The following is a 60,948-nucleotide window of genomic DNA, read 5'->3' on the forward strand; positions in this document are numbered from 1 at the left end:
ATTCCCCGTTTCCTCACATTGACCGTAACATATCCACCAGACAGAAGCTTCATTACAGGTTTTGTAGTGAACAGATGAAAGAGGTGTCGTATCATCTGGTGAGTGAGAGATGTGATGTTGTTGTGGTGAGGAGGGCAGCTCACCTGTCTTCTCCAGAACGTGAGAGAGGCTGCCCTCAGCGTGGTTCTTGCAGTAACGCTCCAGGTTCGCTCGCATACGAGCCATGATAGCAGGATCATCATTAAAGATCTTAGCATTATGCAGACCATGCTCAGTGTATCCCTCATACCTGCCCTTAGTGCTGTTGAACCTGATATACTCAATCTTATTATAAATAAAAGAGTATATGTACTCATGCGGTTGCTCTGTAGAGTATAAGCAGTGTGCCACCACGTAGTGCTCATATCCACCTGAAATATTGAAGAACAAATTATGCATAATTACAGTTTTCATCTGAATTCATTACACACTTTATTTTCTCATAATTCATGATCATGTCAAAGAACAATTCAGAAACATTCAATACAAATGTTATATGAAACAATATGCAACAATAAGATCACTGTCATTAGTTCATTGATGGAAAGCTAATTATACCTGGTAATACCATAAACTTTATACAGACTGTATTATACAGACTCACGGTGTGTAGTTTATGATAATGTAGCCTACCTGCTTTTTGCGTGGACAGAACCACAGCCATGCAAATGGAAAACACAGTTGACAAGGACATGTTCCTCCAGCGTTCAACTTCTCAACTAGATGAAAGAGAGCAGAGCACTCAGATAATAAACTGACTCTTAACCAAACAAACCAATCTCTGCTTCAGAAAAACACATGTCACATGTTGCTAGGCAGAGGTCAAACATTGTACGTTCATTATTACTGTATAGTCGGTCACTAACAGTTAATTCTCAATCAGAACACAGTCATTTACATAAATACAGCATTGTTTTTAAACATTGACAAACATTTAATTCAGTTTTACTTTGTATTGAGTTAGAGCGTTGTTTACTCATCATGTTTGGCTCTTCAGGCTGTCACACTCAGTTCTCCTAAATTCAGCCATGCCAACCATATTGACAGTGTTACAGCAACAGACAGACATATCTCTTTATAGGGAAGCACAAGGAATAGCACAGGGTATCAACTGACCACTTAAAACTCAATTAACCAATTACATCCAAATCAACAATATCCTGAGTAGCCATTTTGGCCAGTCGTGCAAGGTTTCCTCAGCAAAACAAGGTCTGAGCTGATCCGTGCCATGCCTATGCCACAATGTGTGTATCTGCTTATGGACCGTGTGCTTGGGATCAAATGAGATACCGGGAAAATGATTCATGTTTACAATATGAGAGGGACTGATGTCGAAGAGCAAGCTCTGGAAACATTTGCATCTGGAGAAGTGTTTCTGTCTGAAAACTACAAACCTGAGACATTATGATGAAAGACTATGATGTATTTCCACCCAAAAAAAATTATTTATCAAGCAAAGCATATAATTGTTGTTGATGTCATTTCTTCACAGAGAGGAGAACTGAGAAGACTTGAATTATACACTGAACTGAACATTTCTTTTCTCTCTCTTTTGTCTCTTGTGTAGGACCCTTGGACCAATCAGATGAGTCATTTCCAGCCTCATCATCTGTATCTAGGTAGACGCTCACATGGCTGTTCAGGCTTGTAGTGTAAATGCACAGTGGATGAGAACTTAGCAGGTAACGCAGGGATAGAATACATAGAGTTGGGGTGTCAGAGGCCTCTCACATAAAGGTCTTTATGTAAAAAGAAGATAATGATCATCAGATTGATGGGGACTTGAAAGTGTACAGTACATAACATGAAGCCTATAATGCCATTAGGGAAGTGGCTGATTATATGCTTCAGTTATAGTAGAACTAGATGACTAATGGCTATCATGTAAAAGTGAGAATGCATGACGGAATTATTCAATTAATTATTTTACCTTTTTACATTAATATGATAACTCATGTACTGACAAAATGCATAATTTAATCAATCTACCCCCTGAAAACAACAACAAAGAAAGATCATGGCTACGTTTCTATCCACTTACATCAACTGTTGGGGTGAGAATCTCACTGATCCTGTTTCACAGAAACCAACCTGTCCAGACAAACCAGTCTGGAGAAGTCCCTAAATATTGAAACCATAAAACTATGGAGCGACTTAAGACAGAAGAATATCTTCAGATTTTTTAGAGCAACAAAGATTAGAGGAAGGCTTCTATCTATACAACAACTATTCTGGAGGGTATGTGGTCGTATGGAAGCTGATCATGAACATGTATTCTGGAGCTACCAGAAGATGTGTGTCTGTGTGTGCGTGTGTCAGTGTACAGTGTTACAGTATATAAAATATCATTTCCGTGTGTTTGGTTAGCTAGGACCTGTACTGAGGGCATCAAAGGTCAGCCTACACGTTACACAGAACACAATGATACACCCGTATCATTCAGTCAATCATAAATCAATCACATGATACCCCTGCCTCATTCAAAACAGTCAATCATTCAAACAGGTGGCGCAGTACCTAGTACTGTCGCCTCACAGCAGTCATTCAAACAGCCAATCATAAATCAATCAAATGATACAGCAAGCAAACAATCATCTTTATTTGACAATTGGAGAGTAGGACACGCCTTCCCAGAAAAAATGACTGGTGGAGCTCAACCACAAATCTGTCTTTTTTTCTGAATTATTTGATGAATTATTTCAAATGTCCCCCCCCTGAAAACAACAATGACTGTGGCAAAGTACCTATCCTCTAACCTACAGGAAGCTTTTAAACAGAACAAGTGTGCACTGTGGCTAGGGCATAAGGGGTGGGCAGGAGGATATGTAGCACCTCCTATTGGGCTTAGGGGTCATTACAGCTTAAGTGCACCTCAATGCCCCTCCACCCACTTATCCAGCTCCTATATAGGCAGGAAGACTTTGCAGGTAGACAAACAGACAGACACACAGGCAGGCCGGCTGGCAGAGAAAAAGCAACATGTTTTCACATCCATCACACTGAAGCTAACCTGGAAACAAGCTGCATTCCTTTAGTGTTCGGTTCTGAATTATTTGATGAATTATTTCATTTTTTGTACCCGGAAACCAACCTGTCCAGACAAACCAGTCTGGAGAAGTCCCTAAATATTGAAACCATAAAACTATGGAGCGACTTTGGACAGAAGAATATCGTCAGAAATGCTTCAGACTCTTTGCATCACCAGTTACTAAGAGAAGCTGTATATAACTGAGAGCTACATCAACTCCTCCTATTGTGTGTGTGTGTGTGTGTGTGTGTGTGTGTGTGAGTATACTGTATATGAAATATAATTTCTGTGTGTTTGTTGAACCAGGACACTTCACCGTACAGGTTAGAGGTCATCAAAGGTCAGCCCACACGTTACACAGGACACAATGATACCCCTGCATCATTCAAACCGTCAATAATAAATCTATCAAATAATATCCCTGAATCATTCAAACCGTCAATCATAAATCTATAAAATAATATCCCTGAATCATTCAAACCGTCAATCATAAATCTATCAAATAATATCCCTGAATCATTCAAACCATCAATCATAAATCTATCAAATAATTTCCCTGAATCATTCAAACCGTCAATCATACTGTAAATGTATCAAATTATATCCCTGCATTGACATTTTAACAGTCAATCATACATAATTTTCACAGTGTTTCACAGGTTTTTTCACAGAGTGCTGAACAAGATACTAAACCAAAAGTGAAGCATGCTACACTCCCTGCCTAGCGTCGTTTGGATTAAATGACCGCTTGCCAACATGGTGACCATGGACACCACACAATTAAAAACTGAAGACATGATTATATTGCACACAGAGAAGTGAATCAATCAATCAATCAAAGCTTTATTTGTTTAGCGCATTTCATACCCAGAGGCAACACAATGCGCTTTACAGAGAACAAGGGAGGTGGGCAGACGTCCCACCCCTACATATTCCAGAGGGAAGCAAAAAAACAGTAATCACCCGGGGGCCAGATAAGTGAGCTGTAAAAATTCTTCCCTGACCCCTCTCAACAAGGCGATCGAGCAAGCTCCTGGAGTATGTTTGTCTACCGGCTAAGAACATTTATAAAGCAATAAATTACATTTTCAGAGTAAGAGAGGCTAATAACATCATAGGAGAGACATGGCAAACACTGGTGTGTGTCTGTGTGTGCGTGAATGTGTCTGGGCCCAGATAGAGGCAGGGGTCAGGGGTAGGGTCGGGGTAGGAAAAGGATAAGAAGTATAAGTGAATCATGAATGATATGGCTGGACTCTTTACCCAACACCAAAACCAAGGAATGCTGACCAGCAGAGTGTCCAGAGGAGTCAAGCAGCAAAGAGAAAGTACTGTAGAAACCTGAAGCTGACCTAAAACAACATATTTGTACCTATATAACAACTGGAGGTGTTTCTGGCCCCACATTGAAAATGGCTGTATGAAGACAAAGACTCTCAAGTAGTTCTCATAGAAAACTCATGTAAGACCCAAGATAATGGATTGTTTAAAAATTTTGTCTGTGTGTGTGTGTGTGTGTGTGTGTGTGTGTGTGTGTGTGTGTGTGTGTGTGTGTGTGTGTGAGAGAGTGTGTGGTTTCATGATGAACCTGTAGACCTGCCGTGTGTCTCAAGCTCCTGTGTGGCTGACGTGTGATTGGCTGACGTGTGATTGGCTGACGTGTGATTGGCTGACGTGTGATTGGCTGACGTGTGATTGGCTGACGTGTGATTGGCTAACGTGTGATTGGCTGACGTGTGATTGGCTGACGTGTGATTGGCTGACGTGTGTGCCCTTGGGCAAGAATGTGCCACAGGGATGTATGGTGCAGCATTCCGAAGGCATTCCCACCGGTTCACTCTACTAGAAACTCACTCTTGGAAGTGCGCCGGATTGGTGCCAATTATTGTTGTGTCAGCATTGTAATGCACAACTTGGCCTCTCCTTGTTATAAAATAACTTTAGCCAGTGCAACCTCCTATGCATGTCAGGGTTGCATTACGAATACTATAGCATATTGGATTATCAAAAAAAATTAGTAATAATTGTGCCCCCCATTGCAGTTCATTGGCCCAGCCTAGCACTGAGCCCTGGTGACGTGTGTGTGTGTGTGTGTGTGTGTGTGTGTGTGTGTGTGTGTGTGTGTGTGTGTGTGTGTGTGCGCGTGTGTGTGTGCTGTCACGTAGGCTATAGACTGATTGTCTTGGCTTGCATCAACGAAATATTGTAATGTTATAGGCCTACTGCATTTTGAGAAAGACATTTTCGACCGGTATTGCGCAACACACGTGAGATGGGGACCCCCCCGAATATTGACGGGTATTTTGCACACTGATTACATCCACTTCCTGGTGGAGCTAGCTAATCAGGAGATGGAGGAGAATCTCAAGCGAATACAGAGGTGTGTTTTCTGTTAAACAACCTTGCCCATTGCGTGGTCATGAATCCCTGGTGAATTATATATTGTTCATATTTTGTTAAAGGACTTGATTCTCCCATAGGTTCTGTGTGTGCCTGCAGTCTGCCATATCACCTGCAGAACTACAAATCCCAGAAGAACTACGAGCCCCAGGAACACAGGGGCAGGAGGAGAGGATGTCAGTTTACAAACGGTGGAGGAGGAGAGGGCGGGAGGACCCTGTGACCCTTGACCCCAGTGAACCCTGTGACCATAGCCAGGGTATCAGAGAGGCTGGTCCCCCTGAGCTAGAGGACTGTCTGGAGGCTGGCCTGGGTCTGTTCACAAGGACTCATCCATAAGACTCATCCCCATAGGACTCCTCCACAGGACTCATCCCCCTAGGACTCCTCCTCAGGAGTTGACTCTTGTAGTGCTCTGCTGGGGGGGACAGAGGGAAGTGAAGGATCAGCGTGGGATTGGCCAGGATGGAGACTGGCGAGCGTGAGAAGACGAGGAGGACAGCAGGTGTTTCTGAAACGCTAGAACCACCACGTATGAGACACTAGAACCACCACGTCTGAGACGCTAGAACCACCACGTCTGAGAAACTAGAACCACCACGTCTGAGACACTAGAACCACCACGTCTGAGACACTAGAACCACCACGTCTGAGACGCTAGAACCACCACGTCTGAGACGCTAGAACCACCACGTCTGAGACACTAGAACCACCACGTCTGAGACACTAGAACCACCACGTCTGAGACACTAGAACCACCACGTCTGAAACGCTAGAACCACCACGTATGAGACACTAGAACCACCACGTATGAGACACTAGAACCACCACGTATGAGACACTAGAACCACCACGTCTGAGACGCTAGAATCACCACGTATGAGACACTAGAACCACCACGTATGAAACGCTAGAACCACCACGTATGAGACGCTAGAACCACCACGTCTGAGACACTAGAACCACCACGTCTGAGACGCTAGAACCACCACGTCTGAGACACTAGAACCACCACGTCTGAGACACTAGAACCACCACGTCTGAGACGCTAGAACCACCACGTCTGAGACGCTAGAACCACCATGTCTGAGACACTAGAACCACCACGTCTGAGACACTAGAACCACCACGTCTGAGACACTAGAACCACCACGTCTGAGACACTAGAACCACCACATCTGAAACCTGAAGCTGACCTAAAACAACATATTTGTACCTATATAACAACTGGAGGTGTTTCTGGCCCCACATTGAAAATGGCTGTATGAAGACAAAGACTCTCAAGTAGTTCTCATAGAAGCCTCATGTAAGACCCAAGATAATGGATTGTTTAATAATTTTAACACGTTGTTTTGATTTTTTGCATATGTTTCATGTTTATGAGCTGATATTTCATATACAAGAGCATATATATAGAAGCAGGGTTTTTCCTTGCTCAGAATGGGTCTTAGGAGATAAACCAAAAATCCTTAAGTCTTTTTTCTGAATTATTTGATGAATATTTTAAAATGCCCCCCCCTCCCTGAAAACAACAATGACTGTGGCAAAGTACCTATCCTCTAACCTACAGGAAGTCTTTAAATTCTGGCCATGTGTCCAACCTTCTTTATCAGCCAACCAGCTGTAGGCTAGTTATAGTTTATATTACAGTCATTTGTACAGTCAGTTTAAAACAGTCATCTGCATAACAACAGCCTTCAGGTGCAGTTAACTCTTCATCTGATGGTAATATGCGTACCTGGTCAAACACTACTGTACTTAGAAACCCAACCACCCCCTGAGTGAATGAATAACATTGAACATGTGCAGAAAGAGAGTTTAATTTAAATAAAAACAACTTGGCTTTATCTGTCTGTATCTCTTCAAAATGACTGATATTTAGATTTATAAATGTTCATTTCTCTATTCTTCAACCTGCACCATGGTGTGAGTTTCTGTACTGTGTGATGATATGACAGAGGTCTGTTCCATGTTCTGTGGTCTGTCCTGTTCCTCATCTCAGGGCCGGTCAGTGCTGCTACAGCAGGGTGTTTACCTCCAGCTTCCCCTCCACTGAAAGACATGAGGTCTGGAAAGTCCCACAACTCCACTTTCACTTCACTAATCTCTCATCAGCCAATGGCAGATTTTATGTGAGAGTTGTTCTTACCATTTCATCTGTTGAAATAGAAATAGAATAAATATTGAAACCATAAAACTATGGAGCGACTTTGGACAGAAGAATATCGTCAGAAATGCTTCAGACTCTTTGCATCACCAGTTACTAAGAGAAGCTGTATATAACTGAGAGCTACATCAACTCCTCCTATCGTGTGTGTGTGTGTGTGTGTGTGTGTGTGTGTATACTGTATATGAAATAGAATTTCTATGTGTTTGTTGAACCAGGACACTTCACCGTACAGGTTAGAGGTCATCAAAGGTCAGCCCACACGTTACACTGGACACAATGATACCCCTGAATCATTCAAACCGTCAATCATAAATCTATCAAATAATATCCCTGAATCATTCAAACCGTCAATCATACTGTAAATGTATCAAATTATATCCCTGCATTATTTAAACAGTCAATCATACATAATTTTCACAGTGTTTCAAAGGTTTTTTAACAGAGTGCTGAACAAAATACTAAACCAAAAGTGAAGCATGCTACACTCCCTGCCTAGCGTCGTTTGTATTAAATGACCGCTTGCCAACATGGTGACCATGGACACCACACAATTAAAAACTGAAGACATGATTATATTGCACACAGAGAATTCAATCAATCAATCAATCAAAGCTTTATTTGTATAGCGCATTTCATACCCAGAGGCAACACAATGCGCTTTACAGAGAACAAGGGAGGTGGGCAGACGTCCCACCCCTACATATTCCAGAGGGAAGCAAAAAAACAGTAATCACCCGGGGGCCAGATAAGTGAGCTGTAAAAATTCTTCCCTGACCCCTCTCAACAAGGCCATCGAGCAAGCTCCTGGAGTATGTTTGTCTACCGGCTAAGAACATTTATAAAGCAATAAAAAACACTAAATTACATTTTCAGAGTAAGAGAGGCTAATAACATCATAGGAGAGACATGGCAAACACTGGTGTATGTCTGTGTGTGCGTGAATGTGCCTGGGCCCAGATAGAGGCAGGGGTCAGGGGTAGGGTCGGGGTAGGAAAAGGATAAGAAGTATAAGTGAAACATGAATGATATGGCTGAACTCTTTACCCAACACCAAAACCAAGGAATGCTGACAAGCAGAGTGTCCAGAGGAGTCAAGCAGCAAAGAGAAAGTACTGTCGAAACCTGAAGCTGACCTAAAACAACATATTTGTACCTATATAACAACTGGAGGTGTTTTTGGCCCCACATTGAAAATGAATGTATAAAGACACAGACTGTCAAGTCGTTCTCATAGAAAACTCATGTCAGCCCCAAGGCAATGAATTGTTTAATCATTATACAATGGTAAGTTCTGGTTCTTGATTCTGATTGGCTGGAAGCCGTGTTAAAATTAAGCAATAAACCACGAGAGGCCGTGTGTTATAGTGATTTTATAACAGCTAGTTGGTGTTGTCCGCTTCGCGTCGTGCCTAACAACGCCCCCTAGCTGTTATATGATCACTACACAACCTCTCATGGTTTACTGCTTAATTTTAACTTTAATTGTAATTTTAATTTTGACTTTAGGGAAGTGGAAATGTTTTTGTTGTTGTTTCATGTTTATGAGATGTTATTTTACATACAAGAGTATATCTATACCAGTGGTCAAAAAAGTCTCCAACGTACTTCAGGCGAGACACGGATGTCAACGCCGGGCTAATCGGCAGAGGCCAATCAGTCACACCCCGTATGACGCAACCCACCAGCTGACTGTCAGCTGTCATAGCATTGGTTCAGCTCGCTAGAGCGCATGTATTTAAGCTGTAAAAACACGTCATTGCTCACTCTTGCCATTACATCTCCGAAGGGCCATCCAGCGGTCCCTCCGGTCACCATGGAGGCAAGGACACTAGGCTGTATCTCCTTCGGACTCCACGAAGCGCTGACCCGTGGAGGCCAGGGACTATAATGTACAGCAGTCCTCCTGTGGCGCTCTTTGACGGTCTTAGTGGGCTGAGTTACCTCCGAGCGTCTTCCCGATCGCGGCCCACTCTGATCGTCATAGAGGCAGGGGGCTAGATGCCGTTCCCTCTTCCGGCCCGGCACTCTGGGCCAAGCGGCCCAGAGGGGGGGAACATCTAGATTGCCGCTTTCCACATGCGTGGAAGGCAGGGGGCACCCGAACAGATCACACCGCAAAAAAAAATATGCGTAAAAAATGTACAGTAGGACCCCACTTATCCGAACCCAACGGGACCGAAGGTCGTTCGTATCTCCGAAATGTCCGGATGACTGAAACAAGCAAATTCAATAAGTGGTACTTGTTTCATATAGACTCATAATACACCGATAAATACCCTTAATTACTTGTGAAAATGCATCAAAATTGCAATCAAATCGCCAACTAAACTCATACAGCCTAGCCTATAATAGGCCTACAGTATAGCCTAGAATAAAATAAACACATTTCCACTTGAGTGCATGCTTTGATCAAATACAGTACTTTATTCTCAAATGAGGCGTACGCTGCATCGATAGGCTACTGTATTCGCAGAACAAAATGGTATAGCCTAAAAGCAACCCAACATTAGAACAATTAGAGCAAATGATAATAAATAAATAAATAAAATGAAATGACAGACAGGTTGTCGTGTCTAGGCTATTGCAGCCTAAACAACCGATGTAGGCTAACGTGGCCTAGGCTGTAGGCTATTATTTAACAAATACAGTAGGCCTAGTAGGCTAATCTACATGCTTACAACACGTCTGTGTTCCTGAAGTCCATTAACTGGGAACGAAAAATGACTCGATGCTCCTCTGCTTCAGGTTGCTGACGCGCTTACTGGCTACCAAGGAATGCAGCTCTCGCGCAGCAGACTCGTTTGCGTTTTGCGCTCGACATTAAAGTAACAAAGAAATTAAACGTGACAGTAGGCTACAGCCTACAGGCAACATGTAGGTCTACATACAGTTCTGTTTTTATTCACAGTAGGGTACAGTACTGTAATGAAAATCCCACCAGTAACCAGATAGTAGGCTAAAAAAAACACAACGTTTTTTTTAACGTTTTTAAATGTTTTACCGTCCGGTAGACCGGGAGGTTCGGATCTCTGAAGTTCGGATGAGTGGGGTCCTACTGTATATGCAGTATATATTATTGCATGCTGATAAATGGGTCAATTTTGACTAAAGTGATCTCGACTGAAGTAATTTTATGGTATGTATTTATTGTATTCACTGAGTGTTATTTTTTGTGACATTTATGAATATTTTCACATCATTTCACTGATGGCCAGCTGTCATGATCACTTTGAGCCACTATTAGAAACATGCTCAACATTTTTTTTAAAGCCAGTCGGTCCTATTGTAATACTTTTTATTTGTATTTTGTATAATATAAAGTCAATAATTTATTATACTCACAATTAGTTTATGTTATAGTGTTTTGCAATTCATGTAGTACATTAAGTAATCTGTCTTTTTTGGGATTTTTAATGGCCATGTTGTGGTTCTCCCTGTGCATTCATGGTTGAATTCAACACTAGAGAGAGAGAGAGAGAAAGAGAAAGAGGTTTATATATAATCTGTTTGTGTGAATGAATGAATGAATGAATGAATAGTTCATTTGTGGCGAGGCCGACACCAGACACCTTCTCATGGTCAGTAGCTGTGATTAACCACCGTAAGCGAAGCAAAGTGCCAACAGCCTGGCCCTGTTGTACGATCCCAAGGGCGCAGCCAGCTTTGTCTCAGGTCGCTGGAAAACTGGGACCAATCCTGACTTGGCATTCGTGAGCGTCGGCGTTGATAACCGGCTCCCTGATAGACGCGTGCTAGGAAAGTTCCTGTGGTCCCAACATCAACCATCGCTGATAACCATGCCTAAACTCGTGGACCTCGTCCCGAGCGAACCGGTGAAGCGATGGAACTTCTGAAAGGCCAACTGGAAACGCTACCGCCTCCTTACCCATAGATCCACAAGGTGCCTCCCACCACCTAACACCAACAACGTGGACGAGGCGTACCGGGAACTCTGCAGCATACTGGTGAAAGAGGCCAAGAATCCATCCCACGCGGACGTCGCAATAGTTACAAACCGTGTTGGGATGAGGAGCGTGAGAGTCTCTACTGTGCCTTCCTCCGGGCCCCCCCAGGAGCTGAGTCAGACAGACTTGCCTCAGCCCTGCTGTCTAGACTCAGCCGAAGGAGACAAGAGCGCTGGGAGGAGGCCATTAACTCCATCGACTTCTCACACTCCAGCCGCAAGGCATGGAGCATCCTTAACAACCTCACTGGTAGGTCCAGACACTCCCCCCATCACTGCCCCATCTTTGCAAACAAAATCGCATCACAATTTGTGAAAAGTGGAACACCTGAGGGCAAAGACCGCGGATCGTCACGTCTCGTGGCTAAAGAAGTGTCTGACCTCTGGAAGGACACAACTCCTAGCGGTGGTAACATCTCTGGTAAATTCACACCAGAGGAGTTTGCTGCTGCCCTCCAGCATGTAAGGCCAGGGAAAGCCCTAGGGCCTGATTCTATCTGCCCGGAGCTTATACTCCATGCCGCGCCTTTCTTGAAGTCCTGGTTAAGAGCGTTCCTCTCTTCCTGCTTACGACAACTCAAGATCCCCAAAATCTGGAGAAGAGCCAGAGTTGATCCTGAAACTCTGCCCACAAATACCAGGGCCTCAGGACGAACACCAATCAACCTGGCCCAACCAAATCATCTGAAAACAAAAAGAAAAGGATATCAAATATTGGCATGAAACCACCAAATCACAAAGTAAGTTAGATTTCTATTTGACCCTAAACAGAGAGTACACGGTAGCAGGATACTTGACTGCAGTGACTGATAGAAGACTGTGGAAAACGTTGACCAGGTCCAGACTGAGGGGACACAGCCTGGCCATAGAACCAGGTCCAGACTGAGGGGACACAGCCTGGCCATAGAACCAGGGTCCAGACTGAGGGGACACAGCCTGGCCATAGAACCAGGGTCCAGACTGAGGGGACACAGCCTGGCCATAGAACCAGGGTCCAGACTGATGGGACACAGCCTGGCCATAGAACCAGGGTCCAGACTGAGGGGACACAGCCTGGCCATAGAACCAGGCCACACAGGCAGTACTGGCTACCCAAGGAGGCCAGGCTGTGTTCACTTTGTCATCAGCGAGATGTTGAAACACAATCTCACTTCTTATTATAATGTGAGAAATATAAATATTTAAGAGAGATTTTCCTTGATCAAATAAATAATATATATCCTGAGTTTATTCACCTCCCTGATCCAGAGAAACTGACATATTTATGTGGAGAGAAAAGTCAGTGTGCATTATTAGCTGCTAAATATGTTGACTGTTGCCATACATTAAGGGAAACAAGTTCTACTGTATAGCAAACATCTCAGAGTGATTACATCTGAAGGATATTGCCAGCTCCCCATGTTATTATATTATAAATTGAACTGTTGTTAAATGCTTTTGATTGTATCGTTGATATATAGCTTCATGTTTTGTTGTGTATGTTATGTTATGTTTTTATACACAAACACGTAATTACTGTCACATAATCACTGATACTCACTCCGCGGGGCTGGGTCTGGGTATGGGAGCTGAACACGCAGCAACCCAGACCCCTCACTGTCAGAGATAACACACCCTCACACTCACTTTTGATTTATTTATTAATACATAATCTGAATGTTGATTTTCTGAATGTTGATTTTATGTACTGCTTTGGCAATGTGGCTTCTTTTCAACTATCGTGCCAATAAAGCTTATTTGAATTTGAGAGAGAGAGAGAGAGAGAGAGAGAGAGAGAGACTTAAAGAGGGAGAGAGAGAGAGAGAGACTGAAAGAGGGAGGTTTGTATGTCTGTTTGGAAACACGCTGTCATCCTTTAGTCTTTTTTTCTGAATTATTTGATGAATTGTTTCAAATGTTTTCCCCCTGAAAACAACAATGACTGTGGCAAAGTAGCTTTCCTCTGACCTACAGTTAGTCTTTAAGAAACTGCTGGGGTGATAATCTAAGGAAACCAACCTGTCCAGACAAACCAGTCTGGAGAATCCCTAACTATTACAGTAAAACCATAAAAATGAACCAATAGAAATGCTCTAGACTGTTTTCATCACCAGTTACTAAGGGAAGCTGTGTACAGTATAACTGAGAGCTACATCAACTGCTCTTAGTGTGTGTGTGTGTGTGTGTGTGTGTGTGTGTGTGTGTGTGTGGTTGTGTGTGTGTGTGTGTGTGTGTGTGTGTGTGTGTGTGCATGCATGTGTCTGTGTGTGTGTGCATGTGTGTGTGTGTGTGTGTGTGTGTGTTGTAGAATATTTTTTAACTGATCTAGTCAAAAAGGATTTGCCAAGATTCGCTCAAAGAGGTTAAGTCTGGTTTATTGAGAAAACATACGAACGCAAGGACTTCAGAGGAAACGCACGTGAGTGGTTCATCCAACAGAAGTGCCGCAGTCTGGTTTTGCGCGGCCTTATATTCAAGCAATACACAGGTATGACGCTTCCAGGGATGTGATTGGCTAAACCATTGTACACGTCATATTAAATGGCAGGCATCATCAACAGTGGTCGAGAATACAGACACGTGACATGAGAAAAGGCGGTAATTCTTGCAGGGACAATGGGACAAAGGATGGTTATTCTGGAGCAGACAACGTCTAGGTGTGTTGACCTCCTGGAGGTCATCCTGTCATAATTTAGATTAGCACAGCTATGTGAAAGGTTGAGGGAGGTGGTGAGGTGGGGAAACTACAATTTCTATGACAGTGTGTGTGTGAGTACAGTGTACTGTTTATGAAATATAATTTCTGTGTGTTTGTTGGGCCAGGACCCTGTACCATACAGGTCAGAGGTCATCAAAGTTGAGCTATATATATTACCCCTGTATCATTCAAACTGTCAATCATAAACCAATCAAATGATAAATGATACCCCTGCATCATTTAAACAGTCAATCATGAATAATATTCACAGCGTTTCACAGGTTTTTTCACAGAGTGCTGAACAAAATACTAAACCCAAAGTGAAGCATGCTACACTCCCTGCCTAGCGTCGTTTGTGTCAAATTACCACTTGCCAACATGCTGAAAACCCACCACACAATTGAACACTGAAGACCTGATTCTACACAGAGAAGTAGAAGTGAAACATGAATGATATGGCTGGACTCTTTACCCAACACCAAAACCAAGGAATGCTGACAAGCAGAGTGTCCAGAGGAGTCAAGCAGCAAAGAGAAAGTACTGTAGAAACCTGAAGCTGACCTAAAACAACATATTTGTACCTATACAACAACTGGAGGTGTTTTTGGCCCCACATTGAAAACGGCTGTATGAAGACAAAGACTCTCAAGTAGTTCTCATAGAAGCCTCATGTAAGACCCAAGATAATGGATTGTTTAATAATTTTGTCTGTATGTGTGTGTGTGTGTGTGTGTGTGAGAGAGTGTGTGTGAAGGTTTCATGATGAACCTGTAGACCTGCCGTGTGTCTCAAGCTCCTGTGTGGCTGATGTGTGATAAGCTGACGTGTGATAAGGCTGACGTGTGATTGGCTAACGTGTGATTGGCTGACGTGTGATTGGCTGATGTGTGATAAGCTGACGTGTGATTGGCTGACGTGTGATTGGCTGACGTGTGATTGGCTGACGTGTGATTGGCTGACGTGTGATTGGCTGACGTGTGATTAGGCTGACGTGTGATTGGCTGACGTGTGATTGGCTGACGTGTGATTGGCTGACGTGTGTGCCCTTGGGCAAGAATGTGCCACAGGAATGTATGTTGCAGCATTCCGAAGGCATTCCCACCGGTTCACTCTACTAGAAACTCACTCTTGTAGGTGCGCCGGATTGGTGCCAATTGTTGTCGTGTCTGCATTGTAATGCACAACTTGGCCTCTCCTTGTTATAAAATAACTTTAGCCAGTGCAACCTCCTATGCATGTCAGGGTTGCATTACGAATACTATAGCATATCGGATTATCAAAAAAAATTAGTAATAATTGTGCCCCCCATTGCAGTTCATTGGCCCAGCCTAGCACTGAGCCCTGGTGACGTGTGTGTGTGTGTTTGTGTGTGTGTGTGCTGTCATGTAGGCTATAGACTGATTGTCTTGGCTTGCATCCATGAAATATTGTAATGTTATAGGCCTACTGCATATTGAGAAAGACATTTTCGACCGGTATTGCGCAACACACGTGAGATGGGGACCCCCCCGAATATTAACGGGTATTTCGCACACTGATTACATCCACTTCCTGGTGGAGCTAGCTAATCAGGAGATGGAGGAGGATCTCAAGCGAATACAGAGGTGTGTTTTCTGTTAAACAACCTTGCCCATTGCGTGGTCATGAATCCCTGGTGAATTATATATTGTTCATATTTTGTTAAAGGACTTGATTCTCCCATAGGTTCTGTGTGTGCCTGCAGCCATATCACCTGCAGAACTACAAATCCCAGAAGAACTACGAGCCCCAGGAACACAGGGGCAGGAGGAGAGGATGTCAGTTTACAAACGGTGGAGGAGGAGAGGGCGGGAGGACCCTGTGACCCTTGACCCCAGTGAACCCTGTGACCATAGCCAGGGTATCAGAGAGGCTGGTCCCCCTGAGATAGAGGACTGTCTGGAGGCTGGCCTGGGTCTGTTCACAAGGACTCATCCATAAGACTCATCCCCATAGGACTCCTCCACAGGACTCATCCCCCTAGGACTCCTCCTCAGGAGTTGACTCTTGTAGTGCTCTGCTGGGGGGGACAGAGGGAAGTGAAGGATCAGCGTGGGATTGGCCAGGATGGAGACTGGCGAGCGTGAGAAGACGAGGAGGACAGCAGGTGTTTCTGGACGCTAGAACCACCACGTCTGAGACGCTAGAACCACCACATCTGAGACGCTAGAACCACCACGTCTGAGACGCTAGAACCACCACGTCTGAGACGCTAGAACCACCACGTCTGAGACGCTAGAACCACCACGTCTGAGACGCTAGAACCACCACGTCTGGAACGCTAGAACCACCACGTCTGAGACGCTAGAACCACCACGTCTGAGACGCTAGAACCACCACGTCTGAGACGCTAGAACCACCACATCTGAAACGCTAGAACCACCACGTCTGAGACGCTAGAACCACCACGTCTGAGATGCTAGAACCACCACGTCTGAGACGCTAGAACCACCACGTCTGAGACACTAGAACCACCACGTCTGAGACGCTAGAACCACCACGTCTGAGACGCTAGAACCACCACGTCTGAGACGCTAGAACCACCACGTCTGAGACGCTAGAACCACCACGTCTGAAACGCTAGAACCACCACGTCTGAGACGCTAGAACCACCACGTCTGAGACGCTAGAACCACCACGTCTGAGACGCTAGAACCACCACATCTGAAACGCTAGAACCACCACGTCTGAGACGCTAGAACCACCACGTCTGAGATGCTAGAACCACCACGTCTGAGACGCTAGAACCACCACGTCTGAGACACTAGAACCACCACGTCTGAGACGCTAGAACCACCACGTCTGAGACGCTAGAACCACCACGTCTGAAACGCTAGAACCACCACGTCTGAGACGCTAGAACCACCACGTCTGAGACGCTAGAACCACCACGTCTGAGACACTAGAACCACCACGCCTGAGACGCTAGAACCACCACGTCTGAGACACTAGAACCACCACGTCTGAGATGCTAGAACCACCACGTCTGAGACGCTAGAACCAACACGCCTGAGACGCTAGAACCACCACGTCAGAGACGCTAGAACCACCACATCTGAGACGCTAGAACCACCACGTCTGAGACGCTAGAACCACCACGTCTGAGACACTAGAACCACCAGGTCTGGCACCAACCATGACACCACGGTCACAGTCCCTTAGGATCACACGCTGCCCATTCTAATCAGCCTGACACCCAGACTGACATTTCACTTAACTTGGTTACTCAGTCTGAAAGTGCGTTTTCTGAGATGGGCGTTGCAGAAGAGGGCGTCCTCAGTGATGATTTCACCCCCTGACCCAGTGGTTCTCACATGGGGGGACGCAGGGGTACCCTGGAGCCCCGCAGGGGGTACGTGAGACACTTAAAAAATGTTAATTATTTTTTTTTATATACTATAATAGGTTCACTAAAAAGATTTAAATGTATTTTTTAATGTTAGTTTGATAAACCACATTTTGTATTCAATAGTCTCCACAACATCAGCTAAAGCGCTTGAGGCTTCTATGCGGTGTCTTTGCTTGTAGCTAAAGCCAGAAAGCCCTTCACCACAGCTGAAGGTGTAATGGATTTTAACTGATCTAGTCCAAAAGGATTTACCAAGATTCGCTCAAACAGGTTAAGTCTGGTTTATTGAGAAAACATACGAGCGCAAGGACTTCCAGACGACGCACATGAGTGGTATCCCAAAGAAGTGCCGCCTCTTGGTCAGCGCAGCCTTTATAATCAAGCAAAACACAGGTATGGCGCTTTGAGGATGTGATTGGCTAACCCATTGTACGTCATATGAAATGGCAGGCGTGGTCGAGAATACAGACACGTGACATGAGAAAAGGCGGTAATTTCTTGGAGACAAAGGGACAAAGGATGGTTATTCTGGAGTAGACAGATTTCTAGGTGTGTGGACCTCCTGGAGGTCATCCTGTCATGAATTAGGTTAGCACAGCTATGTGAAAAGTTGAGGGAGGTGGTGAATTACAAAAGGAGATGATGAAACTATAATTTCTATGACAAAGGCCTGTTACTTCCAGCTGCTGTTGTATTGGCCCAGATTATGCTAGACAAAAATGTGTCCAATGTCAAATGTTAGCCTAAATTTCATTTCACTGATTACATTACACATGACACTGATGGTGCTGTAGTGTTCCTCTTTAAAGGCTTTTAGGGGTACTTGGCTGACACAATATTTCAAAGGGGGTACATTATCGAAAAGAGTTTAAAGACCACTGCCCTGACCAACCACATTGCACAGTTTAATTCCGTCATCACATTCAAAGGATGCTGATTGGCCTGGTTGGAATTCCACCTGAGAAACCACCCTGAACGAGAGCCTTTCCACGCCCTGAAATGGGAGTGCTATTCAGGGGCTGGGACCAGGCTACATTCTCACGTTTAGTGGAACAACAACCTCTTGACCATGTGTCATGCGTAGAGTTACAGCCTCATGATTGACTGTTAGAAGCAGCAGGCTGTGTGTTAGGAGCAGGCGGACATGACAAAGTGGTAGCTCTGTGTGTGTGTGTGTGTGTGTGTGTGTGTACTGTGTCTCATATTAGAGATGCTTTCAGAGCAGCTCTAGGGTTTGCTGCTTCAGTGTCATGAGTGGAGATAATATTTATATTTTATAATACTTAAGTCTATAGTATAATTTACTGTATAGTTGACTTTTGTAGCACACATGTTGGTGTATTGAGCTTTGGGAACTGCACAGGAAGACAAAAAAACGCTTTAGGAACCACGCAGGAAGACTGCAACCACAATACCACTGGTACAGGAGGACACGTTTAGAACAAGTGTTTTAATGATTGTATTTATCTTTAATTTTATTATTGAAGACTTCTTTTTGCTGCCGCTTTTTATTAAATCAAATAATTATTTATTCATACAATGCACTGTAACTTTTATTCCTGTATTTTATTTTTCCTGCATTTTGTTTTAAATGTTCTGCAAAGTACAAGAGAATGTTAGAACGACTTGAGGGAGGAAGAGAAAGAAGGAAATGTATGTTGGAAATGGAGAAGTTGGATTTTTGGTGCAAGGTGTGTCTAGTGACACAACAGTAGGCCACTGACAGCTGATGTGGTCCCTCGCTCAGAAAGGATGTTTGAGGCACTGGTGAAAAGCCAGCGAGCAACTATACAGAAGGACATTGCACGTAATGATGTGTGGGTGCAGTGTTAGGCTGTGAGTAGATGTGAGTAACCAGGCGTGGTGCAGTATGTATATTATGTATTACTATTGTATTGTATCGTATTGTATATTGCCACTGTATTTTGATGTTTCTGTATATTGATGTATTAGTTAAGTATTCTTATTTTTAGGAAACATCTTCCCAGGGACTACAGGTGGAAATTCGCTTCTGGCTACAACCTGGATAGTTTCCATTTGCTATCTGCATTGCTCTGTAATCCTATAGTGGTTGTTCATTAACCTGCGGTGTCCCTCAGCAAATCAATAAATCAAATATGAACGGTGGGGCGTTGGACTATGTGCTCAGGCATCAGAACAATGTCCGTGATCCAAAGAGGTCCGTGAGCAGAGCGAAGGTCAAGTTCAGGGGTTCGGTCTGAGGGGTTCCAGGGAGACAACGGGAGGGGCAGGGGTTCCAGGTAGGCATGGGAGGGGCAGGGGTTCCAGGTAGGCATGGGAGGGGCAGGGGTTCCAGGTAGGCATGGGAGGGGCAGGGGTTTCAGGAAGACAACGGGAGGGGCAGGGGTTCCAGGTAGGCATGGGAGGGGCTGGGGTTTCAGGGAGACAACGGGAGGGGCAGGGGTTCCAGGTAGGCATGGGAGGGGCAGGGGTTTCAGGAAGACAACGGGAGGGGCAGGGGTTCCAGGTAGGCATGGGAGGGGCTGGGGTTTCAGGTAGGCACGGGAGGGGCTGGGATTCCGGGGAGAGACGAGAGGAGACATATGAGTTGGGGGTCCTTAGGAAAACAACACAGAAGAGGATGAGACACAAAACACGTCGGGAAAATGATCAGGCAAGAAAAAAAGGCTGGAGACAAACCGGGTAGGTGGCCACGTTCTGGCACCGGCAGGCTGGTCAACGAGGCTTTTGTAGGGGTTGCTGCTCGTCAGTCTCAGGTGTGCTGATTGGGGATTGAGCCCAGGTGTGCCGTTGCCTAGCCAACGCCCTAGTGGAGCGCGCTGAGGTAGACGGCAGGTCGGAGCGCACGGAGAGCGCTGGTGACGTGCTCCGAGCCCGCCCCCTAACACCATCATCATCATACCGGGCCTCCATAACAATGTACAGAGCGGACTGTCAGTTAAGATATAGGGGAAGTTTAGCATAGTTAAAGTTATAATACTCCCCAAGTTATAATAGTTATAATGCCCCCCCAGAAGTCACAGCATGTGACATCAGCATCCAGCTCTGCAGGAGTTTGTGGAGGAGTTGTGGAGAGACATGGCAAATACTGGTGTGTGTTTGCTATGGCCCAGGCCTAAAGCCGGACGTGGGCTGGTGTATGTCTGTGTGTACGTGTGTGTGTGTGTGTGTGTGTGTGTGTGTGTGTTAACTACTACAACATCCACAGCTGACACGGGGGTATTTATCAAACTCAGGGTGGTCTGCGGGCGACAGTGGGGCATCCACTGGACCTGGTTAGAAGGTAGGAGTGTGTCAGATTCACCACCTCCCTCAACCTTTCACATAGCTGTGCTAATCTCATTCATGACAGGATGTCCTCTCTTCAGGAGGTCCACACACCTAGACATGTCTGCCTTAGAATAACCATCCTTTGTCCCTGCAAGATTTACCGCTTTTTCTCATGTCACATGTCTGTATTCTCGACCACTGTTGATGATGTCCGCCATTTATTATGACGTGTACAGATGGGTTAGCCAATCACATCCCTGGAAGCGTCATACCTGTAATTGCTTGAATATAAGACGGCGCAAGACGAGCCTACTTCACTTCTGCTGGATACCACTCACGTGCGTTATCCTGAAGTCCTTGCGCTCGTATGTTTTCTCAATTAATCAGACTTACCCTGTTGGACCGAACCTGGGAAAATCCTTTTTGACTTTAGATCAAATAATTCTTCTACAGTGTCCATATTTTCCTGAGCAGATGCAATAGGCTATATGCACAACGCCAGTACTTCCTGAAATCAGACATGCTTCTCTATTTCCTGTCCTACACTATTGGATGAAGTGATTAATCAGGTGTGCCTGACTGCAGCACAATGATCAGGCACACCTGAATAATCATTTTCATCCAATAGTGAAAGGGGGGCAGGGGGGCACTGATTTCATCAAATTGTGCAAATTTTACCCGCCTACTCCAAAATGTTATACGGCGGATGCAGCCTCGCCTTAGCCTGGTAAACCAGACGTATCGCAGATTTATGTGTGTTGTTTTCACTCTAGATCCATTTTTGATCTAGAGTCTGGTTTACCAGGCTAAGGCGAGGTTGCATCAGCCAGATACAATTTTGGAGTAGGCGGGTTCTAGGAGTTGGCGGGTTCTAGGAGTAGGCGGGTTCTAGGAGAAGGCGGGTTCTAGAAGTAGGTGGGTTATAGGAGTAGGCGGGTTCTAGGTAGTCTGGGGCCAATCGCTTTGCATTTTACCAGTCTAGGGCAGGTCTATGCATCCGCCGAATCCAGTTTTTGAGTAGACGGGCTTTAGACAGGATCTGAAACTGATAGTGAAGGGAAACCTAGCCTTGCTGCATCGCAGGTTGACGGTTGGGCTTGTTCTTGGAAGCGGGGATCACTATCCGCTTAGACCGGAAACCACAACTGCAAAGCGAATAGGCCCCAGGCTAAGCTGTCCCGAGGAGACCCTGGTGATGCGAGGTTAATGGCCACGCCCTTCCCTCTCCACTGTGGAAACGACCCCCCCCCCCCCCCCCCCCCCGTCGGTACTAAGACAACCTGTGAGTTCCAACCCAAAGCTGTACTGTTTTTATTTTCATGTTTCTACCAAGATCTACTGCTTTCTTCGCCGGTGTCCAGACGTTTGAATCCACCCACTAAAAGTCTCTGATTCTTGAAGTTCTCAACGGAGTGTAACGAGTTGTCAGTTCTGTCTGATATCAAGCTACTGCTTTCTCATCAAGGGTGCAGAAAAAGATGGATCTTTAAAACATAAAAAGGCTCTGTCCAGTTCTGTCCAGTCACCCTTGATATCCCTCCAGTCCTGCAGACTGTTCCAGTTCCCTTCTGACTGGTTGGAAAACGATCCCTAGCAGAGATAACCAGAGAGGTAGAACTAGTATTCAGGCTTGACGCAGGCAGCGGTCCGCTGTACAAAGGGGAGCCTCCGCCATGACAGCCATAGTTCTGTTAGAGCCGGCTGTAAGAAGGATATGAGCTAGGGGTTGTTTTTGGGCCGGGTTGTGAAGTGAGAGTGGATGTCTCTCTTCACAGTAGCAGTTAATGTTCACTCTTTAGCTCTGATCCGTATACGCCCCAGACAATAACTCACATCTCCAATAAATATGGATGCATTTATTGTTAGAAACATTATTTTTAATACATCACACAGCTAATACAAATGGAATAAAAAAGATACATCGATAGCAGTATTGTATATCGCTGATGTTACTTCCAACGTCAGCTTTGAAACTGACTTGGGAGGAGAATAACAAGGTTATCTCGTCAGTATCGCTGTGTAGTCATAATCCAGGAAAGAGAAAGCAGAGATTTATCAAATATACAGACACTTGATTATATTCATATATATATAATATATATATAACATTGCACATTTAAGAGTTAAAACAGGTCAAAAAGAACAAGTGTACACAATATACATGAAGGCACGGCGGTAGAGAAGTCCTGCGTATCTTTGGGAGGAGCTGCCGCCCGCGGAGCTCAGTGAAATGCTGTGGGTCGTTGAAACGACGTTGCAGGAACGTTACAAGACCGTCGGTTGAGGGAAATACATAAAGCACCTTCTGAATCTACTACAACTTTGCCAAAGAGTGTCACGAACCTGGAACCGTTCTTACTGTCTTAATATTTATTTTTCCAGAAGTACAACAGCGTATGAAGTTGCTCTAGCAAAGGTTTGCGTTCGTTTTCATAACCAGGCACTTGTGTGACATCGATGTCTCTGGCAAAGTCCTCTTCAAACAAACACGCCATCGCATTCAAAGACAGAACTTGAAATGCTTTTGACTACTGAGTTGAATATATTTACATATTTTGGTAACGCCAAAGATAGTAAGGATCACCAGTTAGCAGTCCCAGAGTTTTCCTAGGCAAAGGAGTGGGTCTAAATGAAGCTTGACCCGTTCAAATACAACAGCGGTCTCCTGTGGTCTCTCCATCCATGCTGCCTTTTTACATTCTGACTGTCTGCTCACCTTCCTCAACACGTACAGGAACTGCCTCGGTGACATCGAATGGGACGCCTTCCCCGTAACGAAGCGTTAGCACGGCATCAGAAAGACAGTGCAAGCTGGTTAGCGCTACAGTAAGAGCTGTGTTATATGCGTTTCCTTGTCCAGCCCAAAGAGTCCCAAAGCATTTCTCCAAAACGAGGCTGGCTGTCTTGGCAGGGCGATCGCTGGCCGCTCTCGACCTCTCCAGGCCGTCGGCGGGTGACCAAAGGTTAAAGGTTGAATGGGTCAGGGGGCAAAGGCCTCACCAGGCACTGCATTGGCTGCCGTGGCTGCTGACGGACTGGGAGTTGCTGTAACGTTTCTTGACGATCATGCTGATGTAAGCTTTCATCAGCTTGGCAATGTCCATAACCTAGGGGACAGAGCAGACAAGGGTCAGGACTTGACGGTTCTTACTGTCTCAGCTAAGAGACGTGGACACTCTCAATGATGCGCATTCAACCGCAGACCCACAATACAAGCTCCATTCATAACACATTGCGACTGTGTATAAAAGCCATCAAATCAGATGTTTTCTCAGCCTGTGTTACCAAATGGCGGGAAAGCCCTCTAACTCAGGAGTGAATGATGTCTAAATAATGACGTCTAAATACGTCTAAATACATTTTCTACGTGACTGGATACTAAACATTCCCAAAACGGAGGGATTCTCAGCATCTACATACCAGACTGGTTTCAAACAGCAGTTCCCGGCCCTCCACGGTCATCTTGTAGGCGTTTGCCAGCGGGGCCCCGAAGGAGAGGATGAGCTCGTAGGGGAACACCTCCAGTGGCCAGGGCTCGCCGCGCTTGTAGACCGAGATGGCCTCCTTGCTCACTCCCAGCCACAGCTCCAGAGGGAAGCTTCCGTCCCGACACTGGACAACAGGACACAGTCAGAGGGGATGTATGCATGTGTTGCGGTTCCAGGTCAATGATCAGGAAATCTTCTTGAAACATTTACCTCATACTCACTGAGGACCAGAATATGAAAGGCCCCCATGACAAATGTCATATTAAAAGCGTTTTTTCCCTCACCACAGAATCAGGGTAGTGGATGGGACGGACAGAACTCTCACCTCCACGTTGAAGAGTGTGGAGCCGTAGCCGGGCCACTCTTTGACCAGGGCCATGTATTTGACCATCGCCTGCTCCTGGCTCATCCCCTGCAGCTTCTTCCACTTGTCCAGCAGGCTGGCCCGGGCCGCGGCGATCTCCTCCCTCATCCACCCCTCCAGCGTGTTCTCCTCCTCCAGCTTCTGCCGACTCAGCGACCCGCTGCGGAAGCTCCTCCTCAGCGTCCCCTCCAGGAAGCTGGAGCGCTTCTTCTCCGTGGTTCCGGAGCGTTCCGCCACAGAGCCCGTGCCCGGCGCGAAGGTCTTCGCCGAGTTTTGGATGCGGGCGCGCAGCCGGGCCATGGGGAACATCTGAGACATCTCAGGCACGGCGGACTGGGAGTTGTAGTCCCAGAGGAGGTATTGTAGTCTCAGGGCAGCCAGGAACTGGAGAGTCTCCTCTGGGGCTGGGTACTGGCCTCTAATGACTGCCTCATGGGCCTGGAGGAGAGAGAGAGAGAGAGAGAGAGAGAGAGGGTGAGAGAGAGAAGGAAGGAAGAGAGGTGGAGTGAAAGAGATGCAGTGTGAATGAATGTAGGAGAAACGAGGGGGAAGGAGTGGATAAGGCATGCAAAGATGGCGGCCCATTCATCCAATGAAAGTTGTTAAGTGGCGCATGAAGCAAGCCCCCATGGCCAGGAACAGCCAGTTTTTGGCGTAGTTGCCAAGCTCGGTATTGCAAGTGGCGCCAAGAACCTGAAACCTATGAGGAAACTGAAACCTAAATCCCCTACTACACTGAAGTTACAGTAATATGGGTACTGTAGAGCCACCTATGAATGAATCATGGTCAAAATTGAATGGTGAGTTCCTTGACCCATGCTGCACCCCTCCACCGAGTTTCATGCATATCGGGCCGGTAGTTTTTGTTTAATCCTGTCTGCCTACAGACACACACACAGACAGACAGGGGCGAAAACATTACCTTCCGCCCTGCGGGGCTTTGCCCTGGAGCGGAGGTAATCATTCCAGCCACCGACCATTGCAATGGTAGGAAACACATGTATTTTAAATGTGAGGATGATGATTGAAGTTTATACCTGCTCAAACATGAAGGCAAACTCAACGCTGTCCCTGGGAACGTTGTCAGTGTCCAGGAAGCAGTAGAGTTTGAAGTAGAACTTCCAGCCAGTGTTCTGCTCTTCTTGACTGGCAGAGAGCCTTCAGATGGGACAAACTGTGTTAAGAGTGTATTCAAGAATGCCCAAGCAAGTTCACACACACACACACACACACACACACACACACACACACACACACTCACACACACACACACACACTTACTTTTCAAACTTGGCGAGGATGTCGGCCACCACGGTGCGGTTCTCGATGGCTTTGTCAGTGGTGTCGTTGTGCTCGAACAGGGCAAACATGTTCCTGCTGTCCTCCATAGCCAGGCCTCTGATCAGCTTCTCCACCACCTGGGTCACACACACACACACACACACACACACACAGAATGAGAGAGTTAGAATGAGGTATCAGTGTTGCTGTCTATGCTCAATCTGTTTTCAACCGAACTATGACTATCGGATAGCAGGGCGGTACACCGCGACCGCGTCAACAATAGGGCTGGGTTTAATGATTCAGAATCGATTCATGAATCCCAAAATGTATCTTTTATTTAATGAATAAATTAAGGATTGAATAGTTCATTAATTCATTCAATGATTCATTCATTCATTCATTTTTGGAAATCAGTATCGATACCCAGCCCTAGTACTGATGTGTTGCATAACTTGGCAGTCATGTAATTAAGGTTACAGCTAAAAAAATAAAAAGGTTTTAGTAACACTAACCGAATCGATATTGAATCAAATCGAATCGTGATAATCGATTCCGAACCTTGTGAATCGGAATCGAATCGATTCTTGAAATTCGACTGGATACCCAGCTCTAGTCAACAATCACTCAAACAAATCGGTTAAAAATGTCTCACGTATGCCTCCTGTACACACTATGTAACTACATGGGCGTGACCCCGCCCCCTCCGGACTCCCCCCGCCCCCTGCGCCCCCCCCCCCCCCCCACCCCGCCCACCTCTCCGGCCGTGGTGTGGGAGTTGATGGTGATCTTGCAGGATCCTCCTCCGTGGCAGTACACCGTGGTGGTCATGTCCTGGCGGGCCACGATGGCGCGGACCTCCTCCTGGGACGGCACGTGCTCACGGGGGCGCGTCCTCCGCAGGGCCTCCAGGGAGAAGGAGGCGCAGCGCTCCATCTCCGTACCGGGGAAGAGCTCCCGCGTCCTGGGGAGGGTGGAAACACACACACACACACACACACCGACCATGGTTAGACATTCCTTGTCGTTTTTTTTACCATTCGTGAGCCAACCGTATATCATGACTTTTCGTTCCTGCAAAAACTAAATGTATTTCATCTATTGAATCGCTCTACACAGAGAGAATTTCATAACAATTTCTCTCTGGACTGGACGAAACTTGGAACCCCGACTGCCCCACTGGGGAACCGCCCGGGGAAACGACTGCCTCCCGAAAAACGACTGCCCTGCCGGGCCTGGTCCCCGGACAGGTTAGTGTTAGGGTTAGGGTCAGGGTTAGGGTTAGGGTTATACGAAAATGATAAGAAAATCGTTCAGTGGAGAGCGATTCAATAGATTAATATTCGTCCTCGGGAGCGAAAATGAGTGAGACCGCCCTGCGTGAGCAGACCCCAGCGTCTCAAGCGGTGGACACGCGGAGGTCCTCACCTCTTGAAGTGGAACTTGAGGTAGCGGAGGACGGAGCGCGAGGGTACGAAGGTGCAGCACATGCAGGCCAGGATCCTCCAGCTGCACAGGTTCCCGGGGCTGCCGGGCTGGGGGGGCCGCGTGGTCTGCTTAACCAGCTGGCAGTAGAGCTCGTCCCGCAGGGGCTTGAGCTCCTGGCCCGTCCGCAGCACGCCCTGGATGATGGGCACGGGGTCGGCCACGCCCTCCAGGTGCTGCAGCGAGTTGAACACCTTCAGGGCCTCCTCCTGCAGGGTGGTGTAGCCCTTGTGTCTCAGAGCTGGGGGGAGGATCAGATAAGATACAGTTCATGATTGGTTGATTGGTTAATTGATGGATTGATTGATTGATTGATTGATTGATTGATTGATTGATTGATTGATTGATTGATTGATTGATTGATTGGTTGATTGATTGACTGATCAAGCACACTGATCTATACACACTGTGGCGCAATGCGTCAGGCAACTGTTGTTCGCAGTGTGTTTTTGTATTTGTCCCTACATCAATACAACATTCAAGATCCGATTTATTGTCCATGTATGTAGTGCACACATACTAGGAATGTGTGTAGGGTAATAGAATGTGATGAGCGCACAGCTGGTGTGGATGTCTCCGTAGGGCAGAGGTAGCAGGGGAGAGTGGAGCGGGTGGTGGCTGTAGCGAAGGATGGGGTTCCTCTTGTAGATCTGCTCCACCACTTCTGAGTTCAGACAGTTCTCCTGTGAACACACGCGAGGGGTTCAGATCGCAAACAGACGTCCTGGTTCACATGTTGGGTGTATTTACGGTCAGGGGAGCCCTGTTAGGTTTCTGTGTGTTTAACCGCGGTGTGTTCGTCCTTTTGTAACTGCGCCTGTAGATTGTGAGCCATTAGCACGTGCATTTGAACGTCAGTTCTGATGGTCTGTTAGTCATGTCTACAAGAAGGCGGAGTGAAAACCAGGTCCGGGTGATCGTAAGTAAGTAAATAAACTTTATTTATATAGTTTACTAACTAACTAACTAACTAACTAACTATCACCCGGAACAGGTCTCTGTAGACATGACTAACAGAGCATCAGAACATGATCCCATGATGGATGGTGATCGCCCTCTTTACCTTGATGTCGTGGATGAGCTGCTGGGTCGGGGTGTCGATGGGGACCTTGGTGTCGATGGTGTTCTGGATGGCGCTGGCCCAGCGCGTGGCCTCGTTCAGCAGCTTACTGTAGAGGTGGTACGAGTGCTTGCGACCGTACACGGTCAAGTTCCAGTAACCTGGGGGAGGGGCACGAGGATTTAGGACATGAGGGGGCGTGGTCTGTTTAAACCACCGATTCTCAATAAGGCTGGATGGATTGTGTTCTACGTAGCATTTCCTTAATCAGACACTCTAACGTAGCATACTAGCATACAAGCATATCGTTACATGAAAATAACACGGCGTTGTGTTTGACTAGCATGCTAATTGCGTGACACACAATAACATGAGAGGCGTGTCGTAAAACGCTGCAGAATGCTAACAGCGTGTCGTTGCGTAGAAACACTGTAGCATGTTAGCATGTTAGCACGTAGCACATTCTGACCCGTCTCTTTGAAGACCTTCTCGTCCGGCTGCACCACGGAGCACAGGCTGTTGATCACCAGGGTGCCCAGCTTCAGCGCGTTGCGCTCTGAGCTCTTGTAGTAGTCCAGGGAATTGTGGGTAAGCAGGAACCAGCGTTTCTTCAGCTTCAGGGAGGCGCGGCTGCTGTTCTTCATCTCCTTGTGGAGCCAGCCTGAGAGAGAGAGGGGCGACAGACCCAGGGAGAGTGAGGTCGAGCACAAACAGGCCGCAAGAAACACCGATACTAACGTCGCCCACAAGAACACACTGTTAATAAAGTAACGTTATCTAACCCTGACCATTGATCCGCTGTAGGCTAAACCCTAATTTTACGTGTGTGTGTGTGCGCGCGTGCCTGTGCGTTTCTGTGTGTGTGTGTGTGTACAGCAGTAGTGTGTGTGTGTGTGTGTGTGTGTGCGCGTGCCTGCGTGTTTGTGTGTGTACAGCAGTAGTGTGTGTGTGTGTGTGTGTGTACAGCAGTAGCGTGTGTGTGTGTGTGAGTGTGTGTGTGTGTGTACAGCAGTAGCGTGTGTGTGTGTGTGTGTGTGTGTGTGTGTGTGTGTGTGTGTGTGTGTGTGTACAGCCGTAGCGTGTGTGTGTGAGTGTGTGTGTGTGTACAGCAGTAGTGTGTGTGTGTGTGTGTGTGTCCTGACCCCGGACGATGAACTCCTGTCCCTGGACGCGTGCGTCCCCCTTGCAGCGCTGCAGCAGGGTGATCCAGTGGTGCATCTCCTCCGGCGTGTCGGCGTTGCAGTGGAGCACCCTGTTAGCCGTGATCATCACGAACGAATTGGGCCTGGGGGGCGGGGACACAAAACGTTAGATTTGATCACAACAACAACAACAACGACAACAACAACAACAGCAGCAGCAACAACAGCAATAACAACAACAGCAACAACGACAACAACAACGACAACAGCAGCAACAACAACAGCAACAACGACAACAACAACGACAACAGCAGCAACAACAACAGCAATAACAACAACAACAAAAACAACAACAACAACAAAGGAAAAACATGTACATCCCTCTGGCGCTCTCTGGTGAAAGCGAGGTATTTCATCAGTCATCTATGTACTGGACATCCTTATTGAGGTATTGCTGATGGTAGTACTGGAGTGTGATGGTAGCTGATGCACTGATGGTTACTGTAGTGTGATGGTAGCTGATGTACTCATGGTTACTGCAGTGTGATGGTAGCTGATGTACTCATGGTTACTGCAGTGTGATGGTAGCTGATGTACTCATGGTTACTGCAGTGTGATGGTAGCTGATGTACTCATGGTTACTGCAGTGTGATGGTAGCTTATGTACTCATGGTTACTGCAGTGTGATGGTAGCTGATGTACTCATGGTTACTGCAGTGTGATGGTAGCTGATGTACTCATGGTTACTGCAGTGTGGTGGTAGCTGATGTACTCATGGTTACTGCAGTGTGATGGTAGCTGATGTACTCATGGTTACTGCAGTGTGATGACTCTTACCTCTCAGGGTTGTCTGAGGCACAGACCGAGTCTATCATCCCTACATCCAAGGTTCCCTGAGAGAGAGAGAGAGAGAGAGAGAGAGAGAGAGAGAGAGAGAGAGAGAGAGAGAGAGAGAGAGAGAGAGAGAGAGAGGAAAGAGAGAGATAGAGATGGGGGAGAGATAAACCTTTATAAGAGAGACTATAAACATGAATGCACACACAAACACACACACACACACACACACACACACAACCGCCCCCTCCCCCAACAGTACAAAACCATTCCCTTCCCACTCTACACGCTTTCTGAAACCGCCCATAACAGTATTAAACCCCTGTAGGTGCAGGACTCACCACGGCATTCTGGGGGTTGGCCTGCTCGTCATGCATCTCCCTGATCTCCTGCTGCGTGGAACCGTGCACCTGACTCAGCACGCTGAACCACTGGCTGCAGCCAATCAGAGAGAGAGGGAGAGGGTGTCAGCCAATCACAGAGAGACAGGGAGAGGGCGTCAGCCAATCGGCGGCCATTATCGCGATCGGCTAACCAATCACATACGCATGTGTGCACACGCCAGACACACACACACAAAAATGGTGAAACGAACAAAGGCAACATAATGCATAGTGTCTGTCCATGACGAATGGGACGTATTGTCCCTGTGCTGTCATGGAGACGTACCTGGCGTCCTCGGCAGACTCTGCGATCAGGTGGTAGGTCCGCTCCGGCATCACGATGTCGATTCCATTCTCCTTCCCCGTGTTGTCCACAATCTCCCTGCAACACAGAAGAATCAGGCGCCGCTCAAACTTCAACCCCCAGACTCAGGAAAAGGATACGGACCCGGGTTAGGGTGAGGGGGAGGGGATCTGAGCCCAGGACTGGTGTGTGTCTGTGTGTGTGTGAGTGTGAGTGTGCCTGGGTCCAGGTAGAGGCAGGGGTCGGGGGTAGGGTGGGGTTAGGAAAAGGATACGGACCCGGGTTAGGGTGAGGGGAAGGGGGACTGGGCCCAGGTCCAGGCCTAAAGCCGGAAGTGGACTGGTGTATGTGTGTGTGTACGTGTGTGTGTGTGTGTGTGTGTGTTAAGAGTATAAGAGGGAGAGACACTAGGGAGGATGACAGGGTTAGTGGCTGTACTGGACATCCACAGCAGACACGGGGGTATCTATCGGACTCAGGGTGGTCTGCGGGTGACAGGGGGGCATCTACTGGACCTGGTTAGAAGTTCGGGGGGAGAGAGAGAGGCACTAGGGAGAGGGGAGGCTTACTTGGCGGCGTGCATATCCAGCATGCCCTTCATCTTGTCCTCGCCGTCATTCTCAAAGTACATGAGCTTGCTCTGGCGCAGGACGAACCAGCGGCGCTTCCAGTTGCGGCGGGACAGCGTGGACGAGCCGCCGCCCTTCTTGTTGAGCCAGCCCTGCTTCAGCGCCTCCTGCTTGGCCCGGAACCACAGGAACGTCTCATCCTTCAGCACGCACCAACGCCGGCGCCACGTGTTCATCAGACCGCCTGGGGGGGGGGGGGGGGGGGGGGAGAGAGAGAGGGAGAGAGAGGGAGAGAGAGGGAGAGAGAGAGAGACCATGAGGAGATGGATCCTTTCCTGACTCAGAATAAAGGAGAGACAGAGTGTCATGGAGGGGAGCCAGGGTGAAGAGGAAGGTCACGCTCCACACCTCCATCTGCTCCTCTGAGCCCCTCATGAGACGGGGAGCAGCCAGGCGTGGGGGGGCGGGGGGCATGGTGGGGGGGTACCCAGCCAAACCCACTCTGAACCCTTTCCAACTCCCCTGCTCCCTTCCTCTGCCCTCCAGGTCATCTCTGACATGATTGCTATACTTCACAGGTCAGTGATTTCTACTAGGAAGAGGGGGAAAGTGTGTCCTGAGAGTATTGAGACAGGGCCTCTACCTGGTCCTGAGAGTATTGAGACAGGGCCTCTACCTGGTCCTGAGAGTATTGAGACAGGGCCTCTACCTGGTCCTGAGAGTATTGAGACAGGGCCTCTACCTGGTCCTGAGAGTATTGAGACAGGGCCTCTACCTGGTCCTGAGAGTATTGAGACAGGGCCTCTACCTGGTCCTGAGAGTATTGAGACAGGGCCTCTACCTGGTCCTGAGAGTATTGAGACAGGGCCTCTACCTGGTCCTGAGAGTATTGAGACAGGGCCTCTACCTGGTCCTGAGAGTATTGAGACAGGGCCTCTACCTGCTGGGGGACTGTCACTACTCATGGTCTTGGCCTTGTTAGTGTGAATGCTGTAAACATTCACACTATTGTTATCCAGTTCTTTATAGTTAGGTGGGCTGGCTTGCAGAAGCTGGTGGAATGTTCAGTATCATTATGTTTTTAGAGTGGTGGCAGCAGTTGCTTTGAAAATATTCACACATTTTGTAAACTGCTGGCACTCCTACAGTTTTGGACGTTCACACACATATTATATATCAATATGTGCACACAACTGTGCTGATTCGTACAACGTAAGTATCTAAGATGTGTGACTTACAGTTTTCGCTGTATGACGATTTGTTCGGCAACTGTGCTCCTCATTGAAACGTATGGCAACGCACTCTAACTTTTGAGCTGTTCATTTTGTATCTTTACCCTTTTTCTAATTTGTCGCTATGCCTACAGTTTTAACAGCTCACACACATATTTTATGTCAAAATGTTCACACAACTGTGCTGATTCGTACAATGTAAGTATCTAAGCTGTGTGACTTATAGTTTTCGCTGTATGATGATTTGTTCGGCAACTGCGCTCTCCATTGAAACGTATGGGCCCACACTAACTTTTGAGCTGCTAATTTTGCATTTTTACCCTTTTTCTAACTCGTCGCCATGCCTACAGTTTTTAAGCTACACAGACATATCATAGCCTAAAATGTTCAGCATTTTCTCCGGATTCCTACGGTGTCAATAACTAGGCTGTGACCTTTATACTTTTTGAGAGAGAGCTGTCTGAAGCCGGCATGCCTTTCCATTGAAGTGAATGAGAGGATGCTCACAGTGTCAGTTGGGATTTGAATTCACCCTTTTATGACTACTGTGGTAGCATTCATATTCCTTCCTTCCTTCCTTCTTTCCTTCCTTCCTTCCTTCCTTATATTCAAAGAAATATTCAGAATGACACTCTTTTTCAGGCTGTAAACTCAAATTAATAATAAATTAAATTAAATTAAATTCTCCTCTTTCAGCTATTGAACTCAATAAAACTATGAGTTATGACGAGTGGTTAAATCAATTTTCAGTGTAGTACTAGCTGTACTTATAACAAACACATACTACTTCTCACTGCAACTGCTTCTCACTTCAACTTCCATACAAAACCTCCACAGCTACTGCTCGGCCCCGGAGTGGGCTATAGACACACGGTCTCCAATGAGGGGTGCCTGGCAATCACTGACCTCCTCCTGACTGGCTCTGGAGACGGAGTCTCGCCATCACGCCATTATCCACGCCACAGTCCCCACATCTCAGCCCCTGAGTTGGCTAAAGACACAGCTTTCACAGTTGCGTGCATGTGGGTGGCCTGGAGCATGTGGGTGGCCCGGAGAGCAGTACACTGTCCTCGACCGGCTCTGACCCGAGGGGGCGGAGTCTCGCTCCCAGGCCACTACCACACCACGGACCTCACAACACAGCCTCTGAGGCGGCTAAAGACACGCGGTCTTCACTGGTGAAGGCAGGTGAGTAGCCCGACGGGGCCTTCACTGTCCACGACCGGCTCTGACCCAAGGGGGCAGAGTCTCGCTACCACGCCACTAAACACGCCACGGACACCACAACTCAGCCCTTGAGTGGGCTAGAGACACATGGTCTTCATGGGTGGGTGCATGGAGATTGCCAAGAGATCACTGTACTGTCCCCGATCGGTTGTGACCCAAGGAGGCGGAGTCTTGCCCCCACGCCACTATCCACGCCACAGACCCCACAACTCAGCCCGAGTGAGCTAGAGACACACGGTCTTCACCAGTGGGTGCAAAGAGATTGCCCGGAGGTCAATGCACTGCCCCCGACCAGCTCTGACCCAAGGGGACAGTCTTTCCACCACACCACCATCCACGCCATGGACCACAGAACTCAGCCCATGTGGGCTAGAGACACACGGCCTTCACCGTTTGGTGCAAAGAGATTGCCCAGAGGTCACTGTACTGTCCCCGACAGGCTTCCAAGCTTTTAAGCTATACATTTCATAATTTATTCCATCTTTCAGCTTTGACAGTATTACTCTATTGCTCATCTTTCAAGCTAAAGACTAAAGGCTTAAACTACTCAGGTTGAAAAGTTTAAAAGTATTTAAGTTCTTAGCTTCTTTAGGTAATGCAGTTCCAATTCTGGCAGTTTCACATTTCAGCTAAGCTTCCAGGTTCTCCATCTTACAAGCTTTTAGCAATACATTCCATCATTTAGTCCATGTTTCAGCTTTGACAGTTTTACAGTTTATCTTCCACCTTTTGTAGCAATGTATTTCAGTTTTTAGCTTCTTTAGGCAATGCAGTTCAGCTTCCAATTCTGCCAGTTTCACATTTCGGCTTCCAGGCTTTTCAGCTTCCAGGATTTTCAACCATTCAGGTGTGATGCATTTGACATTTCAGATTTTTCACATTCATGCATTTTCAGCAATGCTTTTGCTATTCCATTCAACTGCTCAGCATTCACATGCAATTTTCTAGTTAATGATTGCAGTGCCATCTAGTGGATACCCACTAAACCCTAAAAATGATCTTTCAGTCAGATTTGAAATGACAGCTCCGGTATAATGGGTATAATGATCAACTGTGACAAAATTCAATTACATTTTAGTGATAAAATGATCACTAAAACCGTGCTTGATTTTTTTGCTTTGAAAAACTCACTGTAAATGCTCTCCAGCATCAAACAAAGTTAGCAACACTCTCCAAGACACATTATTTTTTAATGCTTAAGCAAACAACAATTGCTTTGTGCTGCTAATTTTATTTGTGGTTTTCAATATGAAAATGATTTCAGTGTCTAGCAGTCGTTTTTGAACATTTTCAGCATATTTTAACAATACCACAATAATACTGATAACCATGATCATTTTGGTCTCCATAATCGTGATGTGAAATTTTCATGCCGTTCCATCTCTAGACAGCACTGAGAATCCAATTCGCAACTGAATGTAACTTTGATAATATCCCAGTCAACTGTGATTCGTAGCTCATGTGTGATCTGTAGATTACGGTGTATGTAGGTGAAAAACTCATCGTGTTCAACCAGCGAATCCATGAAGAGGATGTCGTCACCTTTGATGTGGAGGAAGCTGTGGAAGTAGGGCAGCGGGACGCAGCTGTAGACCGAGTCGCGCCGGTACGACAGCTCGTCGTCCGTGTCGAACCTGTCAAAGTCGTCTTCGCTGTCCTCAAACTGAACAGAGACAGTGGGTATACGTTAGCATGATAGTGACTTACTGCACCAGCGTACTGTTCTGATCTGCAACAACCCATGGAACCTACTACCAACAGAAATGATAACCATGACACATAAATATATGTTCAAAAGACAAAGAAGGAAACACTTGGGTACTGCATGCTTGAGACACTAGATGGCGATGCTCTGGAAATGGAAATGTGTAGTTAGGTTATTAATAACCCCCCTACCCTACCCCCCACCCTCTCCACCCAGTAGGGGAGAACCGGGTCAAAAGTCGCACTTTTTGGTTTGATTCCATTTACTCCGAAATTAATAGAGATAGAGATTCCACATGTTATGACACACAACTTGCACATGTCCTTCACTATTATCAACTGTAATGTTCGTGCTAGGATATAAGAGCTTAACATAAATAGGGCGAGAACGGACCGAGTGCAATGCGACATTTGTCCCTGCCGAGCGGGACAGAAGTCTCATAGGAGAGGGGCAAACGTCGCACGGCTGCAAAATGTGTCCTATCTCTGTTTTTTGGGCATGTAATTCTCTTTACTTTCAACGAATGTATTATTAGACATAATATCATGTTTGTATCAAAGTAATCAATGTTATAGGTTCAAAATCCATAGAAATAATGCGGGGTTAACAGCAATGTTTGGCGATAGGATAGCCTATCGGCAGGAAATAATTTATTAGACGAATGGTTAGTCTGCACTAGTCATTTCCTTGTCTCGTTTCCACTTGAATATAACAGCCTATGAGCTGTCTTTCTTCCAGGAATTTAACAGCCTATCAGCTATCATCCTTTCAGGAAAGACCACCCCTAGTTGACCTCACTTATCCAGGTGCGCGCGGAGACCCTTACCAGTCAGTTGCCAGTGCGTTCGTTCGATGTGAAATGTCAATTTATCACATCAAGTTGCGTCTGCTTCTCCACAACATTTAGGCTATAGGTAAGTGATAATCTGCATACAAAGTTGGTCAATAGCATTAGAAAGATCTTTAAGAGAGCTTTCATTTGACCTGTTCATTCTGCCCAAATGTCACTCGCGCACCCCTCTGGTTCTAAGCCATCACAACGCGACTTCTGTCCCTCTACGGGACGCGACTTCTGCCCCGCCACGGTCTCCTGTCATTTCTCCCTGGCTTGCAGGCACGACTTGATCGCACGAAACTTGAAACCTATGCTATAATGTAGCCAGCAGATGTGCTAAGAAAAGTGCATATGTTTGCAAACTAATACAAGTGAACACAATTTTACAATCGAAAAATGCTTATGAGACCATTATTTTACTTATATGGGGCAAAAGTGGTTTTCCGTCGTTCTCTCCGTCAAATATGCTGCGATCGCGCCCAAAATTTGAACGGAGCTCGTACACGGTAATATGGGCAGGCATGTTTAACCACGTGATTGCAGGTCCAGTCATTCTGGAGAAAATGGCAACGCGACTTTGGTCCCGCGCGACTTTTGACCCGGTTCTCCCCTACAGAGCCCTACCCTACCCCCCACCCTCTCCACCCAGTACAGAGCCCTACCCTACCCCCCACCCTCTCCTCCCAGTACAGAGCCCTACCCTACCCCCCACCCTCTCCACCCAGTACAGAGCCCTACCCTACCCCCCACCCTCTCCACCCAGTACAGAGCCCTACCCCCCACCCTCTCCACCCAGTACAGAGCCCTACCCTACCCCCCACCCTCTCCACCCAGTACAGAGCCCTACCCTACCCCCCACCCTCTCCACCCAGTACAGAGCCCTACCCTACCCCCCACCCTCTCCACCCAGTACAGAGCCCTACCCTACCCCCCACCCTCTCCACCCAGTACAGAGCCCTACCCTACCCCCCACCCTCTCCACCCAGTACAGAGCCCTACCCTACCCCCCACCCTCTCCACCCAGTACAGAGCCCTACCCTACCCCCCACCCTCTCCACCCAGTACAGAGCCCTACCCTACCCCCCACCCTCTCCACCCAGTACAGAGCCCTACCCTACCCCCCACCCTCTCCACCCAGTACAGAGCCCCACCCTACCCCCCACCCTCTCCACCCAGTACAGAGCCCTACCCTACCCCCCACCCTCTCCACCCAGTACAGAGCCCCACCCTACCCCCCACCCTCTCCACCCAGTACAGAGCCCTACCCTACCCCCCACCCTCTCCACCCAGTACAGAGCCCTACCCTACCCCCCACCCTCTCCACCCAGTACAGAGCCCTACCCTACCCCCCACCCTCTCCACCCAGTACAGAGCCCTACCCTACCCCCCACCCTCTCCACCCAGTACAGAGCCCCACCCTACCCCCCACCCTCTCCACCCAGTACAGAGCCATCACCAGTTCCAGGATGAGATCGGTCCTAACCCCTGAACCCCCGCTCAGGCCCCCCAGGGCAGCCGCTGAGTCGGAACACACAACCCCCCGCTGCGGGCGCGCACGCTCAACCCAGTCCAGCGCCCACACCAGCGCCATCACCTCAGCAGTGAACACCGACAGCCCATCAGGCAGCCGCCTGCCCTCGGTAAAACGCAACTGGGGGGTATGGACGGCAAAACCAGCCTTCCCACTCCGGGGGTCCACCGAACCATCTGTGAAGATCTGATACGCGAGGCCACCATAGTCCAGGACAGACCGGATCAAAGCCTGATACACCATAAGCATCGTCCCCCTGACAGCCCCCCAATCACTCCCCGCAAGGCACCTCAACACATTCACCACCTTCTCACACCTCTCCACCGTTCTATCAACACATTCACCACCTTCTCACACCTCTCCACCGTTCTATCAACACATTCACCACCTTCTCACACCTCTCCACCGTTCTATCAACACATTCACCACCTTCTCACACCTCTCCACCGTTCTATCAACACATTCACCACCTTCTCACACCTCTCCACCGTTCTATCAACACATTCACCACCTTCTCACACCTCTCCACCGTTCTATCAACACATTCACCACCTTCTCACACCTCTCCACCGTTCTATCAACACATTCACCACCTTCTCACACCTCTCCACCGTTCTATCAACACATTCACCACCTTCTCACACCTCTCCACCGTTCTATCAACACATTCACCACCTTCTCACACCTCTCCACCGTTCTATCAACACATTCACCACCTTCTCACACCTCTCCACCGTTCTATCCACATGCACCCTCCAGGTCAGCCTCTCATCAAAGTACACCCCCAGAAACCGAAATACCTTAACCCTCTCCAGTGGCTGCCCATACAGGGACAACCCCAGCCCTCCCCCCTTCCGCTTGCGCCCAAACACCACCATCTTCGGCTTCTCCACCGACAACCTAAACCCCCCACCTCCCCGCCCACTCCTCCACCTGCCCCAGCACCTCCTGCATCTTCCTCATCAAAAACCCTTTGCTTCTTCTGTGATTGAAAACACTTGTTTTAAGGGCTTCATAACGAAGGCTGGCTAACTTCAAATACCATTGAAAACCCCACTGATGGGGCTGCACAGGGTGGATGGAGAGAGGGAAGCAAAGTGCTACAGTCTATGTTTCTGGGAGATGTCAGCGAAAGGGGAATTGTGTCCATGGTAACGAAATTGAAAAGTAAAACATCAATAGATGGGATAGACATGATAATTGTGAAAATGACCATTGATTGTATCATCAAACCTCTCTGTTACTGTATGTCTTTAATCTTTCTTTCCACACAGGGACCTTTCCAAACAGAATGAAGGTAGCAAAGGTTATTCCACTTTTCCAAGCAGGAGATAAACATAGCTTTACTAACTATAGACCAGTGTCACTGCTGTCACAATTTTCCAAAGTGCTTGAAAAACTATTCGTACAAAAACTGGATATGTTCATTGAAAAGAATAGTGTTGAGTGAGAGCCAGTATGGGTTTAGGTCCAAACGTTCTACAGCTTCAGCTCTGATGAATATCATAGAAGACATAGCAACAGTTTCAGACAGTAAGAAGTATACAATAGGGGAGTTTATTGATATAAAAAAAAGCATTTGACAGCATAGATCATTCTATTTTATTCTCAAAGTTACATACTTATGGTGTGAGAGGAATGGTCCTAGACTGGTCAAGCAGCTATTTAGACACATCAGAGCATATGAGGATTGAATGTAGGATTCCACAAGGTTCAGTCTTGGGACCTCAACTTTTCATTTTATATATTAATGATATTTGTGATGTATCGAAGATATTGCGATTTGTACTTTTTTGCAGATGACACCAATTTTTATAGTTCTGGACATGATTTAAAAACTTTAGCAAATACAATTGAACAATAAATGGTCAAACGTAAACGATGGTTTGATGAAAATAAGTTATCATTCAATCTAAAGAAAACAAAAAGTATGATTTTTGGTAAGAGAAAAAATGATGAAAATGTGTTACTGGCAATAGATGGAAGCAATATTGAAAGAGTATCTGAACCATGATTTTTGGGAGTAATATTAGATGATGGTCTGACATGGAAACAAAAAGATGTCAAAGAGTATTTTTGTGTTAAACAAAGTTTATATAATATAATGCAAAAATACAATGCAATGCCAACACTGTACTGTTCAGGCCTATTGCCATCTATCAGCTACTGTGTGGAAGTGTGGGGTAATACATATCAGAGCAACATAAATCCATTGTTCATTCTACACAAGAGAGCGGTCAGAATTATTCATAAAGCAAGTTTTCGGGAACACACAAATATATTATTTATTAAATCTGAATTATTGAAATTGAAAGAGCAAATTGAGTTACAGACACTGATAAGTACTATGGAACTCTTTGAATAATGAACTAAAGCACTGTAGCACAATATTTCAATTTAAAAAATGTATAGATATAGAACATTCAGACTATGAAAATGCATAGTTGGGTTTCACCTTGGATTATTATTCATGTATATATCTTATGCGTATATATGCTTGGTTTGGTTTATGTTGCATTGCGCTTGTTGGTGGAATGGGCTGACCATTAAGCAATGCTACGCTCATTTGAATAAGGGGGCAGGTAAAAATAAGATTTTATCTTCATCCTGCTCCTTCTCGATCATGGATGATGATGATGATGTGGAAATTGAAGCATTATTTGTTTCTTTAGTTGATACAATATACTCATCCATGTGAGAAATAAAAAGACATTCATTCATTCATTCATTCATTCATTCATTCATATCAGACCTGTTTTGGTCCAGATGGGTAAAAGAGTCCCTTCCACTCATGCAAGAACGCCATAAATGGAACAGAAGCAGAAGACACTTTGTACAAGGAGACATTGTATTGATAGCAGATGCCAACTCTCCAAGAGGATCATGGGTAACCACGAGAGTGGTAAGCACTAACCCTGATCAAAGAGAAGTGGTGAGGAGTGTGACGCTTCAGACACAGACCAGTCTCATAGAGAGACCAATCAACAAGATCTGTCTGCTGGTTCAGACACAGACCAGTCTCATAGAGAGACCAATCAACAAGATCTGTCTGCTGGTTCAGACACAGACCAGTCCCATAGAGAGACCAATCAACAAGATCTGTCTGCTGGTTCAGACACAGACCAGTCTCATAGAGAGACCAATCAACAAGATCTGTCTGCTGGTTCAGACACAGACCAGTCTCATAGAGAGACCAATCAACAAGATCTGTCTGCTGGTTCCGGCCAGCCAGTGAAGACCCACACTCACACACCCTCACGTAGAACGTGACAGAACATTTTTTGTTTGATAGCTCCTAGTTTTGGAATATTATTATTTACGCTTTTTGCCCATAATAATAGGGGCCGGTATGTAGGAGCAGTTTTGTGTTTTTTGATATGATGTGATGACGTCACTACCAGGCGTTCACATAATAAGGTAGAGGCACAGCTGTGCAGACAGGAACGCTGAGCTGATATAGGTTTTCAACCGCAAGCAACGTAGGATATACCGCTATAATGCGAAAACATTTTATTTTATTTCTGAGAGATCTAATTATGCTTTTTGACCTCAGTTATGACTGACCTTTTTTGGACTATTGACTATGATTAAGCCCGACACATTCATTCACAAATCCAGATCTTCAAACAAGCAACAAGCAATCAAGTAAGTGGCAGCGCGTCAACCTTCTTTAAGCGTCCATTGAATTAGGCTTATTTGTTGTTGAAAGCTGTGACACTGAGATTTCGGGTTAGAAGGAAGCTCTAATATCAGGTCTAGTTCAGCAGTGGATTCAGAAACAGACCTGCAAACCTGAGAAGATAAAAGACAACCGTTACAATGACCATCAGGCACAGTCAGTTGTAGTAGTTGGTGAAACTTTTCTGTGACAAGAGGAGTCTCACCTTAGCTAGCAGGCACCAGCATCCGCCCTGTGAAATAAACACAGAGAGGGTGAAGAGACAGAGGTGACAGAATCACTATGTGATATTTCAACAAATAAATCAACATTGCTGCCACCATCCACTGAACACAGGAGCAGTATTCTTGAAAAATACATCTCTCAATGTATAAGTGAATCTTTCTTACATCATGATTATTTTACAGTGTGCTGCGTACATAACACACAGATGACTGTGAAGACTGGATGACTATGAAGACTGTACATGTTCTCTACACACAGATGACTATGAAGACTGTACATGTTCTCTACACACAGCTGATGACTCACCATTGGATTTCTTCTTCTGGTAGTAGATGAGTCCAGCCAGTGCAAAGACCAGTCCCAGCACCAGCCCAGACGCCCCGATGGCGATCTTATTCCTCTCAGACTCAGGCAGGGACGGGTCTGTCAAGGAGAAATGACCCTTCTGTTAGCATGTGATGACACTGTAGCTGTCCTGTATGTAGCTTCTGACAGACCACCATCTATCATACGCTAGCACACACAGTCACAGTCAGGGTCATTCAGGTACCCAGCCACAACACAGCACTCGTACCCTGCTCAACTTAACTCACCCCAGTACACCATGACAACACCCTAACAACAGCTGAGCAGTGAACTCACCCCAGTACACCATGACAACACCCTAACAACAGCTGAGCAGTGAACTCACCCCAGTACACCATGACAACACCCTAACAACAGCTGAACAGTGAACTCACCCTAGTACACCATGACAACACCCTAACAACAGCTGAGCAGTGAACTCACCCTAGTACACCATGACAACACCCTAACAACAGCTGGACAGTGAACTCACCCTAGTACACCATGACAACACCCTAACAACAGCTGGACAGTGAACTCACCCTAGTACACCATGACAACACCCTAACAACAGCTGAGCAGTGAACTCACCCTAGTACACCATGACAACACCCTAACAACAGCTGAGCAGTGAACTCACCCTAGTACACCATGACAACACCCTAACAACAGCTGAGCAGTGAACTCACCCTAGTACACCATGACAACACCCTAACAACAGCTGAACAGTGAACTCACCCTAGTACACCATGACAACACCCTAACAACAGCTGAGCAGTGAACTCACCCAGTACACCATGACAACACCCTAACAACAGCTGAGTAGTGAACTCACCCAGTACACCATGACAACACCCTAACAACAGCTGAGCAGTGAACTCACCCTAGTACACCATGACAACACCCTAACAACAGCTGGACAGTGAACTCACCCTAGTACACCATGAAAACACCCTAACAACAGCTGGACAGTGAACTCACCCCAGTGCTTCACGAGGGGTCTGTCCAGGCTGGCGTGCTCCACCATGCAGGAGATCTTCTCCCCGGATCTGGGCGTGTACTCCAGTTGGGAGTGGAACTGGTAGTACCAGTCACCGTTGACCGACTCCTCAGTGGAGATCACGTCTGAGGTCACTTCCTGTCCATCCCTCTTCCAGGTCACTCTGATCTTTTTGGGGTAGAAGTCATAGGCGCTGCACACCAGCATGGCAGGGTGTCTGCCACTAGAGGGGGTCACTGAGAGAAGTTTGACAGAGGGCTCCACTGATAGTGGAGGAAAAACAGCAACACATTAGTTCATATAACACTATCATTCATATAATATTGATCAGGGTTCTGTTCTCTATAAATTAAGTGATTATGTCTTTAATAATAATGTCTTCATGTGATTATTGGTCTTTAATTTGTCTACTCTATTATTGGTCTTTAATATGTCTACTCTATTATTGGTCTTTAATATGTCTACTCTATTATTGGTCTTTAATATAACTGTGTAGATTCATCATGTTTGTTTCTAGATCTCTCTTAGTCCCAGAGGTGACCAGTAATGCAGTCCACCAGTTCTGAATGGTGAAAAACAATATCATCCTCCCATCCCACAAGATGAAAACATCATAATTTAATCATCATCAGGTCTATGTTGCTTTATATCCACCAGACAGAAGCTTCATTACAGGTTTTGTAGTGAACAGATGAAAGAGGTGTCGTATCATCTGGTGAGTGAGAGATGTGATGTTGTTGTGCTGAGGAGGGCAGCTCACCTGTCTTCTCCAGTACGTGAGAGAGGTGGAACTCAGCGTTGTGCTTGCAGTAACGCTCCAGCGCCGCTCGCATATCAGCCATTTCAGCAGGATCAGCATTCCAGATCTTAGCATTATACACACCATGCTCAGTGTATCCCTCCCACCTGCCCTTAGTGCTGTTGAACCTGACATTCTCAATCTTATTATAAATATAAGAGACTATGTACTCATGCGGTTGCTCTGTAGAGTATAAGCAGTGTAACACCCTGCAGTGCTCATATCCACCTGAAATATTGAAGAACAAATAATGTATAATTACAGTTTATCTGAATTCATTACACACTTTATTTTCTCATAATTCATGATAATCATGTCAAAGAACAATTCAGAAACATTTAATACAAATGTTATATGAAACAATATGTAACAATAAGATCACTGTCATTAGTTCATTGATGGAAAGCTAATTATACCTGGTAATACCATAGACTTTATACAGACTGTATTATACAGACTCACGGTGTGTAGTTTATGATAATGTAGCCTACCTGCTTTTTGCGTGGACAGAACCACAGCCATGCAAATGGAAAACACAGTTGACAAGGACATGTTCCTCCAGCGTTCAACTTCTCAACTAGATGAAAGAGAGCAGAGCACTCAGATAATAAACTGACTCTTAACCAAACAAACCAATCTCTGCTTCAGAAAAACCCATGTCACATGTTGCTAGGCAGAGGTCAAACATTGTACGTTCATTATTACTGTATGGTCGGTCACTAACAGTTAATTCTCAATCAGAACACAGTCATTTACATAAATACAGCATTGTTCTTAAACATTGACAAACATTTAATTCAGTTTTACTTTGTATTGAGTTAGAGCGTTGTTTACTCATCATGTTTGGCTCTTCAGGCAGTCACACTCAGTTCTCCTAAATTCAGCCATGCCAACCATATTGACAGTGTTACAGCAACAGACAGACATATCTCTTTATAGGGCAGCACAAGGAATAGCACAGGTATCAACTGACCACTTAAAACTCAATTAACCAATTAGATCCAAATCAACAATATCCTGAGTAGCCATTTTGGCCAGTCGTGCAAGGTTTCCTCAGCAAAACAAGGTCTGAGCTGATCCGTGCCATGCCTATGCCACAATGTGTGTATCTGCTTATGGACCGTGTGCTTGGGATCAAATGAGATACCGGGAAAATGATTCATGTTTACAATATGGGAGGGACTGATGTCGAAGAGCAAGCTCTGGAAACATTTGCATCTGGAGAAGTGTTTCTGTCTGAAAACTACAAACCTGAGACATTATGATGAAAGACTATGATGTATTTCCACCAAAAATGTTTTATTTATCAAGCAAAGCATGTAATTGTTGTTGATGTCATTTCTTCACAGAGAGGAGAACTGAGAAGACTTGAATTATACACTGAACTGAACATTTCTTTTCTCTCTCTTTTGTCTCTTGTGTAGGACCCTTGGACCAATCAGATGAGTCATTTCCAGCCTCATCATCTGTATCTAGGTAGACGCTCACATGGCTGTTCAGGCTTGTAGTGTAAATGCACAGTGGATGAGAACTTAGCAGGTAACGCAGGGATAGAATACATAGAGGCTGCGTTCCGAATCGCCTACTACCCTACTATATAGTATGCCAAAACAGGATGTAGTATGTCCCAATACATGGTATGCCAAATGCAGTATGGCAAAAATACCAGGATGACCTACTACATCCGGTCGTATTTTGCAGTATGCAAGCCAGCAGGCTTTTCTGCCTATTCTGACCCACAATCCTGTGCGCAGCGGAAATGTGCGTCACATGTGCGAGTCGTGACAGCTGTAGACGAATGTCGCGTTATGGACAGCGACGGATGTGGGCAAATTTCAAGGCGCAATGTTATGACAAGGTAGTATGTCCCAATTGGATGCCTACTGCTTGCAAAGTACGTACTTTCTAAGGGCAGCTGTAGTAGGTACTGGTAGTAAGAAGTAGAAGTATGCGATTCGGAACGCAGCCAGAGTTGGGGTGTCAGAGGCCTCTCACTAAAGGTCTTTATGTAAAAAGAAGATAATGATCATCAGATTGATGGGGACTTGAAAGTGTACAGTACATAACATGAAGCCTATAATGCCATTAGGGAAGTGGCTGATTATATGCTTCAGTTATATTAGAACTAGATGACTAATGACTATCATGTAAAAGTGATAATGCATGACGGAATTATTCAATTAATTATTTTACCTTTTTACATTAATATGATAACTCATGTACTGACAAAATGCATAATTTAATCAATCTACCCCCTGAAAACAACAGCAAAGAAAGATTATGGCTGCGTTCCTATCCACTCACATCAACTGTTGGGGTGAGAATCTCACTGATCCTGTATCACAGAAACCAGGCTGTCCAGACAAACCAGTCTGGAGAAGTCCCTAAATATTGAAACCATAAAACTATGGAGCGACTTAAGACAGAAGAATATCTTCAGATTTTTTAGAGCAACAAAGTTTAGAGGAAGGCTTCTATCTATAACAACTATTCTGGAGGGTATGTGGGCGTATGGAAGCTGATCATGAACATGTATTCTGGAGCTACCAGAAGATGTGTGTCTGTGCGTGCGTGTGTCAGTGTACAGTGTTACAGTATATAAAATATCATTTCCGTGTGTTAAGTAAGCTAGGACCTGTACTGAGGGCATCAAAGGTCAGCCTACACGTTACACAGAACACAATGATACACCCGTATCATTCAGTCAATCATAAATCAATCACATGATACCCCTGCCTCATTCAAAACAGTCAATCATTCAAACAGGTGGCGCAGTACCTAGTACTGTCGCCTCACAGCAGTCATTCAAACAATCAGTCATAAATCAATCAAATTATGTGGCTGTATCATTCAAACGGTCAATCATAAATCAATCAAATGATACAGCAAACAAACATCTTTATTTGACAATTGGAGAGTAGGACGCGCCTTCCCAGAAAAAATGACTTGTGGAGCTCAACCAAAAATCCTTAAAGGTGGGGTAGGTAGTTTGATGTCAACAAGGCCTCGGATTGGTCATCTTTTTCAGAAGAACCCGCCCCTTCCTCCTGTCAATCATGATGTAATCCCTCCCTCCAAACATGACTGGTAGGTGTGACGAGATAGAGACCCTGATTGGTCAATACATTCGGGCGCGGTGCATTCTTTGAATCCAAAATACAGAGGCAGCGGTAAACACGGAGATCCAAGTTTATTCTCAGAGCACTTCTGTTACTGATAGCTGAAAGGATATTATGCCAATTTTACCAAATAAAGCCAAAAGCAAACTACCTATCCCACCTTTAAGTCTTTTTTTCTGAATTATTTGATGAATTATGTCTAATGTTTTCCCCCCTGAAAACAACAATGACTGTGGCAAAGTACCTATCCTCTAACCTACAGGAAGTCTTTAAATTCTGGCCATGTGTCCAACCTTCTTTATCAGCCAACCACCTGTAGGCTAGTTATAGTTTATATTACAGTCATTTGTACAGTCAGCTTAAAACAGTCATCTGCATAACAACAGCCTTCAGGTGCAGGAAACTCTTCATCTGATGGTAATATGCGTACCTGGTCAAACACTACTGTACTTAGAAACCCAACCACCCCCTGAGTGAATGAATAACATTGAACATGGCCAGAAAGAGAGTTGAATTTAAATAAAAACAACTTGGCTTTATCTGTCTGTATGTCTTCAAAATGACTGATATTTAGATTTATGAATGTTCATTTCTCTATTCTTCAACCTGGACCATGGTGTGAGTTTCTGTACTGTGTGATGATATGACAGAGGTCTGTTCCATGTTCTGTGGTCTGTCCTGTTCCTCATCTCAGGGCCGGTCAGTGCTGCTACAGCAGGGTGTTTACCTCCAGCTTCCCCTCCACTGAAAGACATGAGGTCTGGAAAGTCCCACAACTCCACTTTCACTTCACTAATCTCTCATCAGCCAATGGCAGATTTTATGTGAGAGTTGTTCTTACCATGTCATCTGTTGCTAGGTGAGGTGATTCTGATCACAGGAGCAGAACAAGTGTGCACTGTGGCTGGGGCATAAGGGGTGGGCAGGAGGATATGTAGCACCTCCTATTGGGCTTAGGGGTCATTACAGCTTAAGTGCACCTCAATGCCCCTCCACCCACTTATCCAGCTCCTATATAGGCAGGAAGACTTTACAGGTAGACAAACAGACAGACACACAGGCAGGCCGGCTGGCAGAGAAAAAGCAACATGTTTTCACATCCATCACACTGAAGTTAACCTGGAAACAAGCTGCATTCCTTTAGTGTTCGGTTCTGAATTATTTGATGAATTATTTCATTTTTTGTACCCGGAAACCAACCTGTCCAGACAAACCAGTCTGGAGAAGTCCCTAAATATACAAACCATAAAACTATGGAGCGACTTTGGACAGAAGAATATCGTCAGAAATGCTTCAGACTCTTTGCATCACCAGTTACTAAGAGAAGCTGTATATAACTGAGAGCTACATCAACTCCTCCTATTGTGTGTGTGTGTGTGTGTGTGTGTGTGTGTGTGTGTGAGTATACTGTATATGAAATAGAATTTCTGTGTGTTTGTTGAACCAGGACACTTCACCGTACAGGTTAGAGGTCATCAAAGGTCAGCCCACACGTTACACAGGACACAATGATACCCCTGCATCATTCAAACCATCAATCATAAATCTATCAAATAATATCCCTGCATCATTCAAACCATCAATCATAAATCTATCAAATAATATCCCTGAATCATTCAAACCATCAATCATAAATCTATCAAATAATATCCCTGAATCATTCAAACCGTCAATCATAAATCTATCAAATAATATCCCTGAATCATTCAAACAGTCAATCATAAATGTATCAAATTATATCCCTGCATTATTTAAACAGTCAATCATACATAATTTTCACAGTGTTTCACAGGTTTTTTCACAGAGTGCTGAACAAGATACTAAACCAAAAGTGAAGCATGCTACACTCCCTGCCTAGCGTCGTTTGTATTAAATGACCGCTTGCCAACATGGTGACCATGGACACCACACAATTAAAAACTGAAGACATGATTATATTGCACACAGAGAAGTCAATCAATCAATCAATCAAAGCTTTATTTGTATAGCGCATTTCATACCCAGAGGCAACACAATGTGCTTTACAGAGAACAAGGGAGGTGGGCAGACGTCCCACCCCTACATATTCCAGAGGGAAGCAAAAAAACAGTAATCACCCGGGGGCCAGATAAGTGAGCTGTAAAAATTCTTCCCTGACCCCTCTCAACAAGGCGATCGAGCAAGCTCCTGGAGTATGTTTGTCTACCGGCTAAGAACATTTATAAAGCAATAAAAAACACTAAATTACATTTTCAGAGTAAGAGAGGCTAATAACATCATAGGAGAGACATGGCAAACACTGGTGTATGTCTGTGTGTGCGTGAATGTGCCTGGGCCCAGATAGAGGCAGGGGTCAGGGGTAGGGTCGGGGTAGGAAAAGGATAAGAAGTATAAGAGAAACATGAATGATATGGCTGGACTCTTTACCCAACACCAAAACCAAGGAATGCTGACAAGCAGAGTGTCCAGAGGAGTCAAGCAGCAACGAGAAAGTACTGTAGAAACCTGAAGCCGACCTAAAACAACATATTTGTACCTATATAACAACTGGGGGTGTTTTTGGCCCCACATTGAAAATGAATGTATAAAGACACAGACTGTCAAGTCGTTCTCATAGAAAACTCATGTCAGCCCCAAGGCAATGAATTGTTTAATCATTATACAACGGTTAGTTCTGGTTCTTGATTCTGATTGGCTGGAAGCCGTGTTAAAATTAAGCAATAAACCACGAGAGGCCGTGTGTTATAGTGATTTTATAACAGCTAGTTGGTGTTGTCCGCTTCGCGTCGTGCCTAACAACGCCCCCTAGCTGTTATATGATCACTACACAACCTCTCATGGTTTATTGCTTAATTTTAATTTTGACTTTAGGGAAGTGGAAATGTTTTTGTTGTTGTTTCATGTTTATGAGATGTTATTTTACATACAAGAGTATATCTATACCAGTGGTCAAAAATGAAGTCTCCGACGTACTTCAGGCGAGACACGGATGTCAACGCCGGGCTAATCGGCAGAGGCCAATCAGTCACACCCCGTATGACGCAACCCACCAGCTGACTGTCAGCTGTCATAGCATTGGTTCAGCTCGCTAGAGCGCATGTATTTAAGCTGTCTTCACTTTGTAGCAGCCCTCGATATTTTCAAGAAGACGAAGAGTAGAGTGTCTCAACGGGTGCATTTATTCTCAATGAGCACCATGACGAGCACCGTGAAAACTATAAAGAATACAATGAACAATTAGGCCGACAACTTCATAGCTTCACAAAATTAAACAATATAGATCTATACATCTCTGGAAATGCACCATGAACAAAATAAAGAACAAACAATAGTAGGCTACACAACATGGATATCCATACCTCACTCCGCTTATCAAGGGTGCCAAGAGGATGTCGGAACGCTGTTTTGCGATGTAGGATATCAACAACGTAGCTAGGCACTTGCCAAAACTTGCTCACCAGTCTACTGAACTAGTATCAGAGTTTACAGATCTACACCAGGAATCTGTAGGTTATGCTTAATCTCTAGTGAGCGGGATCATATTCTCTCACACCGAACGAGTTGCTTCTTCTTTTATCTGACCGACACCTGCCTGCACATGCATCTCTAGCGGCAGCGTCCTTCAAAATAAAGGTATACAAACATTGGTAAATTTGTACAATACTAAACTTCAAACTAAAAGTTCTCAAAAGAGAACAAAAGAAAACAAAATATTACAGACAGTTACACACGTCATTGCTCACTCTTGCCATTACATCTCCGAAGGGCCATCCAGCGGTCTCTCCGGTCACCATGGAGGCAGAGACACTAGGCTGTATCTCCTTCGGACTCCACGAAGCGCTGACCCGTGGAGGCCAGGGACTATAATGTACAGCAGTCCTCCTGTGGCGCTCTTTGACAGTCTTAGTGGGCTGAGTTACCTCCGAGCGTCTTCCCGATCGAGGCCCACTCTGAACGTCATAGAGGCAGGGGGCTAGATGCTGTTCCCTCTTCCGGCCCGGCACTCTGGGCCAAGCGGCCCAGGGGGGGGGAACTGTTAAAGAATTTCAACTCATCACCATGTGTTCACGCCAAGATAGGTTTCTGTTTATCTTACTCTATTGATGTTCCTGTTTCCTCTGTTTAATTATTTTACAATGTTTGTGGGAATCACACCTTAACTAAGTTCTCACTGCCATATGTGTCTGCCAGAGCAGCTGGTCAAACATCATGTCACGACACTGTCCCCTTAAAAGGGCTCCGCCTCTATTGGACGAGGCTCTCTGACTTGAATATCACTTCCTGTTGTGAGAGACCGCTTGCAAACGTATTGAGAATAAAGCTCTCGTCTTTGTTTTAACCAGCTGAATCGACCACTCGCGTGCTCTTATTCTTAATCCAAGCATTAAGGAAAAATAGCATCAACAATATGGCGACGTGTCTGTAAAACCGAATTGCGGTTTCTGGGACAACTACAAGGTTTTTTTCGCGTGCTCCGGAGGCGAAGCGTGGATCCGCGACAAGGTTTGACTTGGGGACTCAAACGTCGAGCGGCTGGCGTAATTTGCTGGCTGTTTTCTCGATGCCCTTCTCCTCTGCAGCCCGCTGAAAGGTCTGGTACGTTGTGAATCTAAATTATAGTGGTACGATTGTGTTTTTCAGCTGGAGACATTGACCATGGTTTTATTCGCACCGGTTGTTGTACATGCATTTCTGTTCTTAAAGCCGGTTGTTGACCGCGTGCCCGCTTAAAAAGCCTAATGTTCTCCCTGCCCTATATATCTAACCAGGGTTAGGTTTTTGTTTGCGACGCATTTACAGCGTTTCCAGTACTGAATAGTGGAGTACTACACAGCGTTATTACTCTCGAAAAGCCTTCTCTTTTGAATTTTTGGTTTTGGGATCCGCGTTGCGTGGGGTTGCCGCGACTCGACGGGGCTTTTGTTGTTCTAAGGCTCATTATTTTGTTTTTTTACTCCTGTTGTGAAGGGCATGACACGGAGGTGGCTGTTACACTTCGAGAACTGGGAAACCCCGGGTGATTTGCTTTTGCTAAGTGAGTCGTGTAGGCCTTGTTTTGTTTCATTTTGTTTGTCTTGTCTTGGGATTTCAGATCCTGGGTTTTTGTTTGGTGTTGTCCTTCTGTACATGTTAGCTACGGTTTGGTTGTGCATTTCAGTGTTTGGTGTTGTGCTGGCTTTGTTTTGTGTTTAGTGTTTGGGGTTATTTTGGGATTTCTACGGCACTCTTGTGCTCATCCTTTGTTCTTTTAATTCTGCTCCAAGCTACGTATCTTGTATTTCTGTTAGCTTTGGTTTTTGTGCTATTGGTTCACTGATTAGCTTCTCTGTGCTAGCTGATTCGTCCACGTGGTTGGTTCCACATGTTGGTTAGCCCACGTGCTTAGCTAACTTTGTGCGCACGTGGTTTGACTTCCTGTTTTGCTGCTTGTGAAAAAAAAAAAGAGAGGTCCTGTTTTTCCTCAAACATTTTGAGGATCCACCATTTTGGTTTCTGAAGTCTGCCATTTTGGGAAAAAAAAAAAAGTAACAGGAGAAAAAAAAAAGAGAAAAAAAAAAAACCCCTCTCAACACAGCAGTTATTGTTTTTTTTACTGTAATTTTGATATTTGTTTGTATTTGTAAAATGGGAAGTACTGCTAGTGCACCAAAACGGGAACCTTTAATGGGGGCTGCCAAGATAGTGGCATTAAAGTATGATCCGAGTGTGTGTGAGCAAATTACTTTATGGGCTAAAAATAGTGATTTTCCTCCTGTGTCTGGTACACTGTCTGTTAAGTTGCTAGGGACAGTTAAGAGACAGCTTAAGGAGTTTCAATTAACTAAGCTAGGTAGGAAGTCAGAGAATGCCATTAACTGGTCTCACTTTCTTGCTTGGGAGGCAGCTGCAAATGACTCAATTGATAGAGCTGAAACTGCCCGCAACAAAAGGGAGGCTAGGAAGAACTCTGTCACTGCTAAAGCTGTTTATGTTAAGAAATTAATTCCTCCTTCAGACAACGACGACCTTTTAGAACCGTGTCGTTTATATCCTGATCCAAATGCGGCCATCCCTATTTCAAACCCTCAGGCTCAGCAGGGCATCGTCCCTCCTCTAGCCCATGTGCTGCCCCCCCCTCTTGTGCTGCCCCCCCCTCTTCCAGTCCCGACACTTCCGCCAACCTCCATGGTTCAACACCCCCCCCCTGCTCCTGCATTGTCACGGTTTACGACCCCTATTGCTGGTCCGTCATCTGTCCCCTCTCAAGTTTCACATCTCCCCTCTCCCTCATCTTTAGCTGGATCTCCTTTTGGAGCTCACTCTCAAACTCCTTGGTTGTTTCAGATGTCACCCCCTCCAGGTTATTATTCTCATAGCAGTACTGATGTTAGCAGTCAGTCTAAATTGGCTATTTCCTTCCCTGAAACTTCCCTTTCTACTGGCTCATCCCCTTCATTGACTGGCTCTATGACTCCTGATGACACCTCAGCCAAAGTCTCACCTCCTATATTGACTCCCCCTGATACTACTCCTCCCCCTGCTCTTGATATTTCTCCCCCTGCTCTTGAAACAGTCGAGGGCCATCAGCACTATAGTCTTAGGTCTACTGGTCAGGTTCAGGAACAACAACTCTCTTCTGCATTAGGCAAGATGCTATTGCCAATGATTAGATGCATTAATCCTGTACCTCAACCACCTCTGGGCCAACCAGGTCACGCCATATGGAGCCCTTTTTCTGATGTCTACAGACCTTTCCGTTGTGATGAGCTGCGGGAGCTGGCTTCCTCATTACCTGATCCTGCTAAGGACATTGACAGCTTTGAGAGAGATGTGAATGCTGCCGTTCAGATGTACAGACCGCACTCTGAGGAACTTGAGGCTGTAATGAGGCTTGCGCTACGTCTCAAATGGGCTGATATAAGGGGAAATTTTGATGATAAATTGACTTTTGATGATCCTGGATTTGCACCTCAGGTGATACAGCTGCTGCAGAGAATCAGGCTCCGGTTCCCTCCACAAACTAACTGGGACCTGATCTCCTCCTGTAAACAGAAGCTGAATGAATCTTTCGATGATTTTTATGAACGCCTGGAGAAAACCTTTTCTCTTCACTCGGGCATGAATAAGCATGCCAATGACTACAATACTGTTTTGAAACAACAATTAATGAACAATGCTGTCCCTGCCCTCAGTGACCAAGTCAGGACTTCGTGTGTAAACTGGGAAACACAACCGCTAGTACAGGTCGTGGGTGTGTTCAGATTTGCCGAACGTTTCACTCTGCTAAAGGAGCAAAGGGAGGCTGCTGAAAAGAAGGCCTCTGACGTGAAGCTGCAGGCTGCACAGGTTAGGTACTTCAACTCCAATGCTCGCACAGAGCCACAGCAGAGAGATGGACAGCGTCAACAATCAAGGGAGAATAGAGGGAATCAGGGTAATTCACAACCACCAAGCAGGTTTAACAAATCAAATGAGCGCTGTAATCACTGTGGGCGAAAAGGGCATTTCTGGAGGGAATGTAGACAATACGCTAGGGTACAAAGGTCTTCTCCTAACCAATGGGGATCTGCACCCCCTCCGGGAGTCTCTGTCAGTTCTCCGCAGGGAAATGGTTTCTGACTAGGTGTAGGACAGGTAGGGAAAGCTAGGGAAAGTGAGTGTGTACATGAGGAGAGAATCATTCATATTCATCAATACCTTAATCTGCATACCAAACCATCTGATAATCCAACTGTAACTATGACTGTTAATGGGGAAAGATTGTTTTTTTTGGCTGACACAGGTGCTCATTCTTCTGTAATTAGTACTGCTAGCGTGACACAGCGTCCTCAAGTGACTGAGGAGCTGGCTAAAACTGTTGGTGCTGCAGGCATTGTGAAAAATGAAAGAGTGACTGTTCCATTGAAAGTGGAAGTAGATGATTGTCAGCTAACACACCAGTTCATTTTGAGTGAATGTTGTCCAGTGAATCTTTGTGGGCGAGACTTGTTATGTAAGCTAGGTTTCCAGATGACCTGCTCCTCAGAAGGTGTCACCATACTCAGATCATCAACAATGACACCTCCGGAGGTGACAACCATGTACACCGACGCGCCTACCGATTGGTCTTATAATTGGTATGTTGATTGTAACACTCATACATCACAACATTTGGAAAAGTTGTTTTCAAAAGTACGGACATGTTATAGCTACGATGCTCCGCTCAGCCCTCATGATAACTTGCTCTGTACCGCATCAACATTTTTTTTAAGCCAAGACCATGGGTTTGAGGACACTTGGATGTTGCCTCAAGTGGATGAGACATTGATGTGTAATGTGTTGTATGTTGGACCGGATCATGCAGTTCTTTCTGTCGACCTTAACGGTACACAGAAACAGCTGTATGATGGTCATTCTGTGCCTCATGTGTCTCTTGCTGTTTCTGAGTTTGTTAATAGGAGGGATGCTGATGCGTGGCTGATGGACATAATGACAATAACGGACTGGGTCGGAAATCCTCATCAAATGAGGTATTCCGCCAAGACGGGGGTAAGAGCATTTCCTTACACCTGGGCTATTCCAGTCACTAGGGGAATCCAAGGATCATGTTTCTTCCAGACACAATCTGATGACTTATCTGAAGATTTATCTGTGTTACAAGGACTTCCAAATTCATTATGGGCAAAGGACAAATTTGATATAGGGAAAATTCGAAACGTGAATCCTGTTGTGGTTACCCCTAAAAGTTCATTCCGACCAAAGCGCGCTCAGTACCCGCTCCCTCTAGAGGCTATAGAAGGTATTGCAGAGGTACATGCATCTTTGTTAGAGCGTGGAGCCATTTCTGAGGTTGACAGCTCTCCTGTCAATTCTCCAATCCTCCCTGTGCGCAAAGCCTCAGGAGAATGGCGTTTTGTTCAAGATTTGCGTTGTGTTAATGAAGCTGTCATTGCTAGGACTCCTCTTTGTCCTAATCCGGTAACCCTCCTTGCCTCCATTCCTTCATCAGCTACTTTCTTTAGTGTTATTGATCTCAGTAATGCATTTTTTTCTGTACCTGTACACCCTGATAGCAGACATTGGTTTGCTTTCCAGTTCAAGAACAAAACATATGTGTGGAATGTTATGCCTCAAGGATTTGTTGATAGTCCTTCTATCTACAATGCAGAGCTCGCGCGCAGCTTAGAAGGGTTTATTCCACCACAGAATAGCATCATTGTCCAGTATATGGATGATTTGCTTGTTGCTAGCTCAGACAAGGAGTCATGTGTCAAAGACACAAACGCATTGTTGTTTTATTTAGCAGAGAATGGCCATAAGGTTTCCAAACACAAAATCCAGCTGGTGCGTGAACAGGTTACATACCTAGGTCACGTTATTTCTAAAAATGGAAAATCTTTAGGTAGCAGCCGTGTGGAGGCTATCCTTGCTCTGCCCATGCCTACAACCAAAAAACAAATGATGTCTCTGTTAGGAACTGCAAACTATTGCCGGGCCTGGGTCCCGGATTTCGCTGAGCTCACACAACCCTTGTCCGATCTGGCCCACGGACGCAACCTTTCTCCCTCTGACCGAATCACCTGGACTGACGAAGCACGACTGACTCTAACGGCCCTTAAACAGAGGCTGTCTACAGCCCCTTGTTTAGGTCTCCCTGACTATGAAAAGCCTTTCCACCTTTTCACAAATGAAAAGGACGGTTATATGTCCGCCGTTTTAACCCAAAAGCATGGGGACCGGTACAGACCGGTAGCATACTACTCTAAAAGGCTTGATAGTGTAGTTAGAGGGTTAATCCCATGTCTTAGATCAGTGGCGGCGGCCACTGAAGCAGTATTGGGATGTGTCGACGTGGTAGCCATGCGACCACTAATCGTGAATGTTCCACATGCTGTCTCTGCTTTACTTTTACAGGCAAAGACCTCACACCTGCATCCAGCGAGACTGTTACACTATCAGAATGTGTTACTAACCATGTCTAATGTTACTCTCCAGAGATGTACTGTCCTGAATCCAGCGACACTGTTGCCAACACCAGATGACGGAGATCCACATGATTGTGTGGCTGTTATTGACTTAGTCAGTAAGCCACGCCCTGACCTCACTGATGTTCCTTTGTCTAACCCTGATTTTGAACTCTTTGTGGATGGTTCTGCCCAGCGATCACAAGCTGGTGAGCCTGTTGTTGCCTATGCGGTTACTACTGCTGTTACAGTGCTGGAATCAGCCAGACTTCCTAACCATCTCTCTGCACAGGCTGCTGAATTATTTGCGCTCACCAGGGCATGTATTTTAGCCAAGGGTAAGTCTGCTACTATCCACACTGACAGTGCATATGCGTTTAGCACAGTCCATGATTTTGCGATGCTATGGAGGAATCGTGGGTTCCTTACCTCAAGTGGTAAACCCATTGCTCATAATACTTTGATTAACCATTTATTGCAAGCAATGTTGTTGCCATCCAGTTTAGCAGTATGCAAATGTAAAGCTCATGCTAGAACCTCGGATCCTGTGTCCATAGGTAATACGGCTGCTGACTCAGCTGCTAAAGCGGCGGCACTCTCCTCTTGCGCTCCTGTGTTGTCTATGCTCTCTCTCTCATCTGTGGATTCACAGGTCTCTCCTCCCATGTCTCTGAACGACATTGCCGACCTACAGGAATCTGCTCCTCCTGATGAGAAGAAGAAGTGGAAAACCAAATGCACATTCAATGATGAAAGCAGGTTATGGCTAGGACCTAATAACAAACCAGTCTTACCTCGTTCTTGTTTCCAGTATGCGTTCAAACTAGCGCATGGTCCTGATCATATTTCAAAATTAGGAGTTGTGGATGATGTGCACAGGTATTGGTATGCGCCAGGGTTCACTGTGTTTGCAGAGCAGAGTTGTGCCAAATGCATCATCTGTATGCAAAACAACATTGGGAAAGGTATCAAAATGAAAATGTCAGCTCACCCGAGACCAGAGTCTCCGTGGGAACATGTGATGATGGATTTTATTGAACTTACACCATGCGAAGGGTATAAATATTGCCTTGTCTTAACTGATGTTTTTTCTAAGTGGACTGAAGTTTTCCCTTGCAGGCATGCCTCAGCAATCGCTGTGGCCAGGAGTCTCCTCCGAGAGATAATCCCCAGATGGGGATTGCCTTTGAAACTTTCCTCTGATAGAGGAAGCCATTTTGTGAATAATGTGATTAATGAGATTTGTAAGAGTTTGCAAATTGACCTCCGAACGCACTGCAGTTACCATGCTGCATCAGCTGGGATTGTAGAAAGAGCTAACCAGACATTGAAGGTTAAGCTCACCAAACTGATGGCAGAGACAAATCTGTCATGGATGAAAATTTTACCTTTAGCTTTGATGTTCATGAGGGGCCGTCCCCACCAAACTACGGGGCTCTCCCCCTATGAAATCATTTCTGGTAGACCTATGAGAATGTTTAACAAACCTTTTCCCCAGAACAAGCTGACTCTGATGTCCTGTGAACAAGACATGGTACAGTATTGTCTGGCACTCAACAACATACTAAAAGATCTCTTCAACAGAGTGAAGGCGACCATCCCGGATGCCAGAGAGGGTTTCTTGCATCACCTCCAGCCAGGCCAATGGGTGGTGATCCGGGACCTGAAACGGAAGGCGTGGAATAGTGCTCGTTGGCTGGGCCCGTACCAGATCTTGCTGACAACCCAGACGGCCATCAAAGTAGCTGAGAGGACGTCTTGGGTACACGCCACCCACTGCAGGCTGGTTCCAAACCAAGACGAGGCCAGCCGGCCAAAAGATTCCAACAACCAAGATGCATTACCCGGTGTCACCACCAGGGCGAAAGCTCACTCTCTGGTCTCCTCATCTGAGGAATCAGACCAAGGATAACACACCCTATCTTTTCCTCATTGCTGTCATGATGACAACTTTGACCCCTGCCCCAGCAACGCCCAATCATAATCCAACCACACTCCCCCTCACACACCTACTCGCACCCCCCTTGAAAGAGAACTCGGACCAGTTCTCTCCTGAAACTGAAACCATTGAACGAAGGAAAAGACAAGAACACACTCCAGTATTCATTTGTCCCGTTGAGCGTTGCACTCCACTTGACTGTTGGGTCTATACGATAAACGAAGATGGATGGAAGATGCTGCATACTGCTTATGTGAGATTTGAAAGTAACAAACGATTCCCAGGTTCTACTATTGTAACTGTGACTGAAGTTAATGTAGAGAAAGATTCTCCTTATTGGTGTGTTTTAGCTAAAGATGTTATGCGAGTATCAAGAACAAAGAATTATGGAGTTGACATTTGTAGATCTGTTCCAGATTATCCTCGAGGTACTGTGTTTAACTGCTCTATGCACCTAACCAAATCAGCTAAGTCAATTGGACAGGAAAAGAAGCATCCTAATGAAGCTATTAGTGTAGTCAGAGACTTTGCACATAGAATGAACTACGCTAACTGTTGGATTTGTCAAAATGTACCTCTTAGTACTTCTGCACCCATATTCTATCCAATTCCTTTAACCCAAGCAGAATGGTCACACTATGACTGGCAGGGTTTAGCTACTCATGTTTTCTCTGCTCCTGGACAATCCTCTGCTTGTCATTTTCATGTAGGATTAGATAGACTAGGTAACTCCTATACAGGGATTGAAGAGGTTATTCTAAGCAAATTGACACTAGAGGTTAATGAGAATCATAGACCTTCTAATTTCTCCCGCCTTATTCTGTTCAAGGTTACACACTTTTCTGAAATAGCTGGACAGGGATTGGTTCACAAAATTCAAGTTATATTAGTCCAAATAGACAATCATGCACCGAGTACTAGGTTAGCTTGCACAGCTGTATCTACTACCGTTAATTGGCGAAATTCAATTACCATTTCTGGATTAAAATGTCAAATTATCGATTGCATCATTAAAGCACAAACAAAATTGCATCCTCAAGAAATGGAACATCAAAATCAAGTCGACCAATTCAAAGTAGTACCTCTTCAACAGGTTACAGCCTGTATTGATCTTTTCAGATACAACACACAAATTAGGACACAAATTAATGATCTAGGCACTAGCTCCTGCGTTGCTCCTATCTACGAATTCTTGTATCCAGGTTCAGCGATAGGCCTTCCAAAAGGGGTATTTTTAGTCTGTGGCGATACAGCTTATTCAAACCTAAATAGCAACAGTGTAGGAAGATGCTATCTTGCTCATTTAATCCCCATGATTAGGAAGGTGGATCACGCTGAAATGCAGGTAATTCATCATCAATCCAATTATAGACATCGTCGTGCTATATCGCCCTTTCAGTTTATTTTTGGTGTATTTTTCCCTAACTATGGCATGTATAACACCCAAACTGAACTCATGACTCTCTCCGCTGTCTTGGCGGATCACTTGAATGCATCGGACAGAGTAATTTCGGCCTTAGCTAAGGAGGTGAATGAAATGAAGAAAGTTGTGCTACAAAATAGGTTTGCCTTAGATATAATTCTTGCTAGTAAAGGAGGAACA

At 45.7% G+C, this 60,948-nt stretch overlaps 3 protein-coding genes across 3 annotated transcripts in view; all 3 read right to left on the minus strand.

Annotated features, from left to right (window-relative positions):
* Positions 1 to 242, minus strand: part of LOC311328966 (HLA class II histocompatibility antigen, DQ beta 2 chain-like) — a 2,281-nt gene extending 2,039 nt beyond the window's left edge. Inside the window, exon 1 of the mRNA XM_084462856.1 lies at positions 144 to 242. Coding sequence (XP_084318982.1) covers positions 144 to 225 — 82 coding nt within the window. The 5' untranslated portion in view covers positions 226 to 242. The remainder of the gene's footprint in view (positions 1 to 143) is intronic.
* A 23,240-nt stretch (positions 243 to 23,482) lies between these two features.
* Positions 23,483 to 38,586, minus strand: LOC311328957 (unconventional myosin-X-like; the record flags this gene model as incomplete). The annotated part of the gene is made up of 17 exons (XM_084462848.1): positions 23,483 to 24,004; positions 24,318 to 24,509; positions 24,711 to 25,187; positions 25,787 to 25,907; positions 26,031 to 26,167; positions 26,787 to 26,994; positions 27,459 to 27,756; positions 28,075 to 28,198; positions 28,579 to 28,736; positions 29,045 to 29,236; positions 29,718 to 29,860; positions 30,555 to 30,610; positions 30,893 to 30,986; positions 31,221 to 31,316; positions 31,808 to 32,051; positions 35,809 to 35,929; positions 38,236 to 38,586. The coding sequence occupies 17 exons, from the start codon at positions 38,584 to 38,586 to the stop codon at positions 23,894 to 23,896; spliced, it is 3,123 nt and encodes a 1,040-aa protein (XP_084318974.1). The 3' UTR covers positions 23,483 to 23,893.
* A 3,636-nt stretch (positions 38,587 to 42,222) lies between these two features.
* On the minus strand, positions 42,223 to 44,428 carry LOC311328958 (HLA class II histocompatibility antigen, DQ beta 2 chain-like; the record flags this gene model as incomplete). The annotated part of the gene is made up of 4 exons (XM_084462849.1): positions 42,223 to 42,248; positions 42,548 to 42,664; positions 43,568 to 43,849; positions 44,347 to 44,428. 4 exons carry the CDS (start codon positions 44,426 to 44,428, stop codon positions 42,223 to 42,225), a joined length of 507 nt encoding a protein of 168 aa, XP_084318975.1.
* Positions 44,429 to 60,948: the final 16,520 nt, after the last annotated feature.

The sequence above is a fragment of the Borostomias antarcticus genome, assembly GCF_949987555.1.
Source record: "Borostomias antarcticus genome assembly, contig: scaffold_152, whole genome shotgun sequence".
Taxonomy (NCBI): Eukaryota; Metazoa; Chordata; class Actinopteri; order Stomiiformes; family Stomiidae; genus Borostomias; species Borostomias antarcticus.